Here is a 72,089-nt window from a genome sequence, read left to right as displayed (position 1 = left end):
AACTACTATTATCCTTTTTTTTCTGAAGGAGGAAACTGAGGCACCAACAGGTTAACCGTGTAAGTTTATATAACAAGAAAATAAAAGGACCTCAGTTTTCTAATTAAAAAAAAAAGAGCGATCCTTTTCATCTTAAAATTATATAGCTACAAAGAAAAGATGTTTTCTTTAAAAAGTGCAGGGTTTTCTCCATAGATGTGGAAAATAAAACATACCAATCCAGATTTTGGGAGGAGATATCTACGCAGTCTCTGGAGGGGCCCACCACACATCGCCTAAGGGAAGGTGGATATTGAGAAGTGACTCCTTCCTAACCTTCCAATAACTTTAATTTAGCATAATTTACCTTACATTCCTTCCACTTCGTTGATACCCCTTATCAAATTCATCAATAGCTTCATATTACCAAAATGAAAGATCTTTAAAAAAAAAAAAAGTCTTTGTCTATCTTACTCAAATTCTCACCAGCATTCAATGTATTTAACCACTTCCTCCTTGAAATACTCTGTTCTCTTGGTTTCCATGAGCACCTTTCCCCTTACCTGTGGTCAGGCCACACTGTGGACAATACCTTTGATAGCATCTCTGTTTCTACTTGATCTCAAAATTTAGGAAGATTTGGGTATGATTCTGAGGCTTTCCTTCTTGCTTGCTCTCAACTCTCTATCTCAGTAGTTTTCTGAGATTTAAGTAACACCTTCATGTTGATGACTCCCATAGAGGTAATTCCAGATCACACCTCTCCTCTGTGTTCCAGATTCTAATATCTTTCTCTAAAACTCAACATGACCAAGATTCAAATCTCAATATATTTAACTCTGTCCTGCTTCCCTTGCTTGTCACCCCGTTTTATCAAGAAACAGTATCACTATCTACCAAATTACTAAAGTCTCACACTTAGCAACCATACTTGATCTTTTCCTTCATCATTATATACCCCATACCCAATTCATTAGCAGGTGCTGATGATTTTTCTAAAATATACCCTGAATGTTTTCCTTTTCTCCATCTCTACCATGGTCACCTTAATTCAGGCTGTAGTCCAGGTTACTATCACTCTCTGTTATAATAGTCTCAACCTACTGATCAAGCCCTATTAGTTTTACCTCTACAGCATCTCAAATTCTTCCTTTCTCTCCATTAACCCAATCCACTGCAAGCTCTTAACTGAGAGGTACTGTACTCTCTAATCCGCTCTTAACAAGACCTCTGACTTCACACTCAATTACCTACAATTCATGATCTACAAAGCAGGCAGAGTGAGGGTTTTTGTTTCTTTTTAAACTATGGGTCTGGTCACATTTAAATGGAATTTAAAATAAAAACCATGGCATATAAGGCCCTATGTGAACTAGCATACCCAACCACAGAAAACAAAATAGTCAAGGTCTTTGCCATTATGCTCAGTGTATAGCAGGTGCTCAGTAATGATTCAACTGAAGAATCAAGTAAAACCAGCCTGCATTAGGATTAATTCTGGGGAAACTAATCTTGGCTGATTAAAACTGTTTTAACTGCTCTGGCGACTAGTCCCCTAGAGTGAGAACTTTAGCAAAGTTCTAATGAAGATAGCCTAATATTGCTTACTGAAAAAAGTTTGCCGTCTATAAAATGAAGGTATGTGTGACTTCAAACTGGTTCCCAAAACAGTATTCTTTCCAACACAAGTAAGCCATGTTCTTTTCTTACCAGCTTCTTTTTCTTTCAATTGCAGAAGAGCCGGCATTGGAGGATGAAGAAAATAACAATTTTCATGTCTTTGCTTAAATTCTTCGGCAGCAACAGAATCTATACCTAGAGCAAACCAGGCAACCAACCCATCTTCTTCTTCTCTTGGGACTTCTCCAGCATAATTAAATGACTCTTTTTTCATTTCAAGTTCTACTCCAAGGAAAATCAAGGTGATCTTTTCAGGCTGAGACAAATAATCTTTTACATCTGTGTAGTTCAGCTGACAAAGCCTGACTTCTGGCTGTTGGAAAGTTTCTTTATTACCACCTAGAGTAACCAAGGGATTTAAATCTGAGAAGAGGATATAAACTGTGGCTGGATGGCTTTCTTTAGCTAGTAGCCAGTCAGAATTATTTCTTTTTTCACTTTTTCGGTCTAAGAGTGTCCTGCTAAAATAATTTTCACATTCTTCCACTTCATTACTTAGGAACCAAGGCTTCATCCCACTTTTAGCATTAGCTAGTAAGTTAGCTATATGCTTATAACCCCAAAATTTAGCAATATCCAGTGCAGTCTGCCTTGATTTATTGACAATGGATCTGTCACACCTACAGATGAAAAGAAAAATAAAATAGGAAATAAGCACTTTCTTTAATATTTATCACAATAAAATATTTCCAGATGCACAATTGCTCCTTTAATGATTATGCATATTTTTTTCTCTTAGTACAAGATTTGCTAGTGGGAAAGTTAAAAGAAATCATCGTAAATGATGAAAAGTTAGAGATAGTAGATAGTTAACATTTTTTGAGAACTGTAAAATAAAAAAGCAGTAAATCTTATGTGTTTCAAGAAGAAATTAAAATTTTTACAAGGGGTTCTTGACAGTCATAGTGGGTAGATCTATGTTTTCTATTTGGGAGAAAGATTAGACTAACTCATAAACTTTCTTTGCCATAGGTATGAAGGATATTTATCCCTCAAAAAAAGAAGTTAAAGGCTATTAGTTAGATATTATGCTATGTTTTTATATAATAATTACAAGCCCAATGGTATATGGCTACAAGAAAAATGTAAGAAGTTAAACCACAGAGCCCTTCAAGTAGTAGTGCCTAAAATGTTTACCCTTTGTCAAGTAGAAATTGGACAACATCTGGGTGCCCATTCCTTGCAGCATACATTAAAGCAGTCCAGCCATTTTCAGAAGTTTCATTGAGAAGAGATGGAGAATGACTGAGGATTACAGTTAACCTGGCAATGTCTCCTTCAGCAGCTGAATAGTGAAACTGGGAAATTATTTCTTGCTTTGGGCTTTTTATAGAAGACATTTCTTCCTTGAAAAGAGGGAAATAGAAAAAAAAACCCTCTCATTTTCAATTGCTGTTTATTCAATGATGGAACATTACCTGAATGCGCACGTAATTAGGATAGTTATGGTTTCTAAAGCCATATACTCTTCAAAAGGTAATTAGTGCTCAACTGTCATCACAGCATGTATTTCAAAGTCGTTTTAAATATACATTTCAAATATAATTCGCCATGGGGGGGTGTATAACATAATGTATAAAGAGTTTTGGTAATAAAGATAAGGAGGGGCATACTCTTGAGAAGGAGTGTCATGTAACAAGCATTATAGAGGAGGGGGTATCTGAACTAGACCAGAGGGATTTCATTATAGAGCAGGGGAATGAGGGGAGTTAAAGCAGACAGAAGTCAAGTCACAGGTTGTTTTTTTTTTTTTTTTTTTTTTTTTTAGCAGATGACAACCAGTATTCTCTTAGAGTCGACGATACCAGAAACAGGTGCCTGCCCTTAGGAAAATTATGATCCTACAGCTGATCCTTCAGAGTTTCACATGAAAGCGATTTATTGGTTTCCCTGCACAACTAATTCTACAATCCATCTGGGATTGATTTTTGTTCACAGCATGAAGTGGGGGCAAGATACATTTTTATGCCAGTAGATAATCCAGATGACTTGGCGCCATTCTTGAACTTAACGTTCGTCCCACTCCACTGCGGTTACTGTCCTGGCCATAAATCAGACGACCATTTATTTTGGATCTGTTATTGAACATCGTTCATTTGGTCACTTTGTCAAAATTTGAATCCAAGAAACTTTTTAAACCATTAACTTTGTCTGCTTTATTACTCGCTTGTTTCAGTAAGGAAAAAGATATATAGAAAATCTCATACCTCTTAATGAATGTTGTCTCAAGATGGATTGAAAGTGGTAGAGCACAAACTGAGCCATTCTTTGCGGAAATGGTTCATGCTTAAGTTCTCTAGGAGAACAAAGTGTTTTTTTTTTTTTTAAGGTATGGATTTTTGTTTAGTGAAATGCTATTAAGAATTGATTTGGGGATCCCTGAGTGGCTCAGTGATTCAGTGCCTGCCTTCGGCCCTGGGCGTGATCCTGGAGACCAGTGGAGACCAGGGATCCAGTCCCACATCAGGCTCCCTGCATGAGGCCTGCTTCTCTCTCTCTGCTGGTGTCTCTCTCTCTCTTTCATGAAAAAATAAAATCTTAAAAAAAAAAAAGAATTGATTTGGGGGGCAGCCCGAGTGGCTCAATGGTTTAGCGCCTCCTTCAGTCCAGAGCGTGATCCTGGAGACCCGGGGTCAAGTCCTGCATCGGCCTCCCTGCACAGAGCCTGCTTCTCCCTCTGCCTGTGTCTCTGCTTCTGTCTCTCTGTGTCTCATGAATAAATAAACAAAATTAAAAAAATTAAAAAAATTGATTTGGGATTCTAAGTAGGCTATCATCATTCTATGCAATATTGAGGCTAAAAAGGAAAGATCGAGGGCAGCCTGGCTGGCTCAGCAGTTTAGTGCTGCCTTTGGCTCAGGGCGTGATCCTGGGGCGGAGTCCCACTTTGGGCTCCCTACATGGAGCCTGCCTCTCTCTGTCTCTCATGAGTAAATGAAATCTTTAAAAAAAAAAAAAAAGAAAAAAAAAAAAAGGAAAGGTCGTAATCCATACGCTGTGACTGCTGTTGTCTCTAGTGTTCTCACGCTGCAATTTGGCTGGTCAAGTGTACAGAAGAGGGAGTATGAACAAAATTTAGGGGAAAAAAAAACGGGCTGAAAAGATGGAAGTGTACACCTTTCCAGTTTGTATCTTTCCAGTGCTTCTAAAAAGGGTCAAATGTGACCACTCACCAAAGGGGAGGGGGTGGGATGAGCCCTCGAGTGTATAAGACTGTTGAATCGCAGTTCTGTACACCTGGAACTAATACCACGTGTATGCCATCATTACTGCAATTAAAATAAAGGCTTAAAAAAAAAAACCCAAAACAAAACCTCCTAGGAATGGTGAAAATACGTTCACAACTTCAGCTGGGGGAGGGGAGCGACTTCTCTATTAGAAAACCACTTTATGTTCTTCGATCTACCGATCTACAATGCACCTACTGTCTTCCAGCGAGGTGTCTAGAGGACTCGTGTGCAAACACGATGCCCGGGACCGCACCTGGCCCCCTGCTGTCGGCGGGCCCACGGGGGCGGCCTCCCTTCCCTTCCGAGCTGCCCACACACGTCGCCGGTTCCTCGGGGAGGCTGGCCTCGGGCAGGGTCCTGCGGCCTCGGGTGCTCCGGGGTCGCAGCGGTTTCCTCGCCCTCCCCCAGGCCTCGGGCCGCAAGGGTCCCCCCCAGAGGACGATTCACGCATGAATCGCAGGGCGGTCCTGATGCATGCGGGGCTCTCAGGAGGGAGGCGGGGGAAATGAATACTGGTCCCCGGTAGCTTATTTTCCCCCCTTTTGGCCGCGAAGCCGTCCAGATAGAAACAGGCGTCCTCTGCAGTCACACCTCCCCGAACTCCAGCGGCGCCCTTCTCACGGGCAGGTCCCCGCGGGGTCAAGGCCCTGAAGGCGGGACGGGGTGGTCCGGGGGCCAGGGGCTTTCCCAAGGCAACACCTGCCGCCCCGAAACGTCCTTTCCCCCCGCTGGGGAGCCCGGGGCCCCGGAGGTCACGGGCCCTGCTCAGCGCGCTCCGCGTCCTTGGCCACGCCGGGCTCTCCCTCCTCCTCGGCGTCCTTTACTCTCTGGTCGCTGCTGGGGGATTCCGTCCTTCAAACGTGAACCTGCAGGTGCGGCGGCCCTCTGCCTCCCCCACCTCCAGGGCCGGGCCGCGCCCCTGCCCCCTCCCGGGGGTGGAGGTAGAGATGGGGGGGGTGGGGATGGAGAAGGGGGGGGTGGGGATGGAGAAGGGGGAGGTGGAGATGGGGGAGGTGGAGATGGGAGGCGGAGGTGGGGAGGTGGAGATAGGGGGGAGTGGGGGTGGAGAAGGGGGAGGTGGAGATGGGAGGCGGAGGTGGGGAGGTGGAGATAGGGGGGAGTGGGGGTGGGGGGAGTGGGGGTGGGAGCGGGGGTGGGGAGGTGGAGATAGGGGGGAGTGGGGGTGGGAAGGTGGAGATAGGGGGGAGTGGGGGTGGGAAGGTGGAGATAGGGGGGAGTGGGGGTGGGAGTGGGGGTGGGGAGGTGGAGATAGGGGGGAGTGGGGGGTGGAGAAGGGGAAGTGGAGATGGGAGGCGGAGGTGGGGAGGTGGAGATAGGGGGGAGTGGGGGTGGAGAAGGGGGAGGTGGAGATAGGAGGCGGAGGTGGGGAGGTGGAGATAGGGGGGAGTGGGGGTGGGGAGGTGGAGATAGGGGAGAGTGGGGGGTGGAGAAGGGGAAGTGGAGATGGGAGGCGGAGGTGGGGAGGTGGAGATAGGGGGAGTGGGGGTGGAGAAGGGGGAGGTGGAGATGGGGGGAGTGGGGGTGGGGAGGTGGAGATAGGGGGGAGTGGGGGGTGGAGAAGGGGAAGTGGAGATGGGAGGCGGAGGTGGGGAGGTGGAGATAGGGGGGAGTGGGGGTGGAGAAGGGGGAGGTGGAGATGGGAGGCGGAGGTGGGGAGGTGGAGATAGGGGGGAGTGGGGGTGGGGAGGTGGAGATAGGGGGGAGTGGGGGGTGGAGAAGGGGGAGGTGGAGATGGGGGGAGTGGGGGTGGGGAGGTGGAGATAGGGGGGAGTGGGGGTGGAGAGGGGGAAGTGGAGGTGGGGAGGTGGAGATAGGGGGGAGTGGGGGTGGGAGCGGGGGTGGGGAGGCGGAGGTGGGGAGGTGGAGATAGGGGGGAGTGGGGTTGGGAGCGGGGGTGGGGAGGTGGAGAGGGGGAGGTGGAGATGGGGGAGTGGCGGTGGGAGCGGGGTGGAGGTAGAGATGGGGGGACGGCGAGATGGGGGTGGAAGTGGAAGGGTGGTGGAGGTAGGGGGGAGAAGTGGGGGAGAGGTGGAGATGGGGAATGGAGATGTGGGGAGGTGGGGGTGGGAGCGGGGGTGCAGATGGGGGCGGGGGTGGAAGTGGAAGGGTGGTGGAGGTGGGGGAGGGGTGGGAGGAGGGGGGAGGGGGCGAAGGGTGGAGGTGAAGATGGGAGAGGGTGGAGAAGATGGAGGCGGGGGAGGGGATGGGGAAGGGGTGGAGGTGGGGAGGGGGTGGGGGAGATGGAGGCGGGGGAGGGGGTGAAGTCAGGGAGGGGGAGGGCGGGGAGGGAGGAGGCGGGGATGGGAGAAGGGGGGAGGCGTGTTGGGGGACGGAGGTGGAGGCAGGGTGGGGGTGGGGGGTAGGGGTAGGGGGGAGCCCAGCGCTGCGCGCCCCCAGCTCCCGCCCGCGCCCCGCCCCCCCAGGCTGCGCCCCACCCCGAGGCCGGCGGCGCGACACCCACAGACGCTGGGAGCCCGTCACCCACCGCAAGGCGGGCTCGGGCGCCGACGCACTCGCCGCCGCCGCTACTAACCCAGAGGTCACCAGACCGGAGCAGAGCAGGAAATAGCCGCAAGACCCGGAAAACCCCCGCTCTCGCTCTTCCCGGCGCCGGATGCAGCCTCCCGACTTCCGGCGGAGGGCCGCCGTCTTTCCAACGGTTTTCTGGGAAATGTAGTTCGGCGGTCGCTAACCGTGCGCCGTCCTGAGGGGGCGGGGCCTCGGGGCGGGGGAAGCACGCGTGAGGGGCCGGGGAGGCAGGTGCGGGCGCTGAGGTCCCGCATCTCGGCGGTCGGTCGTACCGAGGCGCGGGAGGCGTGGTGCAGACGACGGGGAACTGTAGGTGTGTGGAAGCGGTTGTAAGTTGCTCAGCGTTTCACACCCAGGGCCCTCACCTCCCCCCAGGTGTGGTCTGCTGCCCCGCGCTCTTTCCCGCAGGATTGGCTGCTCGCCGCCCTGCGGGGCGTGGCCTGGAACAGGCGCTGCGCCTCTGAACCTAAACTCGCCGTGTGCAGAATGGTACCTTGTAGGGATGCCTCCTCGGTTTAATCGTTCTTTAAAAAGTGGATGGCAAGTGCCCACAGCAGCTACTGGGGCTCCTGGGGCTACGGTCATGCGTCCAGATCTCTTAGGAAGGTCAGCATTTAGTGCCCACAACACCATTACTATTCGTGCTGTTGCTTATTCTTTTTTGAATATTTTACTTATTTATTCATAGAGACACAGAGAGGCAGAGACACAGGCAGAGGGAGACGCAGGCTGCCTGCAGGGAGCCCATGCGGGACTCGATCCCGGGTCCCCGGGGTCACGCCCTGGGCTGAAGGCACGTGCACGACCGCTGAGCCCCCCGGGCTGCCCCGTGCTTTTTTGCTTACTTTTGTGTGTGTGTGCTTTTTGCTTATTATTTCACTTCCTGTACCCTCAAGTTCCAACACCCTAAAGAAGTTAGATGATTCCAAGATGGCAAAACTGGGTGTTGGCAGTCGGCTAGGCCAGGGCTGTTTTTCTTTCCTAAACTGTCACCTTGGCCATCAGCGAGTTGAACCTGCGAAGGTGGACCCTTGCTTCCTGACTGAATTGGAGACCTCGGAAGCGTTTTCTTCTCATGGTGAAGTTATGTATGCTGGTCAGCATTTCATTACTGCTTTTTTGCTTTTATTTTTTATTTTTTTAAGTTTATTTTTTAGTGATCTCTACACCCATTGTGGGTCTTGAACTCGCTACCCCAAGGTCAAGAGTTGCATGCTCTTGGAGTCATCCGGGCACCCCATCATTACAGCTTTTCTAGACTCACTTGAAATACCCAATCTTTATATTCAAACACGTATTAGATTAATATAAGGAGCGCTTCCTTATTAATCATCTAGAATAAACAATTACAAGTGTATAGTTATCCCAGTCCTTTGGATTCTTGTGACATAAATACCAGGTACCATATTGTTTTATTGATAAATATTTAAGGTTTAGCTTTTTGGAATTATGAACATATGTCTGAAATGTAAAGTGGCTCTTAAGAAGAACATAACCATGATATCAGTAGCACAACTAAAATTTTAATAATAATTCTGTAATATCACAGAAGACTCATTCAATATCAAATATGATTGTCTCAAATATTGTTTCATATATTTTATAATTGAGTTGCTTAAAATAGGACCTAAACAAAGTCTCCCCATTTCATTTGATGGTCTTTGATCTATAGATTCCCCTATAATTTTTTTCTTGTGATTTATTTAAGAATTACGATTACCTGTCCTGTAGAGTTTCCCATATTCTGAATTTTGTAAATTGTTTCCCTACAATGTCTTTTAGCATGTATTTTTTACAAACTGGAAGTTAAGTCTCCAGGTTATTTAGAGTAAAACAAAATTTTTTTTCAGTGGGCAGAAAGAGTTCATAGGTATTATTTGCTTCCTATTATTTTACATTAAGGGGCTTACACTGTATGGTTGTCTATGTCGTGTTACAATTGCTCATTCAGTGTAAATATTAACCTGATGAAGTTTATGATAAAATAAATTTTCTCATTAACATTTCAAGCTAATAGTTTTAGCAGCCATTATTGATTATTGCATAGGTCCATTATTTCTTTAGAAGTTGCAAAATGGTCATGTTCTAATTTGATCGTGCTACGTTTATTAACAGAAATTATTCTTTATAGTAAAGAACTTTACCTCAGTAAGTACAATTTATACAGGAAAATTGGATGAATGTGCAATTTTCTCTCATTTCCTAGTTTTAAGAGAAATGAGTTCCCTAGTATCCTTCAGGTTTTTAAATATTTTTATGAACCTATGGATGTTAAAATTTTTGATATACATCAAGTCATTGAAGATATCATCTAAAACATATTTCTATAGTATTTGTTATTTTCATGTGCAAATTGTTTCTTTGGCCAGTGGGAACCCTAAGTGGACTCCTGGGTTCTTTTAACCTGGCTTCTGTAATGAGTGACAGCTTACTTCCTTTCTGGCATAACAAAATGTTTAAAACTCATCTTGTAAATATTCTGCACAGATCTGGAATCAGCCCTCTCTTTAAGGAACACTGATTCCTTTTAGGAAAAAAAGAGGAAAAAAAAAAGGTATTTAGATACCACAGTTCTTTTGGTACTTACGGTGCTTGTTGCTAATAGGTTACTGAATATTTCTCTACATGTAATCCTCCCCAAGGGAAATTAAATAGATACAGATACAGATCCTATCCAATAGGAGTTTACATTCCAAGGACAAGAATGGTCATTAATATGGATATTAATGCCATAAAGTAATGTTTCCATTTTATTAATCTGCTTGGAAACTTAAAGGTTTCTCCTTAATACCTAGGAGAAAAAGTTAAAACTCTATAACCTAGCGTTTCTACCTTCCTTGATATGGACCCAACATATATTTTTTTGCCATGTGTTCCCAAGAATCTCTTATTTAAACTATTTCCACGATCCATCCAAACTCGTTTATAACTGACTTATGATTTCTTTTTTTTTTATTATATATATATATTTTTAATTTTTATTTAGTTATGATAGTCACAGAGAGAGAGAGAGGCAGAGACACAGGCAGAGGGAGAAGCAGGCTCCATGCACCGGGAGCCCGACGTGGGATTCGATCCCGGGTCTCCAGGATCGCGCCCTGGGCCAAAGGCAGGCGCCAAACCGCTGCGCCACCCAGGGATCCCATAACTGACTTATGATTTCTTACGTCAGTACTTGCTCTCAGGCCACTTTTCCTAACTTATATACTTACCCTTAACCAAATCCAACCCATTTCTCAAAGTCCAGCTCAAGCCCCTCTTGTATTGGGTCTTCTAGATTATTTTTGTCCACACAATTGTTAGTTTATCACCAGTATCCCCTTGTTCTTGCTACTTCAGTGTATCTGGCTCTTATCCCAATTGCCAGCACCTGTATTTCTTTGCCTGAGGGCTCTTGTCACCAGAGTATACTTTGCCTTCCTGCTCAGTAGATCAGCAATGCTATGTAATTAATACTGCCTGGGAGTAGCCCTAGCTAATGATTGACATGAATCATATAAAATATATAAAATAAATGTATCTTTCACACCCTGGCTAGACTGCTATAGTCTGGTTGCCAGATATCCCCAGTAGAATTAGTTTTTTGTTGTTTTTGTTTGTTGGTTGGTTTTGTTTTGTTTTGGTTTTTAAATCCACCTTGAATACTTGATTAATAACTTGCTTTTCTTTCCTAGGCTCACTATCTTTTTCCCCCACTGTTGTTTTCTCTTCTTTAAGCATTGCATGTGAATCTTTGTCTCAGGACTTGCTTCTGGGGCAAACCTAAACTGAGACAAACATTTTTACCTCTTTTCAGTTCAGAACCTCTATTATATAGTAGTTAGCCTCCTCCCCATAGTTTGGGAGAATCATTAACTATCATTATGTAAATAAATCCCTATTACCACTTATTCTGGGACACATTGTATTCTGTTGTGTCTATGAGAATTAATGTCATTGCAAACCAATGCATGAAATTTGTGGATTGATTGCCTTTGAGTTGAATGATTTGGAGTTTAAATTTGAAACCACAGATTTCTCCCAGTCCATCCATAGCATTGTTTTTTTTTTTTTTTTTTACAAAATGGCCTATCCTTCACTATTACCAGCCCTTTAATATTTCATGGATCTTTTGTTATACTTTTTAGTTTTAGCTGCTCTGGAAAGTTAGTTTCTACTTTTTTTGTGTGCTCTGCAAAAGAATGGTGTGTGTAACACATAGATTATTTTTTCTTAAGATTTTATTTATTCATGAGAAACACAGAGAGAGACAGACAGACAGAGACAGAGACACAGGCAGAGGGAGAAGCAGGCTCCATGGAGAGAGCCCAATGTGGGACTCGATCCCAGGACTCTGGGAACACACCCTGAGCCAAAGGCAGATGCTCAACCGCTGAGCCACCCAGGCATCCCTAGACTATTTCTTAAGACCGTTATATGCCAGCTGTATCCTGAAAATTTAGTGAAAATCCATCCAGTCATTTTTTTTTCTCTCAACCAGATAGAAACTTGATTTTATAGATAATATAGAAATACAAGTTTATGTAGATTATTTTATTTGGTAATTAGCCTTATATTCTCTGGAGATAGGTCTTATTCACACATTGCTTTAAAATTTTTGTATTAACACTTTATGTATTTTTGCCTTAATTTCTAATAGATTGTATTCTTTTTAAATGAAAAGAGTGATTTTTTAAAAAATCAAGTATGATAATAGTTGCTTTTCTTTCACATGTGAGGCACTCAGTAAAGTTGATGGTTGATAGTGATGAGTTATCCTGGGAACCATGGTTTAACTTGATAAATTAGAGCTGAATTCTTTAAAAGTAAGAGTATGTTTAACTTTACATAAGGTTATTGATGTAAGATAATTTCATGTGTAGCTATAGTTAGGGACGTTTCTAGTTTACATAGTTTGCTTTGGACTTTGGACAAGCTTTTCCCTCCTTTTAAAATACTCTTCCCTTAGATTTTCCTTTCTTCTTCTTTTTCTTCTTCTTCTTCTTCTTCTTCTTCTTCTTCTTCTTCTAAATGATTTATTTATTTGTTTGAGAGAGTGCAAAGGGGCAGAGGGGGAGGGAGAGAGAGTAGAGTCTTAAGCAGTCTCCATGCTAATAGTGGAGCCCCACGTGGGACTTTATCTCAGGACCCTAGGATCCTGCCCTGAGCAGAAACCAAGAGTGGATGCTTAACCTACTGCAACCACCCAAATGCCCCTCCCATGGATTTTCTAATTACTGACTCCTTATTGTCATTCATGTGTCTCTCAAATGTTACCTTTCCAGTGGGTTTCTCTGATCAGCTAGTTCAGTGTGGTTCTCCTACTTGTATTTTCTTATTTCTACCATTCTTGTTTTTTTATATTTCTTGTTTCTATATTTATTTATTTCCTAGCTTCACTAGAATGTAAACTACTACATGGGAGGGTCCTCGTTTATCTCATTTTCTTCTGTTTTCTCCAGACCTGGAATTTTGAGTCGCATATAGGAAGCCTTCAGTGAATATTTGTTGATGTTGAATAAATGGTTGTTTTCATATTAAGTATATTTTGATGTTGGTATCATACCTTAGTAATTAGAACTTCTCTCATAACATTAGGCAGGTATGCCTCAGACTTTCCATGGTTATGTTTATTTTTGTGTTTATGGAGTTTAGTCAGGAAGATAACCATCTGGTTGTTTCCTTCAAAGAGCTATTGACTAATGAAATAAAATGGGTAATAAACGATGACATGTTCTATGATGGAGTGTAGACAACGTGGAAAGCACATCGTGCGTACCCAATCGACACTTACTGGACAGGATTAGAAAAGATACAGTGGAGACTTAAAGTGCTTACCCATGTGCTACTCTTCTCTCTTTCCAGATCTACTAGGAAGAGGATATGGCCCAGCTTTTATTACAGCTAGGCATGGCTTTGTGAATAATTTTAGCCAACACACTGTGGATGGAAGTGGTGCTCTTATGTGCCAAAGTAGTTATAAGACAGTCCAGGTCTTTATTACCTCGTCATGGGAGTATGGGTCTGGCATGTTAAGATAACCAAGTCACAGGGAGATAGCGCCGGGACTCACCCTCCGGAGGGAGCTGCTATGGATAGCTGCCAGACTCCAACAAACTGTATGAGTGACAAAACTTTTTGGTATGAGCCAAAGAGATTTCAGGGTTTAGTCACTACCTCACCATAACATAGTCTGTTCTAAGCAATATAGAAAACAGTGAGAACACAGTATAGACAACAGTTAGAACACAGTGATGGGGGTAATCTCTGAACTGAGATTTGAAAGGCCAAGGAAAATGAAAGACAAAATCACTTCCTCAGGGACTCTCCTTCTTGTCGGGATGGAACCTAGTCCCTTAAAAGAGTAGGAGCAAATTTAGAAATAAAAGTAGGTTAGTACTCCAGATTCTAAGGAGATAGTAGAGTTTACTAAGTATCAGATATGTCAGGAAAATGCGCCATAAAATTCTGATATCCAAGGGCCCTGGTAGGCAGAGTGCAGACAGCGCTTTGTCAGCAGTCCCCAACTTGTCTGATTTAAGGCCTGTTGTGCTCACTCTGCTTTTGCAAATACATTTCCCCTTACTGAAAATGACAGCATGTAATAGCAGTTGGCAGAGATGACCAAAATAAAATACTTTCCCCTTTGCGATGCGTACATCCAGAAATGCATTTAATCTTTAAATACACTCATTTATGATTTTTATGGGTAGCAAGCCACTTTTGTCGAGTTTAATGGTAATTTCATCTGTCTTATGATTTTCAAAAACAATTTTCAGAGTTTTTCACTCTTGGAAGTATATGGAAATGACTGTATTTTTCACATAAACATCAATTTAGCTTATGTATTTTATAAAGAATTCCCAAACAGCACTTTATTCTTATTTATAAATCATCTCTCCCCTTTTGCTGTATGAGTTTGTGTTTTATGAAGCAACAACCGTGATATGAGGAGGAGCTTGTCTCATCAGAGGCAGAATTAACATTGCTTTGAAAGAGCAGCATTCTTTCTGTGTACTCCAGTTAATTGATGCAGTAATTTAATCATTGAGCCAATGCTCACATTTCATGTTGAAGTCACTTAAGCTTGATTTTTTAAATTTTTTTTATTTTTCGGAATGTCTAGGCTGATGAGGATTTAAATGGATTTGTAGCATTTAAAAATGTCGTCAAAATTGATTGCAGCATCAGATTCCGTATTCAGTTTTAGTTTAGTTGTTTTGAAGCCATCAGATGAAAAAAAAAATCTGCATTTAATATTCTGCAACAGGTTCTTCTATCACCATCCCAAAGCCCAGAGGAGCACAGTATAGTCTTTTAGTTTTAGTCTTCTATTTTTCCTGAGGATATTTTTGACCCTAGATACATTTTCCTTTAAATTTGACTGAGCTGTGATCATGGCTCTGACCTCTAGCCTTGAAAGAAGAGGAGTTATGCCTCTCAGGAGCGATGCCTCAGGCACTTTGCAAGTCCGCTGGCAGGGATTATTTCCCAGGCTGGGAAGGGATGACCTTCTACGGAGAGTGAATGTCTGCAGTGCACGTAAATTCCTTCAGCCGTGATGGAGAGCCTCAGGTTTGTTACCTGCTCTATGAATCAGAGTCCATTCTCTCTCTATGGAGGACGAGTAATTTAGTGCTATATTTAAAGCCACATGTTATGTGCTCACATATCAGTTAATTTATTGTTGGCGGCGAATAGGTTTTGTTTTTGAGCCCCGGATAGGGTTAGTGCAGAAGTAAATCTGGAATTTTGGAATGAAAAACTGAGATGACTTGACTATTCTAGAGGGCACCTTACCTGTTATTTCTAAACCAAGTGCCCCGACAGTGCTCTGTCAGCTGTCTCTAACTCGGATGAGTTCAGTATCCTGGAGAGGATCTTTGTTGCCTCCTAAGCTATCATTACAACAATAATATAATGCTGATTGCCACGATGTTCTCAGAATACATTAAGAAGAGGAATGAAATTTAGAATGATTAATAAACACTTTTTGAGTCCGTGGGATGGCATTTTGTTTTTATTCTCTGAGCTGTCAGTCTGTATCCAGTGAATTTTGAGAGTTCTGAAAAATTACAGGAATATTCCTTCTCTCCCTCTTTTTATTCCAAAAGTACCTATGCACGCGTGAGATTTTTTAAAAAACCTCATGTTTAACATTCTGTGATGAATTTTAACAGCAATGTTAAAACACTCTGTAAATTTATTTATCTTTTAAAGTAATCTCTGTGCTGACTGTGAGGCTCGGATTCCCAACCTTGAGATCAGGAGTCGCATGCTCCTACCACCTGAACCAGCCAGGTGCCCCCCAAAAATGCTTGATGTATTTTTAGGTTCTTGCGAAAGATCCTTGAGAATCCATTTCTTGTCACTATGCTGTTTAGTCAGTTTCAATATAAATCTGATTGGCAAAACTGTGGGAAAGCCAGAGTAATTTAGGAGGGGAGCTGTGCCACTGAAGGCCACGTGAAATACTTAGAAAATGCTTTACCCTTTAGAATGCCAGGATAAGGAAGCATTACAAAATGCCACTAGGGATATCTCATATAATATTCCATTTCGTCCTAGTTAAAAAAGTTATCTGCTATGGTGAAAACATTTCCGATTTAAATCACATGGAGCTTTTCTGGCAACAGGGCCACCAGTGTGATACTTTTTATGTGGGGCCAAGCACTGTGATCTGAAGTAAAATTTAAACAGTAATTTACATATTCATTCAGAAATAGGCAAGGCATTCTTAAAATGTTGGTGGAGAATAGTACTGCTGGAGGGTGCAACTTAATCAAATCCTATTATCAAATCTTTTCCTTTTCCACAATTTAAACTTAATGGAGATCTGTTGTGCAGACCGTATCTAATTTTGTTAAATGCACCTGTTTAAACTCCCATGGATAAAGCATAACTTACCTAAGTTATATCTCATTATCTGTTCTCTTTGGTTTGGTTTCCAGTTCTTAGCAAAGGAGATCTGTGATATATTTGGGCGCAGATTTATTTAAAAGGCCCTGGCCTCTTGAACTTTCCTGGTAAAATGGAGAAAGAAAACGGAAGCAAATACTGTCTTTGTTTTATCACTACTATGATGGCATTGGATAATTAGATTCTGATCTGAGCATCTTAGCTTTCTATCATCCAGTATCTTTCACCGTCACCTTTGCCTTCTCCCTCCCTCTTTCCCTCTCTCCCATCTTCTGTGATTAAGGTTCAAATGAACTTCCATGAGAAAAACTAGAATGATATGGTTGGGACAGTGATTATAGTGCTTTTTAAATATTGGTCCTAGTTATGAAATAATTTCATCTTTGAGTTTTAATGATGTCAAATAGGGTAATGGTACATTTTAACTTGATTTGTAAGCCAGTTTTTGAAAAGATATGTGAATTATCTTTGTGGTATTGTGTAAGGCCCAAAATGTAATAAATGGTGTAAGTCTAACTGATTTATAGGTTTATACTCTTTTTTTTTCTTACAAGCAACCCCTGCTTCCTCTTTGGCGTTCCTATTATGCCACCATCATTGTTTGAGATATTCTCACTAGGATTACTACAGTAGCTTCATAACTGTTTTACTTCTCTCAGGGCTCATCTTACAAGATTTAATTTACCCTCTAGAATACAATCAGAGTGACTTTTTAAAGTCCACCTGGGTGGCTCAGTTGGTTGGGTGTCCAACTCTTGGTTTCCACTCAAGTTGTGATCTCAGGGTCTTGAGATGGAGTGCTCAGTGTGCAGTCTGCTTGAGATTCTCTCCCTCTTCTTCTCCCTTACTCTGTGCCCTTCCCCCAGCTCACGCACTGTCTCTCACTCTCTATCTTTCAAATAAATAAAATCTTAAAAAAAAATCTGATTATTCATTTGCTTAAAATCCTGTGTTACTGTGCATCACTTTGAGGATGATACAGGATATGAGGTTCATTCTTTTTCTTTTACTGCTATACCGCTAATTAAAATTTTAGGAGAACATATACCTACTGTATATTTATTTTTTTACCAGTCATATACATGTACAAGGCTTAGAATATTAAAATATTATGTCCATTCATAATAGGTTCAAAAATAGAATTTTGAAAAAAAAGGTGGTAAGCATAATCGTAAGAGAAGTTTTAATGTTTTATTCCTGTACTGTTATGTCTTATGCACCCTTGAGTGTATGTACCCAACTTTGAAGAACCCATTACTTCTTTATTTGCTACCTACCCTAGACCCATAGCTAAGTAATTACAGAGGATGTGACATGTCAATTCTATTTCTACTGGTAGAAATATCTACCTCACTCTACCTCCCCACCCACACAGCCTCTTCTAGAGTAATGCCTACTTGATTTTCAAAGCTCAGTTCATGTAGCACCATCCCCAGGAGACTGAGTTATATACCCCATAGTCTGTTTCAAGAGAACTCTGAATGAATGTTTCTTATAACATTTTATAGTATAGGTTTCTTTTTTTTCTTTCACTCAAAGGATTAGGGTCTCCTCTGGGGAAAAACTATTTTGTTCATCTTTTTATCCTTAGAGGCAACCATAATGCCCAGCACATGTGATACCCTCAATAGAAGTTAAATGAATTCACAAATAAATTAAGAATGAAGGTAGGAAGGCAGCCAGAGGGAGAGAGGGAAGAATTAAAATATGTGTGCAAGATGAAACAACGTGTTACTGGTGGATAGAGAATCTTAATCCACATCTCCGTGGTTCCCTGATGGTCAATTGGTAAATATCCAGGGAAGGTAACTTGACATTATTTTTAGGTGAGAAATTCCGATTACATATCACTATCAAATTTAAATGTTGTTGGGGCACCTGGGTGGCTCAGTTGGTTAAGTGTTTGACTCTTGGTTTTGGCTCAGGTCCTGATCAAGAGTTGTTAGATTGAGCCCTGCCTTGGGCTCTGTGCTGAGTGGGAGCCTGCTTAAGATTTTCTCTCTCCCCCTCTTTCCCCTACCCCATCCTCTCAAAAAAAAAAAAAAAATATATATATATATATATATAAATATTGCTATGTAGATGTTGTCTGATTTTGTCCAGGTCCTAAATATTCACTTGGATATTTTTTATTCAAAGTTTCATTTTTTATCCTTTAGAAAAAAAATACTGTTTTATGTAATGCCGTAGGAACAGCACAGGTATGTAAAATATTCAAGTACTTAAAGTTCCTTTTGAAATGAGTGTGAGCATAGAGTGAATCATAGGAAGCAGGTTATGGATAAGGATAATGTATTTTGATGATATTCAAATTCATGCAGCAAAGACCAAATAAGTCAGAGCAGATTTGCTGGTTCATCAGTTGTGCTTCTTTTGCATCCTTATTAGTAAACTGTAACACATTTTACAAAGACCCATCATTTCCCACAGGGTACAGCTCTAGGTTAAGCCTAAAAAAGCAACTTTCATTATAGATCGTTCATTGAAAGTGGAGTGAAGCAATTATGGTATCTCTCTGAAGAGGTATATTGGCCAAACACTCTACTTTGGAATAGTGCATTATACTGGATTAGTTATTTAATACCTTGACTATTATTGGAACTTGGAAATGTGTGTAGATGCCCTCTTGGGCTTATTGATATTGTTAGGAAAGCAATATATATATTCTGGGAGGGAAAAAAGATCCTTCACCCAGTTTCTCAAAAATTAAAATGTAGTAATTTCCCAATTGTTGTTTCAATTCTATGCAGTTTACAGTACTAAAGAAAGTTGTTTTGAGAATTTATAGAAACTGGTATTTATCCATTTGACTCACTATAGTAATCATTATTCTGTGACACATTGGTATAACCTAATTTCTATTCTGTTGATAACTTGTCTTTGAGCAGATTTAGATGTAAAAATACAGGGACCCTTCTTTTATGTTTAATCTCTGAATTTTCTCATTTGAAAAATTGGAATAAAATGCATAAGATCTGCTTTTTCATAATGGGCTGGTAATAAAATCCTGGCTCATTTTAGGCAAATTAGTTTTTCTCAGGAGTCAAATAGTCTCCTTGGAAATGTTTGACTCTTTTCTCCTGAAAGTAATGGATTTTTGTCACCTTTCTCATATTGGGACTTGGATATTTTCCTTTTCATTTCTTTACATTTTAAAAGCTCTGAGTTATTTGAATATGTCAAATTTAAGTTATTTAAATTAAACTGAATCTTGCGAGTCTTTCTTGAAGGTTTTGAATATAATTCCAACTTGGAAAAATATATATTTTTTTCAGCTGGCTAATGATTCCTCAAATCACAGTTGGAATTTCAGAGTTGAAATTTCTCAGTTTAAATGGTATATCTTCTTTAGAAAAGTAATAGGTTACAAAAACTTGTCATTAGTATTTAAATCTCAATCGAAGATGTGTTTCTTTCACTGTTTGCAGAGAGTTACACATTTCATGCATATAAAAGTCCATCATTCTGTGGGACTTTTTTTTTTTTTACATTGCCATCTTTATGTACCCATTCTTTAAAAGATATGATAGATACATGTTAGATATACAATTTGGAATGTACTCTTGTGGAATATTGTGCTGTTCTAGATGCTATAGCTGGTACTTACTTTGTTGTAAGTTACCTTACATTTACTTGTGCATGATCTTAGCATTTTATTTATTATTATTATTTTTAAGATTTTATTTATTTATTCATGAAAGACAGAGAGAGAGAGAGAGAAAGAGAGATTGAGAGGCAGAGACGCAGGCAGAGGGAGAAGCAGGCTCCATGCAGGGAGCCCGATGTGGGACCCAATCCTGGGACTCCAGGACCATGCCTTGGGCCAAAGGTAGGTGCTAAACCACTGAGCCACCCAGGGATCTTAGCGTTTTCAACCTTTCTTTTTCATTACCAAGAACACAACCTAGCTCACAGACATGAAAATTTCTCAGCCCCACTGGTGAAACTAAAATGGACTTTTTGAAGTTGATTCATCAAAGAAAGAAACTGTAGCAAAGGAAGTAATGGATTAAGATGAACAACATTTATATTGGTTGATGCATTTACATGATTGCTATCAATATAAAATTTCAATAATTGAAGTGAATGGGATTATTTAAAAGACAGGCTTGATATGTACTAATGAAATAGAGGTTTATTATTGGCACAACTACATTGCATTTTTCCCTAAATTCTTTTCGCTTCACTTATGTTGGTGTGATTATTTTTGGTTGAAACGGAGTTTTAATATTGCCTGCCTGGTTTCAAAACCTGACTCTGCTTCTTATGAGCTGTGAATTTTGGACAGTTACTAAATCTGTTTTCTTATATGAAGACTGGATTAATCAATGGTAACTTCCTCATAGGATTGTTATAAAGATTAAATAAGTAAATATAAGTAAAATTTTATTAACATATGCAATTTAAGACATGTCGGGATAGGGATCCCTGGGTGGCTCAATGGTTTAGCGCCTGCCTTTGGCCCAGGGCTTGACCCTGGAGTCCTGGATTCGAGTCCCACATTGGGCTTCCTGCAGGGAGCTTGCTTCTCCCTCTCCCTGTGTCTCTGCCTCTCTCTCTCTCTGGGTCTCCCATGAATAAATAAATAAAATCTTAAAAAAAAAAAAAGACATGTCGGGATTATTTATTAATCTCTTTTGTTAAGGATTTTAAAATATTTTTGTTCTTGAAATGGAAATGTTGATCAAATGACCACCTAGAATAAAAAAGTGAATTGCATGTGAAAATTCTATTAATACAGTTGATAAACTGTGGTTTGAATAGTAGGGTGAGTGGAGAAGTAGAAGCAGTTTGCAACATTATTTGATTCTTCAACAATCTCGTTTTTTGTAGTAAGGTTTATGGAACCTGTGTGCATCTCTTCTGCTTATATTGTGACCATATGGTCTTTTGTTTTTTAGATTAGGGAAGAGATTATAGCATTATTTGGTTCCTATAATATGTAGTATGCATAGATTAGCATCCCCATTTTTTTCTGAGCTTCTCTATTGAGTCTTAGAGGTTGAATGACTTCCCTAAAGTCACAGAGCTAATCTTACTAGTGGAATGTATAGAATTAGCCTCATATTTTATCTTACATTTATTTGATAACTATTTCCAGTTATCAAAACTGTATTAAATATGACATTGTTTCCAGAAAGAGATACTTAAAAGCAGAATTAACATCTGGATTATAGAGGATTTAAGGCTACTGATATTATAAAATGACTAAGGAAATAAGAATGGTATTAATAATAAATTTAGTTTGTACTATTTGGAAGAATCAGAACCCTTGGTTTCAGGTTGTTTTCTGAAGATAGAAGGAAAATATAAAATTTATTAAGAACTTTTTCTTAATTGATACATTGTTTTGAAAAACCTTCTTGTACTCACAGGTTTTGGAAAAGTACAGAGGCTAAAATTAGAATGTCTCTAAAGTATATTTTAAGAAGAAGTATGTCTTTTTGATAAGTCCATTGACAATTCTTAGAAACACGGAGGAAGTAGTAAATCTGTCCTTTGGTAAGCATTATCTATAAAGATCCTTAAATCATCAGAAGTATTATAGCTTGAAAACTAAAAGAGCTTATTCAAAATATAAACTTATTAGCAATACTTAAATAAACTTCAGGGTGAAGTATTTACTTTCTTACCCATTGGCTTTATTTGTAATGAGTATCTGAGACCTGTGCCAGTCTGCTTTTGCCCGGTTATACCATGGTACCAATCAACTCCAGAATTTCAGTGGCTTATAACAATATAGGTTTATTTCTTATTCATGTTGCGCACGTCTTGCAGGTTGGTATGTAACACATCCACACATTATTGTAGCATGGGCTCACCAATGTTTTCTCTCATGTGGTCAGAGAGAAAGGAAAGCAGACTCTGAAACTAGAAGATGGTAGTCACATTCCGGGTTGGCAATGGCACAGGCACTTGAGCTTCCTTCGAATTGGTCAGAGCAAGTCACGTAGCCAAACCTGAGATTGTGGTGGTGGGAAATATATTTCTTTTATAGGAGGAATTACTAGAGAGGGAGTTTAAAGGAGGAGGAATGGATGTTTTGAAGAAATAATATAATCTGTCACCATCACCACTGTAATTCCTAGGTAGGGGCACTGTTAAGATAAATACTGCAGTTTTATGTGGAAAGTGCTTATATCTAAAATTGTATTTCAATATCTTCATCTTTCATTTTGTAATTGTTGGGTGGGGTTCTAATGTTTTGGCTGTTGTATCAATTTCCCTGCATTTCTTGTGTCAACAAATTGCTGGAGTCAAGGCTTTGTCTTTCAGAAACAAAATCCCACTGTAAACTGGAGTGAGTACAAGAAGTTGGGGGGAGGGGCAGTGGGAAGTGGATTATATGAATACATGGGAATGTCACGGAGCCCATGAGCAGAAAGTATTGCTGGGGTCATGTGGGACTGGAAAGCTTTAAGACATTACTCCTCTCTGTGTCATCTTCTCTTCTTTATTTCTGTACATGTCTTTCCTTATTTTCTCTGTGCATATGGACATTTCTCTTTGCTTTTCCATGCATTTTGCACTCCGTGACAATCCCATAGCTCTTTTTACCTGTCACCACTTCAAAAAACATCAGAGACAGAATTATCCCTTTGGAATCCCAATTCTAAACTCCCAGATGAGAGAGGCACTGGTCAGTAGGTTATGACTGGCCAGAGTCAGGGAATTTAGATTTCTATGACAGCAGAGTGGGGAGGGAAGATCCACAGAAAAAGGAGTTGTACAGATAACCCAAAAGCTGTCTTTTATGCAAATGTTACATTGTTTGGCATAAATACATGGGTTTAAAATGAATTTTCTTTCTTTTTAATAAGAATAAAATCCTCATGAATATGACTTAAATAAGTTCTCAGTTATGGTTTTTTACTGTTTGATGAACAGGGAGAAGGAAGCACTCTGGTAAAGCTTTCAAGGCAGCTAACAGTTCAGTTTTGAAGCTGTTAAATTGTAAAAAGAAAAAGTATTGGGTATACTCATGTTCTTTTATACACTTTGTTCCTGCCTTCCCCAAGAGGCAGTGTTAGGTCACTGCTCCAGCTACATGAGTAGCCATCTCCCATAAGACTCATGGCTGCTGTAAATCATGTTTTTCTAGAACAGAAAAAAAGAAAGCCTCAATATTCTTAAAAAAAAAAGTCTTTCAATTTTTCTTAGGCTGAACAATACATATTAAATTTGTCTATTATAGTATCACTGTTCCCCTAAAGTCGCTGCACTGGTAAAGCAGATTAAAAATAACAGCTTATTATAATTTTTTCTCCAATATTTTATTTAGAGAGTTTGTGAACTTAAGCAAAGTTGAAAGGATAAAAAAAATGCTTTTCCATGTATCTTTCAGGTAGATTCACTAGTTTTGCCACATTTGCCTTTATTTCTCTACATGTATGCTTGTGTCTTCCTTTATTTATCAGACATGGTTTACTCAATTATAAGGAACTCATGTAATTCCTCCTGGAAGAACTTTATTACTTTCATTTTTCTGGATAGTGTAACCCTCTCTTTTTTGTCAAATGAATAATGCTCTTTTAAAACTATACCCCAAGCAAATAAGAATAACTGAAAAGGCTCAGGGCCTTTACAATGACCTATTTTGCTCCTTTTGCATAGTAAGAGGCTCATTACAATATAGATATAACTTAATCTGTTGTCAGGAAAAACTTTATCCCTAAAATCTGTGTTGATATTTGTTTTTTAGACCAATTTGCCCACATGATTCTATTTTGGTTTTTTATTGATTTATACTGGAACATGATTTAGAATCAACAGCAGGTGGCAGTGCTAGTAAAGGTTGTGACTTCTGTTGTCAGCTTGGAAATGAAGGTATCTTTTCAATCTACACGAGTAATATACTTAGCAAGGAATCTTTAAATAGAGACCTGCATTTATCACTAATTAATTTTATTTCAAGAATTATTTTTGCAATCAATTGAATATGATGAGATAAACGTATTAAAAATGTTGTCTTAATTGTGGGACCAATAACTTGAGAAAAGCCAGCTTATTTTTTCCTTTTTTTTTGCTTATTTTACAACAAGGAAGAAAACTCCCACTAAATACTTACAATTAGAAAGATTAGGTAGTTTGGATCCTGTTAAAATTTGCAGGAAAAATGTCACAGCAGGATCATTTATTCTTCTATTGATAAAAAGTGGTTATTTTGAAATCTTGTGGCAAACTTCAAGAAAGGTTTTATAAAGCTAAGATACTCTAGTTCAACAGGGTAACAAATTGTAGAAAGCTTAAACTTCTCTAGGTATTTGTGGAAATAATTTAAAATTTATATTGTAAGTTATAATTTGTTGCATAGATCATAATTTTGTTTTGTCTTTCTTTTCTTTTCTTTCTTTCTTTCTTTCTTTCTTTCTTTCTTTCTTTCTTTCTTTTCTTTCTTTCTTTTTTTTCTTTTCTTTCTTTCTCTTTCTAAGACATTTTTATTTATTTATTCATGAGAGACACACAGAGAGAAAGACAGAGACCCAGGCAGAGGGAGAAGCAGGCTCCATGCAGGGAGCCCGATGCGGGACTCACACCCTGGGCCAAAGGCAGGCACCAAACCGCTGAGCCACCCAGGCTGCCCTGCTTTCATTTTAAAGGAGAGAAACCTAGAAAATAAAATAATTTGTTTCATTGAGATATTCTACTTGGTTTTTCACAATTTTTGTGTCATTTTACCACAAATGATAGATTTTGAAGGTGATATATCAAAAGCTTGTTTGTTAGGTTTTAATAGATCTATACATGTGTTTAAATAACTTACATGTTGCTTATTTAAGCATTATTATATGTTTGTATTTCCATATGTCATCTAGACATTAGCTCACAGCAGAGTAGTTGATTTCTGTCATTAGCCCAGTTTAGCTTATGAAGAACTCACAACACTTAAAACTCAAGACAATTGGGAAATCAGGGTCCTTGCTCAGATAAAGAAACTGAGGCCCAAGAGACATCTCATTGAAGGAGGCTTAATGTTATGGAAAGATCCTGTTACATTGATTTTTGGGGACTCAGGAAGGACTCAGCTTTATTATGTTATTCACTTACATTCCCTGGACTCCTGCTGTGTCTCTCCCCCCACCCCCTCAGGGAACACGGGAATGGAGGAAGCCTTATCATTCACTAGGTCCTGTATTTTATTATGAAGAAGGTGATTTTAACAAATATCTTTTTCCTCCAGGAAGCACATTGTTAGCCACTTAATTAACTGAATAGTTGACTTCATGCTTGATGTGTGATTAAAATTAGATGAGCTTTTCTGAACCCTAGCTTTAGCACTTTCTGAGAAATACCCTATGTAGCAACAGCTATTATCATCTCTACTTCATAAGAATGATAAGTGAAAAAAAGTGACAAAATGTTTAAGTTGCATTAGATAAAACACTGAGTCATCAGGAGATTTGAATGGGGCAAAAGTATTCTTAGGTGTAATCGCCAGTTCCCCAAGGAACAGCTTTTTCCACGAAGAAGAAACAAAATAGAATAAAATCTTAAATTTTTCTTCCAGAACTGCATTAGAACTAGGGAATGAGGTGGAAATATCTATACATCATGAAATATAAACACATTCCCTTTTCTCAAAGTATCAATGGGTTATTAAAGTTGTTAGTTAACTCAGACAAAGGTTTTTGTACTTCTGAAATTCAGTTCTGATTAATTCTTAGTCGTTAGGTCTTAAATTGTAGCCTTTACACATAGAGTAGGTTTTTTGTTTTTTGTTTTTCTTTTGGTTCGGCAAATCACCGTGTCTTGAAAATTCTCAGGTCAAGTCCATAGCCAAGTGAAGTACCTTAAAAAAAGAACTTTATCAAGTTTGGCCTGCAGTAATCTATGCTTTAAATTACAGCACAACTCATTCCAAATCAATATAATGAATTGATTTGTAAACGTTTCAGGCAGGATTGCTTTCTTTGGATTTTGTCTATTGAATGTGCACTGCAGTTAAGGCATCTTTTTTTTTTTTCTGCATAATTAAGTCCATGTTCTTGGCCTTTCACTGAGTTTAAACTGGGTTTAAAAGGCAGAAATGTATGTTAAAGCGAAATTATGCACATCCATTATTCTTAGTCTTATAAATATTGAAGCATTTTTTTTTCTCTTTTGTTGAGAAATAGAAGAGAAAATAAAGCTGGATGCCCTGAACTTTAGTTCCCAATTCTTAGGATATTTCATGCCTGGAAAAAAATTGAACTTACTGTTTTCAAATGCCTAAATTGCCTGAGTATACAGTGAAATTCTTTATTTGTATAGATATAATTATGTTTCAATTATGGTATATGGCAAAGTGTAAGAAGGAACAACATAGTTGTTTAAATTTTGAAAAATCTGGAGAGATTTTTGAGTTAATATATAAATGGAAGGAGCTACAGGGAAAGATCAATTCAACTAACATTTACTGAGCTTGTGTAACAGTACCTTCTATGTGCCAGGTACTGGGTTAGTCACTTTATAGGTATCTTTCAGTTTCCCAGCAATCTTCAAAGAATAGAATAGCTAATTATTTACATATTTTGAAAATGGAAAGCTCAGTGCATGTAGGATTAAAACATAGGTCTTCATAATGATGTTTTGGAATCCAATACTGTCATGTTGCTTCATCAAACTAGTGCTTATTCAGGTACCAAGAAATATAAAAATAAGTTCAGTTCCTGCCTTTAAGAAATTAAATATGGTGGTCTACTGGGATAGGCATTCCAACAAATCATTGCATTACCGTGTGAGGAGTCCCAATATATAATGATGTACTACAATGAGGGAGGGCATTGTTTCTGATAGAGGGAGCTAAATGTGTAATCATTGTGTTGTGCAAAGGTATAGTGCTGAAGAAATGAAAAGTAGTGTCCTGTAGCTGATTTTAAGGACCTGGAACTGTGCTTTCAAACAACCCTCATTACTGGCTTCCTAACTGAGTGTTGGGGCCAGTAGATTTTAACTGTTTTCTGTCTTTGCACAATTAAATTATCAGACTTTTGTAGGACGTATCAGACTTTTGTAGCACAGAAAACATTTGAACGCCTGTATTTGCGATGCTCGTTAGCAAAACATACTCACTTTTTAAAAAAGATACACTATTTGTAAAGTAGATTCCAGTGGTCAATAAGGTACTAGTTAGTGCTCACTCGGCAACTTCTTAACAGATTTTTCAGTGTTTAGAAACTATGAGCAAGGTATTTTAGACAATAGACATGGTTGTATTGTAAGAGAGATGACTTGTAGGATTTTAGATTCTTTGAAAGTATAGTTATAAAGAGCATTTCTGGAACTGGCAATAACCTGAAGTTCCGAAGATGTATTTGCTGTGAAAACATCCGACACACCGAATAACGACATATTGGAAACCTGTGAATCGATAGATTGCAGGCATTGGTGATCTTTGTAAGTGCTATTATCTACGATGAAAAATAATTGCATTTTCAGTTCAACCACCCCAAATTATATTTTTAAATTTAATTTGTAACTTGGGAGTTAGCAGAAACTTAATATATTTGGAGCATCATTCTATGTAATACCTGACTTTAGCTTGATGAAACTGTGTTTTCTATCTCCTTAAATGTTATTCAGTTATGGGATTTCTTGCACTCTTGGTTAGTACACTTTTGTGCCCTTAGTAAAAACAATTGTATTTTGAAACCAAAGTTATTGACTTATAGATGTATCTATTGGTCCTGAAGTACTTTACTGAGGGGAAAAAAAAAACCCTGCAAAATTAATAGAAGTTAAGAGTTTAAAGACCATATGGTGCTCAAGTTACACTTCAAATTAAAAATGTCTTACAATGTGAGGCAGTCACCCCAGTAAGAAAAAAATATATGGAAATGCAACAATTCTCCTCACAAACATTTTAAACAGTAGTTCCCCTGCCTTATGTAGAATTTGAACAGTTGCTTCTCTTTACCACAAAGCAGATATCCTTATCACTAACAGCGGCATGAACTCAGAAATAAAGGTTGTCATTAAAACTTCTCACATTTTTCCTAAACGTTTTCTAAATATGAGATCATGAGTAATAGAAAGGAGATTTTAAGTCAGGAAAAGAATAAGCAGTCTTTCCTTTTATTATGGGTGTCAAATTAAACATAATAGAAAGGTAATAGTTGATTGTTAGTTTTTTTTTTTTTAAGATCTCTAGGTTTAAAGGAATTTAATGTTTCCAAGACAACACATGAGACAATTAAACTGTAAAGTGTGTGTGTGTGTGTGTGTGTGTGTGTGTGTGTGTGTTTAATCTTGCTGTTGCTACTTTTTAATGGAAAACAGCCACATTTCTGCTGTTCTTTTTAGGCTATTGTCTTCAGTCATTTTCATGCTTTGCATAAACAGGCCCAAACAAATTCTAAGTTGATTTTTGTCATATCAGTATCAGGAAATAAGAACTGTGATACCTAATCATGGCCTTACTATTGAATTGTTTTATGCCTAGGAAGCAGAATCTAAAATTCTTATTAGCTTGTTAATATGTCAGACATAATTGGAAAGTATGGAGTGTTTCCTAATTATTATCCTAGTAACCTCGACTCTATCTACTTTGGTTTTCTCAACAGTGTGAAGAGGTGTGAGCTTCAATTAATATTTGGGATTATGAAATCACAGATTTAAAGGTGTGAAGTGTGTAAATGTCATTATCCTAATAAAAATTCAAATTTACAACATGAAACCTTTGAATAGCCTTGAATAAATGGAATCTTTCAACAAAGCAAATCCTAAAATGTCCATAAGAGGGTGCACAGGCATTGTAGAAACAAACAAACCCAATTCCTAGAATGACACAGAGAAGTATATCTTTGTGGCCATGAAATATTTAACATTTTAGAAAACATTCAAAGCTTCCAGAGCATTTCGTTGAACATGACATGAGTGTATGCTCATCTGACTATAATCCTACTTTTCTTGATTTCTTCTGAATAAACAAGTTGTCACTATGTTGGTTCTTGGAAAGCTTAAATAGGATCAAATCAGGAAAGCAGTGTCAAAAAGGGGATGTAATTATAGCTGTTGCTATTGAAACAACTGAATCGAGGGGTTTTTAAGTCATAAGTTACTATATTAGAGAAATCTAGATCCTGTTTTATACTTATGTGAAAAGATGGACTTTTAACTTTAGGGGAGAGGAAATTAATTCTTAGAATAAGGGGCTTTGAGAAAATTTGAGAAAGGAAGACAAAAATGCTATAAAATGTCTTCTGAATTCAAAGTATAAAGTTTCTATTTGTTAATTTGGGCCCTAAAATTATTTTCTACTTTAGATTATATAATTTTGTGGAACATATCTGTAGGCTGACTTTAACAGATTATTTCATCCTTTGCAATTTTTTATGAAATAAACCCAACTTAAAAAAAAAACAAAACGGAAACCAACTTAAACAAAATAGCTAACCTAAAATTAACTTCAAATATTAGCATATTGACAAAAGGACCAATGCTCCTACAGAGCATTGTTTTCATAAATTTTCATTGCATGATGTTAAATAACTAGATGAGATAAAAAAAAATTTCCAATATAATATCTTTTGCCTATTTTGTGATAACCTTAGAGAAAATTGAGAATTCTTTCTCCTATTAGTTTTAAGTAAGAGGAAATATAATAAATGATTGTTGGGCATTCAGTATTAAGGACAAATTTGAAGGAACTACCTTAGAATAATCTCTGGAAATTTCATGTTACGTTTTCAAAATAAAATCAACTTTTGAAGTGGAATTTTATAGATGTTAAGTGAATGGAAGCATTTTTTGGTTGTAGTATATCATCTACTAAGAGAAGCCCCACACCTCACAGCATTCCTCATTTTTTCACCATCAGGATCTTAGAACCACTTAGAACCAAAAATCACCATCATTGTATCTTTTAGGTGACCCTCCTTCACATGAGCCAATTAAGGGAAGATCTGGTAACATGATTCTTCATGTTGCTGTGTAGGTAAGAATCAGATTCTTGGAACTTGGTTGTCTAGGTAGATATCCAGATTATAGCCCTAGAAATTTAGCAGAAGAATCTCTCTGCTTGTACCTCAGCCAATTTTTACTAAAGGTAAATTATCATAAAAAATTCTTGGATTGATAAAATAACAATTGTTGAATACTCTAGACTTATGTTAGGAATTAAGAGTGAGGACTGGGGCTAATCTATCTCATACTCCAGTTATGCAGTTTCAAGTTGAGATGCATACTGTGGATGAATGTGGTCAATTTAGAAAAGAAAATTAATGTTCTTGCTGAGCTCTCAAAAATATATTTCAGTGATGATTGAAAGATCTGAGATTCACACTGATCTCAAGAATTAACAAAGGTGAGACAAATAAACATGGAGTCCATCTTCCACGAGAAACAAGAAGGCTCACTTTGTGCTCAACATTGCTTGAATAATCTATTGCAAGGAGAATATTTTAGCCCTGTGGAATTATCTTCATTTGCACATCAGCTAGATGAAGAAGAGAGGATGAGAATAGCAGAAGGAAGAGTTACTAGTGAAGAATATCACACAGTTTTACAGCAGCCTTTTGGAAATATGGATGACAGTGGTTTTTTCTCTATTCAAGTTATAAGCAATGCCTTGAAAGTTTAGGGTTTAGAACTAATTCTCTTCAACAGTCCGGAGTATCAGAGGCTCAGGATCGATCCCATAAATGAAAGATCATTTGTTTGCAATTACAAAGAATACTGGTTTACAGTTAGAAAATTAGGGAAACAGTGGTTCAACTTGAATTCTCTCTTGATGGGTCCAGAATTAACATCAGGCATGTACCTTGCGCTTTTCCTAGCTCAATTACAACAGCAAAGTTATTCTATATTTGTTGTTAAGGTGACCTGCCAGATTGTAAAGCTGACCAACTTCTACAGATGATCAGGGTCCAACAGATGCAGAAACCAAAACTTATTGGAGAAGAATTAGCACAACTAAAAGAACAGAGAGTCTGGAGAACAGATCTGGAATGAGTCTTAGAAGCAAACGATGGGTCAGGCATGTTAGATGAAGATGAGGAAGATTTGCAGAGGGCTCTGGCACTAAGTTGCCAAGAAATGGACATGGAAGATGAAGAAGCAGATCTCCATAGGGCTATTCAGCTCAGTATGCAAGGTAGTTCCAGAAGGATATCTCAAGATATTCCACAGGCATCAGGTACACATCTTACTTTGGAAGAGCTATGGAAGAGAAGAAAAGCCTACTTTGAAAAGCAGCAGCAGCAGCAGCAACAGCAGCAATAGCAGCAGCAGGATCCACCAGGACAGTTCTCACATCCATGTAAAAGGCCCACCACAAGTTCAGAAGCTCTAGGCAGTGATCCAGGAGATGTTATGAGTGAGGAAGACATGCTTCAAGCAGCCGTGACCATGTCTTTGGAAACTGTTAGAAATAGTTTCAAAACAGAAGGGAAAAAATAATACCTTTTATAAATCATTTAGATGTTCTTACTTTCCAACATTATTATCTGTGTGGTTACAGCACAGAGGGTCTGCTTTAGTCATGTGTCAAAGAAGCAATGTTCAACAGAGGAGATAAGACTTTTAGGTGGTTTGCAACAGAAAGTGGAAAAATGCATCAGCTGTAGGACTAAATAGTGATCCTCCATACACTAGCCAAAGAGGCATTTAGAGATTAAAGAAATTTAAAATAGTTTTCTGAATGTTAAGAATTAACAAAGGCAACATAAACCTCAGCTGCATAAAATAAGCCAATAAAAATATAGATATAAACACTTATACTTTTTTTTTTTAAAGATTTATTTTACTTTAGAGAGAGAGAACATGTGTTAGTGAGATGAAGGGTAGAGGGAGCGGAAGAGGAGAGGATCTCAAGCAGACTCTCTGCTGAGCTTGGAGCCTGCCTGAGAGGCAGGGGTCCATCTCATGACCCTGAGATCATGACCTGAGCTAAAATCATGATTCGGAAGCTTAACCAACTGAGCCACTTAGGTACTCCGCAATTAAACTTATTTAAATCAAAATATAATTGACATACAATATCCTGTTAGTTTCAGGTGTACATCATAGTGATTTGATATTTTTATATATTATGAGATGATCACCATGGTAAGTCCTGTTACATACAAAATTATTACAATTATTCTTGACTATATTCCCTATGCTCTCCATTACATCCCCATTACTTATTTACTTTATAACTGGAAGGTTATATCTCTTAAACGCCTTCACTTGTCCCCTCATCCCTTACTACTTCTGGTACCCAATAGTTTGTTTCCTGTATCTCTGGGTCTGTTTCTGTTTTATTTTGTTTTTTTTAGATTCCATCCATAAGTGGGATTATATCCAATTTATTTCACTTGGCATTATACTAAAGTCCATCCTTGTTGTCACTTATGATAAGATTTTAATTTTTTTATGGCTGAGTAATACTAAATTTTACATACATACCACATCTTTATCATTTATTTGTTGATGGACACTTAAGTTGCCTCCATATCGTGGCTATTGTAAATAATGCTGCAATGGACATAGGGGTGCATATGTCTTTGCATTGGTGTTTTTTCTTCATGTAAATACACAGAAGTGGAATTGTTGGATTGTATAGTAGTTCTCTTTTTAATTTTTAAAGGCACTTCCACATTGTTTTCTGTAGTAGCTGTACCAATTTATATTCCCACCAACAGTGTTTGAAGGCGAGCTTATCTCCACATCCTCACCAACACTTGTGTTTTTTTTTTTTAAGATTTTATTTATTAATTCATGAGAGAGAGAGAGAGAGAGAGGCAGTAACACAGGCAGAGGGAGAAGCAGGCTCCATGCAGGGAGCCCGATGTGGGACTCGATCTTGGGTCTCCAGGATCACGCCCTGAGCTAAAGGCAGGCACTAAACCCCTGGGCCACCCAGGGATCCCCACTAACACTTATTATTATTATTATTATTATTATTATTATTATTATTATTTGTTAATAGCTAATCAGGTGTGAGGTGATGACTTGTGGTTTTGATTTGCATTTCTCTGATAATTAGTGATGTTGAGCATTTGTATGTTGGCCATGTGTGTGTGTTTTTTTTTGGAAAAAATGTCTGTTTGAGCCCTGTGTCCATTTTTTAATCAAGTTGTTTTATGATATTAACTTATGAATGTTTTTATATACTTTGGATATTACTCCTTATCAGATGTATGCTTTGCAAATATCTTCTCATTCAATAGCCGCATTTATGTTTTGTTGATAGTTTCCTTTGCTGTGCAAAAATTTTTTAGTTAAATGTCATCCCAATTGTTTATTTTAGCATTTGTTGCCTTTGCTTCTGGGGACTGGTCTAAAAAACTATCACTAAGACCAATGCCAAAGAGCTTACTACCTGTGTTTTCTTCTAAGAGTTTTATGGTTTCAGATCTTGAATTAGGGACAAATGGGGCTAGACAGGCTAGGTAGGGAGCCACGGAAGCAGGCTCACAAAAATCCCTAAAATGTTGAGGTATAGGGAAACCAGAGATAAGGGAACCAGCCAGATGGCCCTGCCCTAGGTGTGGGCAGGGAGGGTGTCTTTTTTATGACAGTCATCTGTGACCAACAAAGAATAATCAGACCCCAAAGAAGAAGTAAGCCATTAAAGATGTTATCACTAGTCCTTACTCAATGGTCATGTCAATAGATAATGTTAAAAGGATTTAGGATCCCTGGTTGGCTTTCAATAAAAGACCAACCCTAGGAGCCCTCAGTGGCAACCCAGTCAGAACCCCCCTCACTTCTGAGAACTTTCTCTTTGTATTCTCACTTAATAAACTTCTATCGCTTTACTTAGTCTCCTGTCTGCGAGATTCGTTCTTCAACTCCGTGAGACAAGAACCAAGCTCTCCTGTATCAGTCTTACTTTCAAGTCTTTAGTCTATTTTGAGTTTATTTTTGTATATGGTCTAAGATAGTGGTCCAGTTCCCTTCTTTTACAGGTAGCTGTCCAGGTAATTATACTTTGAAAAAGAAAGCAAAGATATATTAATCCAAATTTCATCCCCGAAGGAGAGAGAGGTCTGAGCATATTATGAAGGGCAGTAACTAGTCATCTCAAAAAGAACAAAGGACAAAAGAAATATAGTCCATGTAGTCAACATTTAGCTACCATTTGCCAGACATCAGTCAACAGGTTGCTGTTTTAAGACTGATCAGCTCTTAGTCCTCGGAGTTCTAAAGAGATAAGCTTATCTTTCTCTTAGATTCTATGTCTACTCAGAAGACGTCAAGTATGCTAATACTTCTAATAGACATTCCAGTCACCCTGTATTAATTACTGGACACTGCAGACTTGTGTATAACTGAGTTCTAAAAGGCAGTTATGTCTTCTAATTTAGTGTTGATATGGGTCTTCTGTGGCTCATTATGCTACATTGGTATTTTTCATAGTAGTCAATTAATTTTGTAGCTCAACTGGACAGAGTTGGTGCTCCTTTGACATTTAATGTCAGGGTGGCAGAGAGTTTCTCTTAAAAAAAATTACTACATTGGAAATAAAGAGTGTTTAAAGGAATTGCTTTATATTGTGAAGATAGCTAATGTTTTGTTTCATTTTGCCTTTCCTTACTCATAGGCACCAGGGACAGCCAAGGTTTTTTAATTCATTCTTCAACCAGTGGTAAGGACTCCATGTCATCCTTCAAAGACAATTTGATATTTATCTTCTTCAAAGATCTCGAGGGAAGGAAAATCTATAAGCTACCCTGGTGACCCATCTCAGTGTAGAATAGACCTTATACGTTAATACAAGAAAGAATGAAGAAAATTTCAGTTTGACATAAAAATCATCATTTACAACAGGTCACTGAGAATGAAGGGATGACCATGCATTCCTTCTCTTCCCGTGTGGAGAAGACGAATGGCCTCTCTCCGCCGTAACTTTCCCCTGAGTTCTGCCTGAAATCCTTGCAATCAGTGAATGTTAAATGAAGGGAGATCAAGAATAGCTGTCAGGCAGTGGATGTAATTATGGGGAAATGAGAGGTCGAGAAAAGCTGAATATCCTCCTCTTCTTATACATTCCCCCCCACCTTTTTTTTTTTAATTCATAGCTTTTTTTTCTGACTTTCCCCGGGTCCCCTCCATTTCTCCCAGCTCATTTTCTCCCAAGTTCCTGACAGTGAACACAAACTTAGGTCATGACAGGTCATGACATTCAGGTGAAGAACTCTCTGAGTTTCTGTGACAGAAAGGAGTTAAAAAGAAAAACAAACAAACAAACAAACAAAAAAACAACCAACCAACAAACAAACTCACCCTGACTTCAGGTGAATGAGGTTGGGCTAGACATAGATGCTGGAGTGTTCATCTCAACTCAAGCTCTGAGGTTGATGCCCTTGGGATAGAATGGACAGGTGGTGGGTGAAGGGAATACACTTTGATGAAGCAGCATACTAAGTAGACTCTTGGGCCCCTAACACTAAGGCCCTGCTCTGTTAGGTCTCAGGGATAATCTCTCTTCTTCTAGCCACATATACCATAGTTTGAAACTTTAAAGAAAACAAGTAAAAGCAACCAAAGCAGGAGTTATATTTTAATAAGATGATAATTTTGAACTACTCTCTCTAGAGATGGTCTATTCAAAAGTTATGTGGATATGATGCTATTTTAATGAAAGCAACATGAGAAATGTATCATATTACTACATAATCAAGCTGTGATAATGTTTTCCGTAGCTGTTACATCACTGTTCTGTGATCTGCTCTGATTCCAGTTGAAATTTAAGGTGTTGACTACAGGCCATAAAGTCCAAAAATTATCTGGATCTTGGTTGCTTTATTCTTTCCTAACCTGGTCATTGTAAATTTAGAGTTCTGGGGGCATTTTTGCTGCTAGTTTTCTGATGGAAATTGAAAAATAAAGTTGTTTTGGATATATGAGTCCTTGCTTAGGGAATCAGCCTTTTGGTAGGGGGTGAAGAGACAGAGACAGGGTGGACTTAAAAATATTGCAAATAGCATCTCTTAACGCTGCACTTCCCTTGGGAGAGGAAGTCCTATTTCAAAATGTTAAATATTTAAAATATATGTAATAACTAATTGCTTTTAAAATCTCAAGTATTGTTTTCCAGATATAATTTTGTACCTAAGTTTGTATGGAGTTAAATTTATGTTATACAATAATGCAGTTCTGGCTTAGGGCCAGAGGTGTGTTATAGACTGAATATTTGTGTCTCTTCAAAATTCCTGTGTTGAATCCCACACCCTGAACATGATGTTATAGTAGTGCTGACAGTGTTGGGGCTACATGTTCTGGGCCTCATGGGGATTAACATACAAAGCTTAGAAAGAGTCATTAAGACTGGGATGGAGGGAGGCTTGCTTCAGCCTCCCATGAATGTTAGAGATAACGTAGTCTTTCTTCTTCCTGACTCACAAGTGGCCCACAAAATCTAACTAAAGGTTAGCACTCAGGTGTGCTGACCCTTTGACATGCATGCTAATTCTTTGACCTTACTGTAGTGCCCCCCATGCTTTCCCCACCATCTGTCCCCTTGCTCTATAAAACTTACAGACTGAGGTCCATACGTTGCAGAGAATAGCTGTGCAGTGTCTGGCTCATCACCTGCCCAGTCTATCCTGGCAGGAAGTTACCCTGAATAAAACTGTGTACGCTGTATGTTTTGTTTTTCAGTCTCAAAGTGCCTCCTCAATTTGGGGGATAGTTTTCTATTCCTCTCCCACCAAATGATAGAGTCTCTGTAGGAAAGGCCTTTGTGAAGTAATTAGGTTTAAATGAAGTCATGAGGGTGGGGCCCTCATGATGGTATTAACATCCTATAAGAGGAAGAGAGATAGGAGTGCTTCCCATCCTCTCCCCCACCCCCGCCACCCCACTCCCCCACCCCCTGGCTTTCATCAGGAAGCATATTTGCTAGCTCCTTGATCTTGGATTTGTCAGGCTCCAGAATCTTGAGAAATAAATATGTATTATTTAAGCCACCTAGTTTATGGTGTTTTGTTATAGCAGCACAAGTTGACTAGGATAGGATGGGAATATCAAAATAATTCTAAGATGTAAAATGTTACTCCATTAGCTTCTTTTAAGAATGTTCTGTTGAACTTTCTAGCTGTCTTTCACAAATCCCTTGCTGCCATGGACCCAACCTAGTGGCTTCAGAAAGTATCCATCTCTCAAAATCCACACTTTGGAATTTTACCCGTTTTCCATTATACAGCCAAAAATGTTTGTCATTTATCAGTACATCCCCCTCCCTCTTTACCCATATTTAAATTACCACTAATTCTCATACCAACCCCCCAAAATATTTTGATTCTCCCCTTTTTATTCTTATCTACAGTGGTCCAATTTATTATCTCTTGACCTTCATTGCAGAAGTCTCCTAATTGGACCCCTACTTCCACTCTGGCCCTACTCTAATCCATTTTATTCAAAGTTGTCAGCATCATCTTTTTTTTTTTTTCCCTTTTAATGGGTTTATTTTTCAAAGGAATTTTAGGTTTATAGAAAAATTGAGTGGAAAGTATAGTTCTTTTACACCTCCCTGAATCCCATGGTTTTCCCTATTATTAACATCTTGCATTTTTGTGCTACACTTATTGCAGTTGATGAGCTGGAATTGATATATTATTATTAACTAAAATTCATAGTGTTATAATAGGGTTCTCTTTTTGTAGTGTACATATGGGTTTTGATAAATGTATTATATGTGTCCACCACTAAAGTATCATTCAGAATACTTGCACTGACTTAAAAATCCTCTGTATTCTGCTGATTCATCATGCCCTCCTTTCCTCTCTGATAACCACCAAACTCCCACCCCTGTCCATTCACTACTCTGGGAATGAAAGTCTAACATTTTAATACATTGTTTTATAATGTGTTATGTATTATGCTATTAATATCAGTATTAATTTGTTTTATATTATGAAGTCCCAGAGCAGTATGTGTGTTTTGTTTTGTTTTTTGTTTGTTTGTTTGTTTGTTTTAAGATGAAACTATTTTGAGGATTTAAAGGAAGCTAAGGGCCCTCATCTTGTATTCACTGACATACACCCTGTCATGTAATTTCCCATAAAATTTCACTGGTTTCATGGATGCTCTGAACCCCTGCTAAGAACCCCTGCCCCAAAGAGAACAATTTGTATATAGTTCTTTATACCCTATGGAATAAAGTACTAACAATTTCTTTCAGTAATAACTGAAATGTATAAATCTAGTGTGCAAACTAAAATTTTGAGCTGTCCTCCTGGGGTAGCTCTTTTGGTTATAAAGAAAACAGAATTCACTTTTAGAACAAATTTGATGAATATATTTTCTCTCTGATGAATAGAGATTTTTTTCTACCAAAGTTTGAGTTTTTAAGATAACTGAAACACATGTTGTAAAAAACTTTGTCATTTCTGTGTTTGTGAAAGCCATTTCAATCTGTGCTCTTCTTCATTTGCAGTGTTTTCTCTCTTTCATTTTCATTGTTCTAATTGTTTTAACCTACTTAGTTTTTCATATAAATTATTCCTTCTCCAAATATAATAGAATATTTACTGACAACACTTGAATTCATAGAAATAATAGGACTGCAGATCTAGGAAAACCCTCATATAACATTAATTCCTTGGCTTGTTCCTCTCTCTGCCAAGACCCCACAGGTTTCCACAACAAATTAGTGAGTGGTCCACCGCTTCATTGCCTTTCCCGTAGCCATCATGCACTCTAGAGTTTGCAAAGGAGTCTCGAGAGTTCCATGGACTTCTGGATTTCAGCAAGACCTCCCAGCTCTGTGTGTTTGCGGAGTCTGTCTCTCTAAGACAAGCTTAACAGAAGGCAGCCTAGAGACCTCACTTTTTGCTGGTAAGGCCATCACTCTTGATTTATGTTATGACTACAGGTACCCAAGATAATAATCATCAGAAAATGCCATATTTAGAACTACTTACCCTTCTAAAAAAAAGCATCAGGATGAGTCCATTATGCTTTACTCTCATGTTTATCTAAGCCATCTTCAGAAGCCCCCAGATTTAGGTTCATAGATCATCACCTGGGCTCATGTTCCATAAGCTTCAAATGTCCCCTGATATGACCATGTTATTTGCTTCCACACCAGACTTCAAATTGTTCCACTGTGCTGTTGCAGTGTATCATGAAAATCTGAAGTCTTTGAAATTGGCAACACTCTCTTCCTCATTCCTTTTACCCTTTTGCTTGAACTGAAATCTGGTCATTCTTCAGGACATTGATTCTCATCTCGTTCTCTTTACTGGTAGCAATTTTTAAATCTCATATCCTACATGTAATGGAGACTGGAGATGAGGTGGATGTCCTCCTTATGTTTCATTGTTCCTTCTAGACTGTTGAATTTCTCTCTTTTCTACAAAAGATAAGATCCTCTGAAGTGCATCCCCTCTTGGTAATGTACAAAAGTCTCCCCTCATTCAATGAAGATTTGAAAATCTAGATCACTGTTTTTGTTAATGATGACTTCGACACCCTTGTTGCAGGGGTGTTCAACACCCTTGTTGCAGGGATGATTGCACTCAACCCCTCTGAGCTTCTTGACTTCACTTTTTCTGACCACACTATATAGTCCATGTGCTAGACTTTGTCATTGCCAATAGGTATCCCACCTTCAAAATACTGAATTCAAACATTCTACTCTTTAACCAATGTATTAGTTTCCTGTTGCTGCTATAATGATCTTAGTGGCTTAAACAACACCATTGCTTTATCTTATACTTTTGGAAGAAGTCTGAAATGGATTTTAGAGGCTAAAAGCAAAATATCAATAGAGTAGCATTCTTTCTGAAGACCCTCTGGAAAAATATGTTCCCTTGCCAGCTTTTAGAGGCCACCTACTTTCCTTGGTTTGTGGCCTTTTCCTTCCTGTTCAGAATCAGAACTATGGCATCTTCAAATCTCTCTCTGGCTTTGATTCTCTGTTTCTGTCATCACATCTCTTATTTTTCTCTGATTCTTCTGCTTTCCTCCTCTAGGGGCCCTTGTAAGTATATTTGGCCCACCTGGATAATTCAGGGAAATCTCCCCATTTCAAGATATTTAACCCCGCATACAAAGTCCTTTTTGCTATTTAAGGTAACATATTTATGGATTCAGAGGATTAGGATGTGGACATCTTTGGTGGACTATTATTTTTTTCCTGTCAGATCAACTATCTTGTATTTCCAGGTCATTTGCTAACTCTGTCTTCAACATTATTTGATTACATTTGGATCTTATTCATTTAATAATACTACTTATTCATTGTCTATTACTATTTTAATGGGCTCACTTTTCTGCTTATCCAATTTATATTTTACGGTCTTTTATTCCCTTGCAGACACTCAACACCTTTCTCCCTTTCTCATCTGCACCTCTGCCTTCTGTAGCACTCATCAGGTTGTATCCCTGGTTAAACACAAACAACTCTCTGTCTACCCACTTTTCACCTGCACTGGAGCAGCTGAAAGTGGGTAGAGAAAAACATCTTTTCATGAAGATCTTTCATATCCTTCTCGTCTTCTTTTCTTCCTCGTGGAGGGGCTTTAATGACATACCTGCCCTGACTCTAGCTTCTTATTTACATTGCAGTAGAGGAGATGTGACTTTATTTATTTGAGGGACCGAAAGGGGGCATTGGGAATATGTACCTCATCCTCCTTGGCATCTGACTGCCTGCAGGAGTTCCCCCTCCTATGTTCTATGTTGCTGTGAGGGAAGTTTGACCCTGGGAGGGAGACTGCAGTTCTCCAAAACTGATGTATACTGGTTTGGCAGGTCTGTCTAATTGTGGACTTCAATATTAGGGAATCCACTTGCCCACAGATATCAGACACATATCCCACAACCAGTGTTATCAAAAATAAAAAAAAAAGTGATACTTGATTTCCTATTTGCTTTTTTCTCAGTTGGAACACAACTTGAGTGTATTATCTATTGAGTGCCCCCTTATTCTGACCATTTTGCCTAAAACATCCCTTTTACTCTCTAATTCTTTGCCCTGCTTTGTTTTTCTTTGTAATAATTACCAATACTTGATATGATGTTTTTGTTTATTTGCTCTGTTTGCTCTGCTACATGTAAATTCCAGGGGGTAAGATATTTGCTTAGCTATATTCATAGTGCCTGGAGTGGTGATTGGCTTACAGTGTGTATTTGTTGAATGACTATTGAAAGAGTATGAGAACCTTTTCATTATCATCTGAAGATTCAATTTAGACACTTGTAATTTTATTTTGCTTTATTTAAAAAGTGCCAACTCTCAGTTATCCAGGGTAGAGTTAATTAATTTGGAGATTCAACATGGTAAAAAGTAATAATAGTTCATATGTTAAAAAATTAAAATATGAAACATTTTGATATATAGCAAGAAAAATTTTATATACCAGAAAGAGCCTATTTTCTTTCCTTTTTTAAAAGATTTTATTTATTTATTTGAGAGAGAGGACAAAAATGGGCAGTGAGGGAAGGATAGAAGGAGAGGGAAAGGGAGCAGCAGACTCCCTGTTGTGCAGGGAGCCTGACTTGGAGTGAGAGTCTGTTTTTAATACAAGTATGTAATAACTAACATCTATCAAATATATCAGACACATATCAAATTGTATGTTCTTCAACTTGGAAACACCTTTACTCTTGTTAGAAGTATAGAATGTTAATTTGAATGTTACAATTGAAGCAAAAAAGCAGAGTAGGGTAAATAAATCATTCAATAGAGAAAAAAGATGCCATTTCTTTATAGCATGTTATAGAGCAAACAAATTTTTGTTTGAGAAAAATTTTCTTTTGTGCCCTTTCTGAGTTCAAGTGGATTGAAAAAGTGAAAGCATGATTAGAGATCATCTTTTGAAACCTGTGATAAAATTTGTATTTCATTAGTAATGGTTAGAGAAATGCTGCTAAACAAGAACAAAGTTAATTTAAAGTCTCAGAATGAAAGATATAACAGATATCTACTGTTCCTCTTTTCTGATAGCAGATCTAGGTTTTCTTTTTGTGAGTCTTCCCTTTCCTTTGTGCAGTCCTTATGATTCAGGTGAGCCTGAATCCTCTTCTGGTTCCAGAGGGTGTCAGAAGGATCAGGCTTGAATGATCACCATATTCCATATCCTTGGCCACAGTCACTGACACAGAGATGAGCTCATGACCCAAGCAGTTTTGGTCAATGTTAATGCCAGGACTTTAGTTGGAGCTCTTGGAACAAAGTGTACATTTTAGCTGGGGTTGATTGGCTTGGTAGACTGTAAAACTGTGGCTGCCAGGGCTGTCTTGCTGGAGGCAGGCCAACTCACTGAAAATCAATTCTACGAAAACTAATTTTCTGAAATTAAATTTCCCAAATGAAAATTTGCTTATAGGGATCCCTGGGTGGCGCAGCGGTTTGGCGCCTGCCTTTGGCCCAGGGCGCGATCCTGGAGACCCGGGATCGAATCCCACATCAGGCTCCCAGTGCATGGAGCCTGCTTCTCCCTCTGCCTGTGTCTCTGCCTCTCTCTCTCTCTCTCTGTGACTATCATAAATAAATAAATAAAAAAAAAAATTAAAAAAAAAAAAAAAAAGAAAATTTGCTTATATGACAAATCTACTAATTTACCAAAATCTTATTTCTTTTAACTACTTACGAGGATTACTATAATTTATACTTGGCGGAGTGCTTTTAAAAGATGTAAATGCTTTTTAAAAATAAGCTTTTTATTTTTTTTTAGTTTTTATTTGTGTATAAGCATCTTAAAGAATTTATAGTTGGTAAATTCTAAGGATTATAGGGTGATTTATTCTTCTAACTATACATTTTATATTTAGAAGACAGTGTTTCATCATCGGTAACTAAGAGCATTTCATGTGACTTTTTTTCAGTTTTTGTTTACTTCATATCTTTTTAATGTCATTTTTTTATGTTTTTCATTTCCTACATGCCAAATATGACATAGTAATCACATAGTACATTACAGTAATAATAGCAGCCTCCTCTGTTCATCCTAATTTTTCTAACACTGCTTTAAGTAGTTTTATGGTTTAAAGTCAAATCTCTTAACAAGTTATTTCCAAGTTTATATATTCAATTGTTTATTGTGAGAAACCCGAATAACTTCATTTCTTTCAGATAATTTTTTTAATGTTATATTCCCTCTACTTTTTGGTATTTTTAGCTTTCTTGTACCAAGTCCTCAGATGACATATAAGCTTAAGTGCATTTTTAGCAATTGTTTGCAAAATTTTAACAAAGACATTAACAACAAAGTCATTAGACAGATTTGTTTTCACAGAACTAATTTTGGAAAAAAGAATTTTGGTAAAATAACCTAAAATCCACTTTCTGCCACAGAGGAGAGACTTCTTCTTCTTAAAAATGAATTTAATATAGAGATGAGAGATAGATTGCTGACAAAAACATCATTTGAACACCTGGATCCTACTGTGCATTAAGATAGAGGTTGGAGATTGGGTTCTCAGGGATGCAAACATTGAACTAGACGTTAGCGTATAGGAAGTATATCAGGATCAACACCTGTGGAAGTGAAGTGAAGGAGGCTGATTGGGCAGAGGAAGCAGTTGGGGTGTGATGTGTTCTTTACAAGGACTGCAGACAGTCCCACTCTTTTGAGGAAGCGCGAATGCTTTGATCTAGCTCTACTCTTTTCATAGCATCAAGGTACCAGGGAAATTGAATTGTAAACAGAAAGTTGCGTGGGAAACATGGAGGGAAACAAGGGGAAGTGGACATTTCTCAGTACACAGTGAAGCCTTACATATCTTGTACAGTGGAGGATTTCTCTCTGGTGACTGTTCGTGTCTCTTAGAAGTGGTACTCTCTCCCATGGGTTGTGTTGGACAGGATCACAGGGCCAATTCTACCTTTGAAATCCCTCTATTTCCAGTTTCACCTTTCATCATAACTTTTCTGTGACAAAATTTAATTTATCTTTTTTCCTATATCTTCTAGAAGATTCTTGCTAGAACCTCTATGAATAGCTTCCATGTAATTCTTACTGCCTTTGACTCTTAAAGCTAAAGTTGTGTTGTAAAGACTGATGAACCTATAAATGTTTTCGTTGCATAGGAATTAGCTATTTCTAGGAGGGGAAGTCTCCAAACAGGGTTTTTACTTGGTATCCTGGATAAATGAGGCCTATTTTCACTTGTCTTGAAGCCAAAGTCTTCACGGTATCAGATACTAAGACACTTAACATCTGTCTCTGAAAGACTTGAAGCATACAGGCATGCCTCTTTTTGTCATGCTTTGTTTTATTGTACTTTGCAGATATTGTGTTTTTACAGATTGAAGGTATGTGAAAACCCTGTGTTGAGCATGTCTGTTGGTACCATTTTTCCAACAGCAAAATTTGCTTGCTTTGTGTCTCTGTGTCACATTTTGTAATTCTTACATTTCACACTTTTTCATTATTATATTTATTATTGTGATCTGTGATCAGTGATCTTTGATGTTACTATTGTAATTTTTTTAAAAGATTTTATTTATTCATGAGAGACACAGAGAGAGAGAGAGAGAGAGAGAGACAGAGAGACAGAGACAGAGACAGAGACACAGGCAGAGGGAGAAGCAGGCTCCATGCAGAGAGCCTGATGTGGGACTTGATCCTGGGTCTCCAGGATCACACCCTGGGCTGAAAGGGGCGCTAAACTGCTGACCCACCTGGGCTGCCCCTGTAATTGTTTTTGGAGCACCACAAATGGTACCCATATAAGAAGAATTAATTGATAAACGTTGTATGTGTACTTCACCGATCAGCCATTTTCCCTATCTCTCTCCCTCTCCTCGGGCCTCCCTATTCTCTGAGGCACAACAATATTGAAAGTAGGCCAATTAATAACCGTACAATGGCCTTTAGGTGTACAAATGAAATAAGAGCTGCACATCTCTCATTTTAAATCAAAAGCTAGATATGATTATGCTTAATGGGGAAGGTATGTCAAAAGCCAAGACAAGCTGAAAGCTAGGCATCTTGTGTCCAATAGCCAAGTTGCAAATGCAGAAGAAAAGATCTTGAAGAAAATGAAAAGCATGACTCCAGTGAACACAGGAATGGTAAGCAAATGAAACAGCTTTATTGCCAATATGGAGGAAGTTTGAGTAGTCTGCAGAGATCAAACCAGCCACAACATTCTCTTAAGTCAAAACCTAATCCAGAGCAAGGCCCTAACTCTTTTCAATTCTATCAGAGTTGAGAGATAAGGAAGCTACAGAAGAAAAGTTTGAAGGTAGCAGAGACAATAAACAAGTAAATAAGCTAAACATGATCATTTCAAGTAGTGGTAAGTGCTCTGTAGAAAATGTAACAGAGTAATGGGCAGACAGTGGAAAGAGGGAGCCCTTTCGATAGTATGAACAGAAAAGGCCTGCCTGGGTGGCATTTGAGCTGAAAACTGAGTAGTGGGCAGCCCTGGTGGCCCAGCGGTTTAGCGCTGCCTTCCGCCCAGGGCGTGATCCTGGAGTCCCGGGATTGAGTCCCACATCGGGCTCCCTGCATGGAGCCTGCTTCTCCCTCTGCCTGTGTCTCTGCCTCTCTCTCTCTCTCTCTCTCTGTGTCTCTCATGAATAAATAAATAAAATCTTAAAAAATAATCAAAAACCGAGGAGCAACAGAGCTGGCTATGTTAATGTCCTAGGAAAGAGGATTCTGGGCAAAGAAATTAAATACGTGATGATGGTGGATAGGAGCCTAATATAGATAGTAATAGACATTTTGTTTTGTTTTAAATTTATTTTTATTTATTTATTTTAATTTAAATTCAATTTGCCAACATATAACACCCAGTACTCATCCCATCAAGTGCCCTCCTTAGTGCCTGTCACCAAGTCACCCAGTCCCCCCAACCTCCTCTCCATCCACAATCTTTTGTTTCTCAGTTAGGTTTATCTTCCTCTCTAATTTTTCCCCACTCAGTTTTCCTTCCTTTAAGTCCCTTTCACTATTTCTTTATATTCCACATGTGAGTACAACATTTAGACTTTCAACCATTTAGAGCTTATCTTTGTGTATGGTGTAAGAGAATGGTCTAGTTTCTTTCTTCTGCACATGGCTGTCCAATTTTCCCAACACCATTTATTGAAGAGACTTAGACAATAATAGACATTTTTATTTTCATTCTAACTGCAATTATATTCTTATGGAGGATTTTAAGTCAGGAGCAATATAATCTGATTCATGGTTTAAAATGACAACTCTGGATTTGGGGGGAAAAGAGAAGAGGCGGGAGACCGGTTAGCTATTATAGTAATCCAGGAGAGTGATGGTGATGGCTTCAAGTGGTGGACTGAGAAAATGGGGAGGAATGATAGAATTGAGATATACTTTGAAGGTGCGACTATTAGACTTGCTGATAATTGAGATAATGCTAGGGAAGATGGTAGTGAGGAAAAGAGCAAAATCAAGGATGATAAGTTTCCTTCTTTCTTTCTAACAGTTTTCCCATAAGGTGACAGTCTTCCTTTGCCACTTCCATGTCTGCCCTCTCTCTTGTCAAGTACCACTACCTTTCAGGTACTGTTGTGAGAGATACTTTCTTGAAAAAAGTCTTTCTTTTGCTCTGCCTTGTTTTTGAGAAATAGGCCTACTAGGATTTTGATGACTGTAGGTTTCCTTTTTGAAAGCACCATGTTACATTATGTTACATTTACTGCCTTTGTTTTTGCTGTTACCCCTTGAATGTTTGTGTCCCCATAGAATTCATATGTTTAATTTGATGGTATTTGGAGATGAGGACTTTGGTAGGTGATTAAGTCATGAGGGTAGAGCTATCATTAATGGGATTATTATCCTTAGAGAAGAGATCTCAGTTTTCTGGACCCTTTTGCCATGAGAGGACACAGCAAGATAGCCCGCTGTGAACCAAGTAGTAGACTCCCCCCCAGATGCCAAATCTGCAGGCACTTTGATCTTGGACTTCTCAGCCTCCAGAACTGTGAAAGATAAATTTTATATTTGTTGTTTGAACTGTTTAATCTATTGTATTTTTGTTATAGCAGCCTGAGTGAACTACAACACCTCTGCCTTAAATTGTTTGACCTGTGTTTCTGGCCTCCTCCAACCCTCTCCAAGCCCTAGAAAGACAACTTTATCTTTCACATATTAACTCTTGTCTTTAGTTTTCCCCACTGTCTTTAGTGGAATCAGTCACTCTTTGTTTCTATATCTTTTTGTACTTATTTCTAATATTTCAGTAGAACACTTTCTACATTCTATTTTCATTATTTAAATTTTTGTCTCCTCTGTTGGAATGTGAGTCCTTCAAAAGTAAGAAAAATGCTGCTTTTCATCCTGGTATCCCTAGCACAGAACCTTACATTATAAACTCTGATTAAATGTTTGATCAATGAAAGGCATTGAATTACCTCCTGTTCTGGTTTAATTAATTTTACTTGTAACCGCTTGCTGAAATAATCAAAAATATTATCAAATAGCACCCAAGTGCCATTCTTACCAAAACAGTTAGTGTGTTTAATGTTTATTTAAAGGGATATTTTAAAATTTATGTGATATGTTTCAGTCTCTCAAGTTCTTTGCTATACTGGATCCAACAGATGTCTCAAAGTTAAATTTTGCTTACCTGTGTGAAAACAGGTGAATAGTAACTGACCTCTATCCTTTTCCCCTATTCCTACTAATACCAGTTCTGGAGACCTTCAGTCCGGTGCTGTTTGATGGAAACTTGTGATCAGTATGTCACAGTGTTGCCACATGAACTCTTTCTAAGGAAGGCTGTGAAATAGCTAGGCTTTTTTTTTTTTTTTTTTTTTTTTTTTTTTTGTCTTTTTTGAGAAGCATCTTGCTTCTAAATAGCAATGGGTTCTCTGTTGCCTTAAGTCTGCAGGTAGAGATGCTGATGGTGAGAGTGATGTCGGTGTGTAGGGTGACCAGAGGTTTTAGATTCAGATTCATCTCCTGAAGATGTGTGTGTTTCTTCTAATTTTGGAAGATCTATCTTTTCTTGCTTTGAAGCAAAAGGATAAGGAGAGAAACAATTTGATGATTCACATTAAAAAGAGATAGGAACAGTGTGCGCAATATTTTGGCAGGAAGGGACAGAAGGATAAATACACTTTTAACACTTTACCAAGGTCATACTTGTGCTAACTTTAAGTTGAACTGGGAGAGGGCATTTGTTCATAGAATATGTTTAAAAAGTGTTCAGTTGTTATCAGGATTGAATATCCATTTTTCTCTGTTAATCTTTGAAGGGAAACCAAAACAATTATATTTGATCAAGGATAGAGTGAGAATTGTGCTGCTACTGTCATTGAAAGAAATGTGTAAACTAGAGTCTGTGATTATATTTGAGTCTCAAGCAGCTTACCATTGATACATATTGGGAACACAACATGGTATTAGCTCATCTTAAGATAAAAATCTTCTCTCCTGCCTGATTTCCTTGCTTCTCTTTGCAATAAAAGTCCTCAAAATGGTAATCTGCAGTTTTGGTCCCTGATTCCTCTCTTTATATCTCCCTACACTCACTCTTCTCAGGCTCTTGCTGCTCTACATTCCACCAAGATTTCTCTCATTAAGGTCAACAAATAGCTCAGGTTGCTCAGTCTACTCCTCACTCTCATCTTACTTGACCTACTAGTAGCCTATTACTAAGAGTGGGCCTATTTTCCACAGTCAAGAATTCCTCTGTCCAAAAACTCTCCACTTAGCTCCCAGGATACTACAGTCTTCTGATTTCTTTCTGCATTACTACTGCATCTTCTCTCTCTCTTCTTTTTCTGATTTGTCTTATTTATCCTGACCCTATAATGCTACTTTGGCTCAGGCCTCAGACCTTGGATCTTTTCTCTTCTCTCTCCTTACTGTGTTGGTGATCTCATCTGCCTCATGACTTAAATTTCGTCTACATGTTTACACTTGCCAGATTTATATCTTTTGACCCAGACCTCTCTCCTCATGCTAGAATCATATATCCAGCTGACTATTCGATAGCCCCATTTAGATGTCTAATAGATATTTCAAAATTAATATGTCCACAAAGGGATTTCTACTCTTGTCCTCCCCTAAATTTATTTCACTCACAGTCTCCCTCATTATGAGTTAATGATGACTCCCACTTTCTAATTGTTGAGCTCTGACAGTTTATACCAATCTATTAGAATATACATTGGCTCCACCTTCAGAATAAATCCAGAATTTTGCATCTGCTTACAATCTTTGATGGTCCAGTCTACCATCATCCCTCATCAGGATTGTTATAACAGTTTCCTAACTAGTCTCTCGTGTTCCATACCTACCCCATCAGTGTATTCTCAAATGACAGTCTGATTAATCTTGCCAGATGTAGTCCACACCATACCTCTCTTCAAATCACATTCTACCAGTAGACTTCTATTTTCTTCAGAATCAACCCAAAAGGTCTTACAGTATATTATGTATTAGTTAGCTTGGTTAGTTACAGCAAGCTACTATAGACTGAGTGGCTTAGACAGTTCTGGAGTCTAGGAAGTATAGGACTATGGTAACAACAGATTCAATTATTTTTTCTTTTTTTAAGATTTTATTTATTTATTTGAGAGAGAGAGAGGAGGAGGAACAGAGAGAGAGGGATGAGCAAACTACATACTGAGCTTGGGGCCTGACATGGGGCTTGATCTCATGACCCTGTTATCATGATCTGAGCCAAAACCAAGAGATGCTTAACCAGCTGAGTCACCCAGGTGTCCCCAACAGATTTGATTCTTAATGAGGGCCCTCTTCCTGGCTTGCCGAAAGCTATCTTCTTACAATAGCTTCACATGGTAGAGAGGAGAAGCTCTGGTGTCTTCCTTTTCTTAGAGAGGCACTAATTCCATCATGGGAGCTCCACCTTCATGGCCTCATCTAAACCTAGTCACCTCCTAAAGCCCCCACCTTTAAATACCATTACATTGGGAGTTAGGACTTCAACACTGGGGAGAGGGGGACACAGACATTTAGCCTATAAGAGCTTATATAAATCTACTGGCTGCTCCCACCCCCTCTCAGAGTTCTCAGGCCTCCCTGCAAATACTCTGGTCTAACCATGACAGCCTTCTTACTTTTCCTTGGACCTACCAGGTACTATCCCACATCTTGGATTTTGAACTGACTTTTTCCAGAAATGCTCTTTCCCCAGATACATGTATGGATCTATCCATATTCCCTTTTGAACCTTTGCTCCATTGTCACTGGTTTAATGAAGCTTGCTCTGAGTGAGTTTTTTAAAAATTTGTGACCCCTTTCTCAACACTCAACATGCTTTTTACTTTTGCTCATTTTTTTTTTTCCATGGCACTTTTTACCTTTTAATATAATGTATATGTGATGGAGACAGTGGTTTGTGCTCATTCAATATACTTCCTAGCTGTACCTCTTATGCCTCTTGCATTTTGGTGGGGCATATGACTTTTTGCTTATGGAATATGTGTGGAAGTAATATGTATCACCTCCGGGCCAGGGTGGTTCAGAGCAAGTATTTCTTTCTCATGTTTTTACTTTCTTTCTTCATCTCCTGCCTGGATGCAGATGGTTAAGAGAAATTGCTAGAAGGAGAATCCTAACTTTGTGAATCACAGGAAGGATTCCACAGAACACCCAATTGGAACATGGTATGAGGAGGAAAAAGTTGTTATTGGATCTCAAAGTTATGTCTAGCCTCCATTCTAATTGGTTAATGCCCATGCTATTTTAGAACATTTTGAATACCACTCTGGGAACATAAATGGATCAGTGCATTCACTTGAAGCTGAGTGGGGTAAGTAATAGCTATTAATGGAGGGGAATATCAACAATTAATATGGATACCACAGGTATCATCAACAATTTCAACAGTTCCTTAGATAAATAACGATCACACACATTCAAGATCATTGAGTATTGACTATAATCTGGGCTAGTTTGTGTGAAAGTATCTTAACTTGCAAATTTGAGGAAATTCAAAGTCATTTCCATTCTTTTAATATTGTGGATGTTCATTGGCAAGCATTTTATTTTAGCGTTTATTCCTGACAGTGTAAGTCCAAACAAATCCTGAATTAATACATGTATTGTTTCCTACCCACAGCAGTTTGTATATCCATGATGTATACTAACATCTGAACTGCGTCCTGCAACTTATCAGAACTGAGGCTTAGTTGGGAGTAGATGTGTCAAATAGGATAAGGTAGGGCAGAAGAGAAGTCTCTATAGTCCTGAACAGGTGAAGTAGTAGACCTAATAAAAAAGACCTGAAGCTGAGTTTAGACGAAACAAAAATCTTAGCTAGTGAGGTGGACAGGTCAGGAGAAAAGATTTTTGGGAGGGAGTCAAGACCCTATTTTAGATGTCTGAGCCAAAGGTAAGGAACCAATTATTATATTTGGAATTCAAGAAACCAAATAGATGTTCAGGTAAAAAGAAAAAAGTCTAGGTGCTACTATGAACAGCCATACATAGGTTGACATGACAATAAACATTGGGGCTCTGAGTTTATGGTACAGAATTGGTTCCTGCATCTGAGATAAGACTGAACTTATAATTGAAAATTTAATGTTCCAAAAGCTAAAAGTTTGAGAGATGCCAGGCAGAGAGAGAGCAGATATTTTCACCATTGCTACCCAATAAGTACCCCCACAATGCTTTGTTAGTAAAATAAAGGATTGAATAGGCAGAAAGGTTTAATTTAGATATTTAAAAGATGGTTAACTGAAACAATCTTAAATTGTCTAATGTGTTAAAATATATTTGGTTGTATCTTGGTAATAATCTGAATATGAATTATTTTCATGATTTCAATCTTAAGCTTATGTCGGGCAATTTTTAGATATGAAATGTATATATAAGACGTTGTGTGATATGGAGTAAGTACAGTTGATCCTTGAACAAAGCAGGGTTTAGGGGCACTGCCTCTCCCTTCCCAGTGTAGTTGAAAATCCATGTATAAATTTTGACTCCCCAAAATTTAACTGCTAATAGAACCAGGAGAGATCACTTCTTACTGCCATGTGCAATTGACTGGAGAGATGAACTGCTCAGGCGGAGATGATTAGTGTCACACGGCTTTTTAAGCAGATCCTTGCAACACTTGAGCTCTCTGCAATAGCGACAGGAAGTGGCTATGAAATTATTACAGTAGTACAGCATGTACTGTAGTTAATTTTATGCAGTTTGATTTCATTCATCATTTACATTTGTTTACATTTCTCCTGACCTGTGAATGGCACCAAGTATGGTCTGTAAATGTTTGTGTGCATGACTTTTGATAAATTTTAACTTTTTATAATAAATTTGTCTATGTTTTATGGTGTAAATGATAGAGTAGTATCTACCTGTACTTTATGCATTCATGACACACCTAACTTTATCTTAATTTTTTCAGTATTTCTGAAAAAATACTGAATGGTTTGTCCATGAATTTATTCATTCTTAAAAATCTTCCAATATATTTATTGAAAAAATCCTCATATAGGTGTATCCATGAAGTTCATATCTATGTTGTTCAAAGACCCATGTGCATTTTTTGCAATTAAAGCCATTTAATCAATAGTAAGTTAAAAATAATTAAACTAAAAAATAAGGATAACAGATTAAGAGACATGGTATGAATTAGCCATTTGTATATAGAACTGCCAACCACTTAGTGTGTATGGAAGTGATCATGGATGTCAATATTTTCAAATTAAATTTCATCAAAATGCAGAAAACTGGGTTTTAATGCGCAGTGTCATATACTTGATTTCCTAGGTCAGGAAATTAGGGTTTATTTCTCAGTGAACAAATAGGAAAAGCCAGGATTATATATGTGCTCATTTTTTGTTGAAATAAACTTTTGTTTCAAGAAAGACGTATGGCCCATAGCCTGTTTGGGTGGGATTTAGTGCCCAGCTGTATGGCTCTTGATAATAAAAGAGTGATAATAAAAAGTGATAATAAAAATTATATTCACCCGCCTTTGCTTTGTTGAATCCAGTTATGTTTTCCTAAAGGTGATGTGGAAGGTCATGTTAACTCTTAGTCCACTCCCTGAAGATGTGGCTGGTATTACTGCCTTATTGTCAAATTTCTCTGTATTGTCTCCAAATTGCTCCACAGGCAAACATGAGAGTTTTGATAAATTGCTTAGAGATTGTGTTTGTTGTTGTTGTTTTAGAGAGGAAAGGAGAGAGAGGAGGGAGGGCCCATGGAGAAGCCGGGGGGGCGGGGGGAGAGAGAGAGAGAGAGAGAAGCAGATTCCTTGCTTAGACTGATGCGGGGCTCAGTCTCACAACCCTGAGATCGTGACCTGAGCCAAAATCAAGACTTGGTTGCTTAGTTGACTGAGTCACTCAGACACTCCAAAGATTGTGTGTTTTTGATCTTATTGTTACAGTGACTCAAATATAAACCACTTTCTAGCCACCATTGTAGTCAATGCTTTGTTTGGTCAACTCTCTGTGGCAGGATAATCTTTTGAGGTTTTTATTTATTTATTTTTTATTTTTTTAAAGATTTTATTTATTCAGTTATGATAGACATAGAGAGAGAGAGAGAGAGAGAGAGAGAGAGAGAGGCAGAGACACAGGCAGAGGGAGAAGTGGGCTTCCTGTCGGGAGCCTGACACGGGACTCTATCCTGGGACTCCAGGATCGTACCCTGGACCAAAGGCAGGCGCCAAATTGCTGAGCCACCCAGGGATCCCCTATTTTGAGGTTTTTAAAATGTATTTCTCCTCTTTGTATTTTCCCCTTTTTCTTTTATGTAATTAAAAGATTAGGTGCTACCATTGTTCGGAGAAGGTTTATGGAACAGCATAAATGTAAAAATAGTAGCTAAAATTTATTGAATATCTTCTGAATGCTAAGGACTTTACTACTTTTTAAATGGGAACTACTTTAATTCTCATAGCACCTTATAAAATGGTTATTATTATTACCAATGTTACCATTATTATTACCAATGTTGGCATGAGAACAGAGAGCTGCAGTGACTATACCACAATTATATCATGCAAAACAGAAATGGCTAGGGTACTGTCCTTTCCAATGAGAATTTCCAAAGCTGAAGTCATCTGAGGAGACTAAGATTGGTTTCCTGGAAATGGAGGAGAGATGGAGTATCTGTAAGAGAAAAGTAACAGGAGAGAGGAAGATTTTCCTATGATTAAAGTGAGATTCCCCAGGCTGGAAAGAAGAGGTTTGTGGATCTCAGAAGCCTGAGAACATTTCTAATTCCTGACCCAGGATTAACATACTCTAAAGGCAGGTCATTGAACTATATATATAGCCTGTTGGGCCATGCCCAGTTGACTGCCTATTTTTTGTTTGTGTGTTCATAGATTTTATTTTTTAGAGCAGTTTTAGGTTTATAGAAATATTGAACATAAGGTATAGATTTTTTATATGTCCTTTGCCCCCACACATACATAGTCTCTCCATTATCAACATGCCCACCAGAATGGTACATTTGCTATAATTGATTAACCTGTATTGGCATCATCATCACCTAGAGTCCATAGTTTACATTAAGGATCACTCTTGGTGTTATAACCTTGGGTTTTGTCAAGTGCATGATGATATACATTTACTATTCTGGTATCATACAAATTATTTTCAGTGCCTCCAAATCCTTTGTATTTAGCCTATTCATCCCTCTATCTCCCTATGCCTGGCAACCACTGGTTTTGTTACTGTCCCTATTGTTTTGCCTCTTCAAGAATGTTTTACAGATGAAATCATATGCTAGGTGGTGTTTTCAGATAGGCCTCTTTTGCACTGTAATATGCATGTAGGTTTCTCCATGTCTTTTCATGACTCAACTGTTCATTTCTTTTTAGCGCTGAATAATACTCTATTGTCTGGTTGGACCACAGTTTGTTTATCCATTCACTACTGAGGGGCATCCTATAGCTTTCATGTTTTGGCAGTTAGGAATAATGCTGCTATACACATCTATATGCAGATTTTTGTATAGATATAAGTTTTCAGCTCCTTTGAGTAAATACCAAGGACCATGATTGCTGGATTTGTATGGTAAGAGTATGGTTAGTTTTGTAAGAACCTGCCAAACTGTCTTCCAAACTGGCTGTCCCGTGTTGCGTTTCTACCAGCAATGAATAAGAGTTCCTGTTGCTCTACATCATAATCAGCGTTTGGTGATGTCAGTACTTTGGATATTGGGCATTCTAATGGGCTGCCTGTTTTTTGTAAATATATATTTTTGGAGCACAACCATGCCCAGTTTTTTATATAGTATCTATGGCTGGTTTTGCAGTAAAGTGGCAGAGTAGAGTAATTGTGACAGAGACCTGTGACCTAGACTAAAATATTTACTGTCTGCTCTTTTATAAAGTATTTGTTGACCTGTGTACCACAGAACTGCTGTTACCATATCGGTTCTAGGGATGGCTGTTTTATATCTGGCTGACATTCAGAAAATATTTCCCTGTTTTCTATGACCCTGATAAAACTCTTATAGTATCTTAGTTGTTGTGGATTACACAAATTCTTGAACAGACTGCTGAGGCTTAATATTATTTTTAAAAATCATGCCTTATGGATGCTTGGGTGACTCAGTCATTTAAGCATACGACTCTTGATTTTGGCTCAGGTCATGATCTCAGGGTCATGAGATGGAGCCCTGTGTTCTTGGGTTCCATTCTCAGTGGGGAGTCTGCTGGAAATTCTCATTCTCTCTCTCTCCCCCGCCCCCGTGTGTGTGTGTGTGTGTGTGTGTGTGTGTGTGTCTGCTCTTTGTCTCTCTCCAATAAATCTTTTTTAAAAAATCATGTCTTTGGGGATCTCTGGGTGGCTCAGAGGTTTGGCGCCTGCCTTTGGCCCAGGGCACAATCTTGGAGTCCCAGGATCGAGTCCCGCGTTGGGCTCCCAGCATGGAACCTGCTTCTCCCTCCTCCTGTGTCTCTGCCTCTCCCTCTCTCTCTCTCTCTCTCTCTCTGTCTATGATAAATAAATAAATAAATAAATAAATAAATAAATAAATAAATAAATCTTAAAAAAAATAAAAAATCATGTTTTTAAAAAAATTTCTAGGCACATATCTTTTTCTCTTAGAAGTCATTTTTTAATCAAATAAAGTTATTTCCTTAAATACATGAACTCGATTAAGGTTTATTTTTAATATATATGTTGGAAGTATAATATTTTCTTTTTGCATTCTCTTTGGCTCTCCTCTCTTTTTCTAACAAGCAGTTATGTCTTTCCCCTCACCTCCCTCAAACCCAGTTTCAGTGATTCACCCTCCTATGTAGCGATTTAAAATAGTGCCAAGGAAAGATGCTTGTCCCTGTTGAATCTGTCAAGCTGTTAACTAGTTTCTTCTCAGGTGTCTGCTGAAGATGAAGCAGGTTTTCAACAAATGTGTTTCAGGGACTCTCTGGCTAGTTTTTCATCATTATTTTTAGCTGCAACAGGGTTCTAAGAGAATCCTTTGTACTCTAAATATTATTTTACCAAATTGCCATCTTCACACATGTAGTAACTTCACATTTATTTGGCATAGGCAACAGGGCCTACAGAATAATTTATGATCTAAATGCAGCTTGTAATAGCAGACTTGCTGCTGGTGCTTAGAAATTAATTCAGAAATCACTGCCTGTAGCATAATGATTTACCATTGTTTTTGAACCATGTTATGGAACCTACAAGTATTAATTAAGAATTATGGCATACGGCCAAATAGAATCTGGTGAAGTTTTATGTTATAGCAAAACAACCTGTTATCAAAGTATTTTGAAAATAATAAACATTTTCATGTTTCCAGATCAAGTTGTGAAAGATACTGTTTAATGTACCCTGAGGGCTCGAATCATGCCAACACCACATTTAGTCTATAATTTGTATAGTCTAATAGATGAATATGTCCCCTTTTATGAATTTTTAAAGCTTAATAAGAATAATTCACCAAGTTAGAAGCAATTGAATGGATTTAAAATTGAAGTGAGACTTAAAGAGAAGGATTTTATAAATCAGGTCAACAGTGGTGATTTTTAAAAGTTGGACTGAGTTGAAAAAAAAATTGGTAAACAATTGAAAGTAGACCAGAGTGAAGAAGTGAAGATTCATGGGATGTTTAAAAAATATGGTCTATTTCAGATAGAGTGCATCCCTGAAGGCTTAGCTCAAAATAACCTTCTCCCCAAGCAGCTACCAGAAAATCCCTACTGGAAGTGATGATGCTAATGAGAATGGTCATTAACATCTTACAGCATTTTACAGCACTCTAGTCTATAATGTCTTTTCTCAAAATGAAGCTTACTTGATTTTCTGTCTAGAAGGTATCTTTATTTCCCAAACTCCTTTATTTATAATTGCCTGTTGGTGCCGCATTCTTCTCTCAATCCTTCTTTATCAGGGATGTATGTCCAAGATTTTAATTCAGGAAATAGGTCTGGGATTAATCCCCATCTCCTTTTTTTTTTTTTTTTTTGTTTTTTAATTTTTTTATTTATTTATGATGGTCACAGAGAGAGAGAGAGAGGCAGAGACACAGGCAGAGGGAGAAGCGGAGGGAGAAGCGGAGGGAGAAGCAGGCTCCATGCACCGGGAGCCCGACGTGGGATTCGATCCCGGGTCTCCAGGATCGCGCCCTGGGCCAAAGGCAGGTGCCAAACCGCTGCGCCACCCAGGGATCCCTAATCCCCATCTCCTTTTCTAATCTTCCTGATTCCCTGATTCTAACAAGTACCACCACGATCAACATGTATAAAACATTTTGTATGCTGTTTTGCCTATATTTATGTTCAAGTTACATTTCCCCAACTGAGGCATCAATTATTAAATGAATTATGAGGCTAATCAAAACAAAACATATCCATAGAATAGGAACCCTAGAAATTAAACCTCCATTAAGGTTCTATAAAAAGCTCCCATTTGTCCAGAGTTTAATTCAGTTTAGTTAATTTGACAACTCTTAAGAGTGTTATGTGTTAAGTGTTGCAGAGACTTCCAAGCAAAGTAAAACATGGCCCTTGTCCTCAAAGAGCTGGCAATGTGCGACGTGAGATAAAACAAAGAATATTATCACAAAAGGAAATTCTCAGGTTAACTGAGAATTATTACAGTTACCCTAAAGAGGCTATCGATGGCCAAAGAAATAAGAAAGCAGTATAAGATACTTGATACCCAAAGCCAACTGTATGATTTGCAATATTCTTTTCATGCCTATGAAAGAAGTAGGATTTCTCTCTCTCTTCTAATATGTTAGAAGCCAGGACAATCTATCTTTTGTGGGAGAGGACCAGACATACTAAATAGGAGGAAATAAAATGGCATCCAGGGAAAAGTACAGATTGCAGATGAAGGCAAATGTAAGTAACCAGTTCATGATAGAAAATGGGAGAAATTTGGGGATTAATTCTATATGACAGAATTATATATGCCTTGCCTAGTTTTCTGTGTGCTCCCAGGAGATGTTCACGAACAGTATTCTAGGTGCATATAAAGGGACTGTGACAGGTGGATAACTTGAAAATAGCTACAAAAATATTGGGGGATATTATGGTTATTTGAATACTTAATAAATAGTTATTTTCTTCTATGTAGAGAAAGGAATTCCTAAAGTGAAAACTGTGCTTCCCTGTCAAAAATTTCTCCCATTTTTCCTTTTAGTAATTAATTCAGGAAGGGTATATACTGCACAGCTATGCATCACGCTTGATCTCTAAGCACTACACGATGATACTGTCTACTTTACCATCAAACAAAAGCTTGTCATGCAGGATTTTTTTTTTTCCTAGTGAAGAAATCTCTGTCAGCTTTGCTAAAACATAGATTTACTGTCTGGCATTGTTCTTTCAGGCTTTCACTTTATGAGGCTACATATGTTCTCGATTCTAACAGGAGCCCATTTTTGCTGCTATCTTTCTGGATAAGTGGCTTCCTTTCTTTCACTGATGGCCTGAGGTGCATTGGATTAAAGATTGTACTAAATTAGACTTGTATTCTTTTGAGGCAAATACAGTTTATAAAGAAAGGTGGAAACCTACCTTGATGAAGAATGTCCAGGCATTATGGCATTATGCTTTTGAAAGTGCTTAGCCTTTCCACTATGGGTAATGGAGATCGGGATTCATCCTTTCAGTTAATAATTAGTGAATATTTGTTATAGACCAGGTAATATTTTAGGTGTCAGCTGTACAGCGGTGAACAAGCCAGGCCAGGATTGTAAGCTCAACAAGTTTATTAAACGAGCAAGTACATGAGCAAGATAACGATTATTACTAAAAGAAAACAAAACAAATTACAAATTGATGGGATAAAAAATAATGTAGGTCAGAGTCAGGTGGTAATTTAGGTGTACTGATCAGGGAAAGCCTCTCTGATGACAGGACATTTAAAAACTGAATGACAGAGACAGTGACATATGACAGTCTGGGGCTCTGGAATGTTCAGCACAGGAAACCAAACTAGCACAGCGGCTGGATAGAAGGAACAAGGCTATATGTGTGAAGAAGCTTGTTGGGCATTTCCTAATGTTGATTCAGTAGAGATGTCCAAGTAAGCCATCTTCAACAAAGGTTCCTGTTAACAAGTCTTATTATTTGACAGTCTTACTGACTTCCCTCTAAAAGATGACCTTTAACTCTGAAAATAAAGACAATTTCTCTTTCTTTTCAAAGCCAAATAAGTAGTTAATATCGTTCTTATGTTTATTCTATTTTTATTTGCTAGGAGGAAAAAAAAATTCAGTGACAAGTGAGGGTGCTGCTTAGAAAATCTTCTAAAGCTCTAATCTGCATAATAGCCCAGAGAAGGAATAAAGACCATTGCTAATTTGGCCCTTTTTAGGGGTTTTCCTGAAAATAGGGAATCCTAATGGTAGTAGTTGTATTTATAACTTTTCTTTTGCACTCTTTGGCAGTTAGGTGAGGAACAGGAACAAACACAAACCTGCCATATTACTCTTACCCTTGCAGTTTGTTTATAAATAAACAGAACATTAACATTTCTTTATAAATAAACAGAATAATCATGATCTTTCGCTTGTTCAGGTGGGGCTTCTTTTTCCCTGGTTCAAAGTAGTGAGATTTATCCTGGATGTGATAAACCTACATTTTCCTTTTATATTTGTAGACTTTGATAAACCTTACTTTTTTTTTTTTTTTTTTTTTTTTTTTTTTTTTTTTTTACCTCTTTTCAGCAAGTTTTGGAAGATTTCAGGCCACTAGTATCACTTAAAGTTAACTAACGGTTGTTATATGGAAGCATTAAAGATTAGATGGCTTTGTTATTATTTGTCATCCAACCTACTATTGTAGTGGAACAAGATAGTAGCATTTGGGGAAACTGGAACCACTGGCTTTTTGACACATTTCCTGTACAAGGGCTTGTAGTTCAGAATGAATTTCATTTCTGATAACTGCTTTTGATTATTTATAGGTTGGTTGGGCTTCCCATTCACAACCCAGCAGAATAACTCCTCTGGTGGGGGTGGGGGTAGCTGCAGTTTTGAAACTTTGTGGCACAATTCATCCATGTGATTTAAATTTTCAAAATTATTCATTTCTATTTCTACTACTGGAAATGTTTTACTTTAATTCAAAATGTTCAGTCCCCTGCATGGCTCATATATATAGACTTGCTAATCCATATACTTAGTTCTTTGAGTTACTAACTTGTATTGTATTAGTTAGTTATTAATGGCTTTGAGTTACAACTTGTATATTCTCCATGACTAGATTAGTGGTCACCAAGAAAACTAGCTACTAAATGTGATTGGTTTAGTATAACTCAAATAGCATGTCATAATGACAGTAAGTCAGCATATCATTTTGAGATAGAGATAGCATGTTGAAAAGAAATTTTCCCATCAAGTCATAGAAGCTAAGAAATCAATGCTTTCTTATGAAGAAATATTTGGAAAAAGAAATGAAGCCACAGAGATCCACCCTGGTGTTATTTAAGTAAAATGAATGTCCTCTCATATAGAAGAATGTCCCCTTATATATTTTCAGTCTCGTTGAAGAGGTAAATGAGAAACGGTGTTTCACTGTCAAGATGTATCTTGCACATTTGATGGAAAATTACTGAAGAGAAGCAGTCACATTTCAGAGTCTCAAACCTGTTAGAAAGTAAGAGCAGTTTCTCTCCATGGAATTGTTATTGTGAAAAAATAGGCTAGCTTATAACACTGTGCTGCTTGATTTCAAGTCCAAGTTTATATCAGCCCTTCAACAAGGTGTGGAACTGTAATAGGATGTGGTGGTTTGATATAAGGTAGTTTATAAGTCTGATCCTTAAAAGCCCATGACATTATACTGAGAATTCTCTGTTCTGATTTTTCTCAAGTAAGAAATGTATGGGGATCATTGTTAGACATTCTGAGTGGGTTATAGGAAATAAATATGAAATAATTACTACTGTATGGAAACATTCCCTGATTGTGCTGTGGTATATCTCTGGCATGTTTGAATTGTTGGCATAAGAAAAAAAAAACTATCATAGATATATTGATGCCCACAATAACTTTGGGACAGTATAGGCCATACTTAATTATCTTGGAGTAGATTTGTTCTATTCATATTGTTTTCAGAAAAGAGATAAAAATAAGACCAATTATAATAAGAAGACCCAAGTCTCCTAGGAATTTTTCTTCAGTGGGTAACATTTCAGGGAAATCCCAATTTATCTGATTTAATGTCTGTGAGAAAGTAATTCCCAGAATACAAATAGTTCTAATACAGATTTTTCATTGCTTTATAAAATCCTGTGTTTCAGCATCTTTAATTACTGCCTTGCTGACGTGTGAATGAAAATCTATAGTGATCAGATCACAGCATATGGCCTAGGCAGGCCTACTTTGGCAGACCCCAGTCCTTACTGTATCACATTCTAATTCTTATACACCTATTTTCATACATCACATTGGATTTTTCTTTGATGTAAAATTTTAGATAATTTTATTTTAAAAGAATAAATTATTTCTTTTGCTCTTGAGATTTAATTTTTTTGTATTTGCATATGAGCTGAGTAGCAATTGGCATACATTTCTATGGACATTATATGAACATTTATTCTTATTTTTGGAGCTAATGATAAATTTGGGGTGGGAGCCTTGGAAAGCTCATAGATCCTAGGTTTTGTGTTTGCAATACCTAATGCAAGAAATGTTCCTGGCTGTGCAAAGCTGGTCCAAACTACTACAGTTCTCTACAGAAATCTAAGACACTCACTGCATAGCTAATTTTATGGTTCTTATGGTAAAGTTGGTAAGTATTTGGTTCCACTTTTGTAAGGAGTAATGGTAAAATGCTTCAGTTTCTTGAGACAAAATACTGTCTTTTTAAGGATAGTGTAACTGTCAGAATCAGTAAATCTGAGGTGAAACTGCTACTTAATATAGAATAAGTATTACTTGAATACCAGTTTTTCAGTCTAACAGATAAAATGATTATTGATTAATCACACATATACACATACGTATGTGTTTGTAACTTTTAAGATGACTGTATTGTATATCTTTATAAAAAGGAGACAGAAGCCTTCCCACCCCCACCTACACTGTAGACACTGCAGATTAAAAAAAAAAAAAGGTTGAACCTTGTGGATCGAAGATGAGGCAGGAGATATAAAACGGATTAAAGTTAAAATGAAGATAAATTCCTGAAAGCAAACAAAGGCATGAGAAAATGCAAAAAGCTTTCAAGGTTAAATAGAGTGATAATCTCAAAAGCCAAATGAATTTAAAGTTCTACTCGGTTTTATCACAACCTTTCACAAATAAGACCTTAAGGAGATACATGGGTAAATATGATGAGCTGCTGTACTAGTTCACCACAGGAATACCATATCTATCATCTGATTCTCTCTTATAGTTGTCACCCTATGTAGAAAAAGGTCTCAGTTTGAGACCGTTTTAATGAATTACTGATATTTGGGTCATCTCAGTACAATGCGTATTTTGTTTTCAATTCAAATCATTGGCTCCATCACATGCAGGCACCACTTCTTAATTGGAGAAAGAATATTTAAGTTGTCTGAAGATGGTTAACCCCAGGATAGAGTTCTGTGCTAATGGGCCAAATTTTGTGTCTAATATCTCCATGGAGCAGCTAGTTTTACTGTGGCATTGGCTAAGGATTTCTTTCTCTTCCCATTAATCTTTTCCTGTATACTTGCTGAGGGCTTTTGACCTGGTCACTCAGGGACTTGCCAGCCAGCAGTTGACCAGTATGTGTCCTTTGTTTTGTATTCAGGATGGTCTGCTGGGTCATCGGGTCAGTGCCCAACTGTATTAGAAATAATAGCTGTAAGTAAAATCATGGTGAGGCTTTAAAAGTACATAAAATGGGTAAAAAGCCATTTGCTCACATGTAATGTTTAAGAAATACTTGGTAGAAGTGTTGTGTGAAAAATGACAGGTGCATATACTACAACTAACCCTGGCTACTGACTAATATTTTACAGTAATGCTGAGTATTTCTAGTTTCCAATAATGCTAAATTTGATTTTTAAAATACTAGGATAATTGGAAAGGGGACTACAGTATAGTTCAGAACATCTTCATTTGACTGTTAACATTTCTTTATAGCGCTTCCTGTAATTTCACAAAGAGTGTATTGTGCTTTAAGTTTTTGACTGTTTTCTAACACAAAGTATACCATGTTGTCAATTTATAGCTTAAGAATATTGTGGATGAGAAAAAAATATCGGATCCAAAATTAGAATTTGTGCAAGCAAGGATGAATAATGTATTCATTCCAGAGTTGAGAAGCGAACCTTTATTTCCCAGCGGAATGTGGAGTTACTAACATGGAGAATGAAAGAATGATAGTTCAGGTTCAAGACAGCAGAAATTCAAGGAAGACAGGCTGAGAAACGAATAAACCTTTGAAAGTAGAACGCTGAAGTGAAAAAGTAAATCTGGAGGAAGTATACTAAGTAGATATGCGACCCACCATTATCTTTTTGACATTGGGACTGAGCCAGAAGGTTGTGAGGCACGGGGAGCTGCTAGCTTGTGGTGGAGCCAGGTGGGAAGCAGAGTTTCCAGGCAAGTGGACCAGTCTTGCTCTGAGAAAAACACAGTGGGGACTCAGTGTGGTTGGAGAGAGGTGAGGAAAAGCTCAGATAAGACTGTCGATGACAACAGTGATACTGGATTCTGGATCAATTAGAAGTGGCAAGGTTTGGGCTTATGAAATTCTGGATAATTTACAATAGCGTTTTTCAGAATGCTTCTTTGGCTGCCTGGAGGTACTTGAGATGAGTTTGGAAGGTACATGGGCACAACATTAAAAATCACTGAGCCACATAGAAATTCACTTTCTTTGCAATTTTTTTTTTCTAATTAGAATAAGGAGAAAAAACCAAAAAGCTTCAGTGTGGTACTAGTGTGTCCTTAAGAGCTCACTAACATTTGTTGATCTCATAGAAATTCACTTTCTTTGCAATTTTTTTTTTCTAATTAGAATAAGGAGAAAAAACCAAAAAGCTTCAGTGTGGTACTAGTGTGTCCTTAAGAGCTCACTAACATTTGTTGATCTCCATATTTGATAACTGGAAAGCAGATCTTGGCAAACCACTGCATCTTGCTAGAGGTTTATGGTATTTTTTTTTTTAATTTTTATTTATTTATGATAGTCACAGAGAGAGAGAGAGAGAGAGGCAGAGACACAGGCAGAGGGAGAAGCAGGCTCCATGCACCGGGAGCCCGATGTGGGACTCGATCCCGGGTCTCCAGGATCGCGCCCCGGGCCAAAGGCAAGCACTAAACCGCTGCGCCACCCAGGGATCCCCTGGTTTATGGTATTTTTTAATGACACATGCTGATTTTTCATTTACAATAGAAGTAGACAGTTTTTTAAAGTAAATTTATTTAACTAAAAATAATGATTCCATTTAAACTAAAATGTGAAGTGTATGAGTCTAGGTGTTATAAGGATAATACATTAGCCATAACAGCAGTAGGCAAATGAAGACAGCTTGGCCAACATTGATGTAGGAAAATAGTTCTGGTCTTCTTTTATTTATAAGAGAGTCTGAAGATATTTGGCCAAGGAGTATGCTAAAGCTTTCCTGTGTACCTCCACCTTCTTAGTAGTCAGAACGCTACTTACGGGGAAGAGATAAAAAACTTTTTGTACCAGAACACTAGGAGAAGCAATCAGATACTAAAGTGGAAGCTTGGATAGGTCCCCCTCTACAATAAAAAGGTGATTTAATACTGTTTTCAGCCCCAGACACTCATACTTTATGTTTATACAAGTTGGCTTGCAACAGTAATGTTTTTGGTAAGAAAACAGAGTAAACATTGGATCTTCTATTAACTTTTAAAAGCAAATGCAGTTTATTATACAGGTTAGGTATAAAATAAAAATAAAACTTATTTGGTAATAATTAGTTGAAGAAAAATATAGCCAAAATTTGGGCCTTAAACAAAAATCACAGGTATATTCCCTCATCTTCAGTAAATCATAACATAAGCATTTCTCAAGAAATATTCCATTGAGGGTGCAGTGATTCTTGAATGGGTTGGGCTGGTATCTAGGAATCTAAAATGGCATGTATTTGGCAGGAGTTAGTTACCTTAACTCTGACTCTCATTTGCAATTTTCTTACCCAACCAGGGTCATCTAAGAAATTAACACTCACAAGTTATATGACTTTTCAGCAAGAAACGAACTCATAAATTTAGAGGTTGCCACTTAAGTGGACAGTGAATGTAAGTGGATTATTTTATGGAGGCTTTGAGGCCTCTAATAACTATCTGTAAAGATTCTTTGATATATTAAGAGAGCTTTTGCACAGCTGATTTATTTACTGCATGCTCTTTACCCTCCACACCACGGGCATTAAAAAAAAAAAAAATGCCTTGAGTGCTAACTAAATCTAGAAGTGGCTGAGTTGAGTATGGCATAGGAAAAAAAGCTGAGTTGAATGATAAGCATTTAAGAATATTAAAAAGAAATACTTCTCTATCCATTGGGCTCTGTTAGTAACCAATTGGTTCAAAGCAGATCTCAACAGGTTATAAGGTAGTATTGGCCCTTTTTATGTCTACCCTTAGCCCAGAAATAGCTTTCTGTTCTGTGCACTTTGCTTTTCTTTTTTCCCTAAACACTTTTTGTTCTGTGTCACAGTTAGTGGTGGATGCATCGGTCTTTTTTGATAGGTTTTTAAGCTCTGTATCTTATATATCTTATTCAGCTCCCAAGACACCGTCTTACTGATAGTAGCCTTTCAATCACTGCTTTCTGAATTAAATCTTGAGAACTGTTTAGCCTGCATCTGGAAATAAGCAGACTGCCTAGTGCCTCAGATGCCATTCTAGTTTTACCACTTGCTACCTGAGTGGCCTTAGAAAAGGTACTCAGTCTCTTTAAGGCTTAGTTTCTCCACCTGCAAAATGGGGCAATAATAGTACCTGTCTTAGAGTTGCTGTGAAGATTGAATAAAATAATTTATGTCAAGAAATAGAACAATGCCTAGAGCCATATATAGGAAGGCAGTCAACATATTTGAAATATTTAATTTTGGTGATGATATCCCAGTATGTTTTTTTTTTTAGAGACTACTTAAAAGAATTATAGATTACAGAAGTTGAAAAAAAAAAACTGTTGATATCCTAGGGTCTAGATTTTTGTCTTGTTTCTATTGGTATTTATATAACGTTAGCCTGACCAAGATTTCATAAGCTCAAATCCTCATTCCAAATGGAGGTGTTCAGACTTGATGTCTCTAAAACTCCCTCCATTTAAAAAGTTTTATGGCTGTTATTGTGTTTATTCTCAATAGAAGGGCATTTTAAAAAATAGAAGCTAATATATTAACCTTTAGGATACTGCATAATTTGTGTATGATAGATTAGACTTGATTAAAAGTTGAAAAATATGGGGCAACCGGGGTGGCCCAGCGGTTTAGCACCACCTTCAGCACAGGGCGTGATCCTGGAGACCCGGGATCGAGTCCCACATCCGGCTCCCTGCATGGAGCCTGCTTCTCCTTCTGCCTGGGTCTCTGCCTCTCTCTCAGTCTCTGTGTCTCTTATGAATAAATAAATAAAATCTTTAAAAAAAGTTGAAAAACATCAAGGTCTTATTGAGACCACAACAATTAAATAATTTTTTAATCTGTATAAACCTCATTTAAATAAGTGAAAGTAAGATGTGTGTTTAACATTTTTATCTGCTTAGCAAAAGTTGAAGTTGAAGCTAAGTTCACCTGAAGTTATCAGGTGAAGTGATTAAACCAGGTATTGGTAGAACTGAATATAATGCTGCACAAACTTAATGAATGTGTCCTTTTCCCAGATGCAGTTTACTAATGCTTTGGTGACTTCTTTGGATCCATTATACTTCTGTTTGGATGGTTGCTGAATGGTTGAGCTGTACTTCTGGAGTTCTCTCCTTGACTCAGGTTCCAAAGCAAATTGACATTTAAATCTTGATGACTGGAAAGTGGAAAAGACCCATTCCATCAGGCTGTCCTTGAAACCCTGGATTCAAAGAGATTACCCTGGATCTTTCGTGGTTCTGAGTCACAACACATGACTGATTGAATCTTCTTTTTACTCTAAATATCCAGCAACTATAACCCTCTTCTTTCCACTCTGCTGAGTTTTGAAGTGATAACATTTAGTGCTATCTCTCATTCCTTGGGCCCCATTCACTCTCCAAACCATTGCAATCCGATTTCTTCCTTGCCACTTCATTGAAACTGCTTTGGCAAAAGATAACACCTTCAAAATTGTTAACTCCAACAGATATTTTTATCCTTTTTTTTTTCTTTTACTGTACTGCTTTAGACAATATTGCTACATTCTCCTTCTCTAAACTCTTGAAACAAATATATTTTCTTTGCTGTGTGTATTCATAACTTGTTTTCCTTTCTTAGTGACTGCTCCTTCTTATTTGAGACTTTTGATTATCTTTTGAACTTTAATTTTATCCTTTCTCACATACTCCAACTCAAAAGATCCTGTGAAGTCTACTTTCAAAAAGTACATGAATCCTTGTAACCACTCTAAGGTACCATCATTCTCTTGTGAATTAATGATATGGCCTTCTAAAAAAAAAAAAAAACACAACAACAAAAGCCTGTTTTTGCTTTTGCCCCATACAGTCGATTCATATCACTTTGCCAATCTAAACTTCTACTGGCTCACAATATCGTTCAGAGTAAAACCCACATAATGAAGTCTGTATAATGTTCATGAAGGCTCTACTTCATCTGGCTTCTTATACTCTCTCTAGCATCACTTCCTTCTGCTTTCTCCATTTGTAATATTTTTCATCCATACTGACCCCATGTTGTTTCCCAGTCCAAGCACACTCATAACTCAAGACCTTTGCATTTGCTGTTTCTTTTTCATAGAAAGCTCTATTCCTAGATATTCATATGACTCACTTTCTCACTTACTTTAGATCTTTGCTCAAAAAGTCACCCTAAAAGTGAAACATTGCCTAACCACACCATATAAAATAGCAATGCTCTTCCTCCTCCTGAACTTATTTGATTTCTCTCAACTGCTTATCTTCATCTTGTTACACGATGGGTGGCTGCTAGATATTTAGTCTTGACTTTTCTCCTAAGCTTCCTGAAAAGCATTTCTACTTAATTGTCCTACAGACGTGTTGAACACACATGTTCATCTGACCTGATCAAAAACTTCAGCATCGTGCTTCTATATGATTATTCATACTCTTTTTCCATCTGTAACACTCTTTTTCATTTGCTAATTCCTACTCATGCTGCAAGATCAGATTTCATATCTTGTGGCTTTTTATCAGTATGATTTCCACCCTTAGAATGGTTAATTGTTCCTCCTCTCTCTATAAAGCCTTGAGCTTATCTTTAACTACTGTATGTACTGCCTTATAACAATTTGATTTCTTCTTAAAAAATATTTTATTTTTGCGAGAGAGAGAGAGAGAGAGAGAGAGAGAGGGAGGAAGAGACAGAGTGAGCACCTAAGCAGGGGGAGGGGCAGAGGGAGAAGCAGATTCCTTGCTGAGCAGGGAACCTGATGTGGGACTCTACCCCAGGGCCCTGGGGTCATGACCTGAGCTTAAGGCAGATGCTTAACCAACTGAGCCACCCAGGCACCTGCAATTTGATTTTTTTTAAAATTATCTCTCTCCCCTAATAAACTATAATTTCCTTAAGGGTAGGGATTGTACCCTGCATATCTTTCTGTTCCTAGCACCTTAGCATTGTCAGTATAGAAGGCACTCAAGGAGTGTTTGCTAAACTGATTAGAATGTTAAGGAAACTATTAGCCAAAAAGGGCAGAAAAGATTAATCTTTATGCAACTCCAAAAATTTGAAGGCGTGGGGCTGGAAGTAGGGCATAGGGGCATAATAGGATCGGCATGAAATTATTGCCTTTGGTGACAGATGCACTTGAAGAGAGGAAAGATAATAGAGGTAAAACAACAGAGCCTCTGTCTCTTAACAGTGTCACAGCACTGTGTCAGGTGGCTGGCCCAGCTTTAGTAGTCCTGTTGGGTGGCGGTAGAAGGATAAATTACACATCAGTGAATTATTAGATCTGGAAGCCTCTTGCAAACAGAAGGAAAATAGAGACCAACACTACGTTTCAGGGAAATGCCATGAGTGAACAATATAAATAGCAAACTTTTAGTATTTTTTAAATGTATAGATAATTGGGTAATTGATTTCCTTTGATGCATGGCTGTTTTCTTATCCTTTTCTGCCTAATGGTAAATAAATAGATGCTGAATTGAGGCTTAGAGTAGATAATTCCGTGGTTGATGTTTCCATACCTAGTAATTACAGAGTTAGATTAGAAATCTACTTCTGACTCCAAATATTTGATTTTTGTTTAATCTCTTCTTCAGAAAGAAATGTTTCCGAAGACATGTATTCAAGTGCTGGCTTCCTTCTTTAATCAGTCACTTAATTTACTGGATTTAGTTTCCTGGTTTTTGAAATAAGTGTAATAATATTTGTACTGTTTAGCTCCCAGCCTTGTTGTGAGGCTCCAATGAAAACTACAAAAATGCTACATGGAGGTATTGTTTTTAAGATTACTATAAAAATATAGACTATCTTATTGATGTATATTGTCAGCTTCATTTAAAATTATATTATTTGATGTTTGGTATATTAAAATGACGAACAATATTTACTTTAATTAGGCTAATACTATTTTGTTATGATTACTTAAAGAACAACCAATATGCTTGATAAATTAATTATGAATATATTGAAGCCTTTCTCTGAGACAGTGTCCTCAGTGTCCACACTCAAAAGCCAACTATGATGGGCACGTACGTATTCTTTTGTTTCTGCTAGTGGCTTAGGCTTCCTGAATGGATTCCAAGAAGGAATCATGTTATATTGATTTCCTCTTGTAGCAGGTTGTTGTATACCCAGCTTGGAATGTATACACGATTGTAGGAGTTCATAATATTTGTTAGAGGAAGCAGATTTATCTTTATAATAAGCACTTTGCAGAACATTTTTTCAGGAAAAATACTGTAAGTTTTTACTAGTATGTTAAGTATGTATCATATAGTTATTCATTTACTCATTCAACAAATATATACTGAGTACCTATTAATTGCTAATGTTTTAGGCATTTGGAAATATTAGTGAACAAAGTAGAGTTTCCAGCTTCTTGTTTCAGTTGGGGGGATACATATTAAACAATAATTAGAATAAATGAGTATATTACATAGTATGCTAGATGAAAATTAATATGGGGAAAAAAGGAAAGCATGGTAACAGAGACCCAGAGGCTGAACTTATCACTCATTCAGCTAAATAGTATTTATTAAGTACAACTGCAAAGAAGGTAATGTCTAATTGATACTGCACTGGTAGTACTTAGAGAAATCCAAAATCTAGCTTGAAAAAAGTCAGCAAAGGTAGTGATGATATGAGGAAATGAGGCTAGCTAATAGATTGCTAGCGGGTGTGTAAATTATTCCAACTTGTAAGTAACATAATCTGACATTATCTATTACATTTATAATGAACAATAATTTACCAACTTCTGTGAATCCATCCTACAAAAGGGAAACTGTTAGTATATAAGGATGTTTGAGAATGTTTATTGCAACATTGTCTGCTGTTGCAAAAGAGGGAAAGGAGATGACTGGGTAGGAACCAATGCACAACTAAAGCAGAAGGAAGATGAGCAAACATCTGAATCTTACCAAACATTTAATGATAACCAAATCCATGAAATTTCATGGATAATACCAGAGAAAACAGAATTAAAGAACAAATAGGCTTTTAAGGAAGTATAATTGATATCCTTAAAGAGATAAAAGAACCTAATGCAACCACCACACAATGACAGGCTTAAAAAAATTAACCAATTAACGATCATCAAAATACAAAGCTCAGTAAATGGGCTGAACAGTATTCATTGTTCATTCATTCATTCATTATTCAATCAGAAATGAAGATTTAATTAAGGATTAAGAAGACGGAACAAAGGGATTTACCTAGAATTCACAAAAGACAAAAAAATGAAAAGTATGAAAGAAATAATTCATTTAGATTAAAAAATTGTTGTATTAATTTAAAAGATTTCCAGGAGGCTCTTTTGGGTTATTGTGGAGTGAGGCACCATGAGCGGCAAAGTCTCCCATGAATAAAAAATTAGTCAAGAAATTGGCCAAGAAGTATGATGCCTCTTTGGCCTCAGAATCTCTGACCAAGCAGATCCCAGGAATCCTGGGCCCACGCCTGAATGAGGCTGGCAGATTCCCTTCCTTGCTGACCTACAATGAAAACATGGTGGCCAACATGGATGAAGTGAAGTCCATGATCAGATTCCAGACGAAGAAGGTGCTGTGTCTGGCAGTGGCTGTTGACCACATGTAGGTGATGGATGATGAGCTTGTGTACAACATCCACTTAGCTGTCAGTTTTCTGGAATCTTTGCAAAAGAATTGTCAGAACGAAAAAAAAAAAAAAAAAGAATTGTCAGAACGTCCAGGATTTGTACA

The 72,089-nt window shown here is 37.9% G+C and overlaps 1 protein-coding gene and 1 pseudogene across 9 annotated transcripts in view; one reads left to right on the top strand and one right to left on the bottom strand.

Moving 5' to 3' along the window:
- NUDT12 (nudix hydrolase 12) overlaps positions 1-7,584 on the bottom strand; it is a 16,112-nt gene extending 8,528 nt beyond the window's left edge. Inside the window, exons 1-4 of one of the 9 annotated variants that reach the window (XM_072736642.1) lie at positions 7,444-7,536; positions 3,867-3,955; positions 2,797-3,005; positions 1,690-2,279 (exon numbers count right to left, since the gene is read on the bottom strand). In XM_072736642.1, the coding sequence (XP_072592743.1) occupies positions 1,690-2,279; positions 2,797-2,999 (793 nt within the window). In that variant the 5' untranslated portion in view covers positions 3,000-3,005; positions 3,867-3,955; positions 7,444-7,536. Of the gene's footprint in view, positions 1-1,689; positions 2,280-2,796; positions 3,006-3,866; positions 4,634-7,395 lie in introns of those variants that run through there. The other 8 variants (XM_072736641.1, XM_025992810.2, XM_072736644.1 and 5 more) reach the window with 8 other exon arrangements.
- Positions 7,585-30,630: 23,046 nt separating this feature from the next.
- LOC112915604 (ataxin-3-like) lies at positions 30,631-31,781 on the top strand (annotated as a pseudogene).
- The last annotated feature ends 40,308 nt before the right edge of the window (positions 31,782-72,089 follow it).

The sequence above is a fragment of the Vulpes vulpes genome, chromosome 14 (genome assembly GCF_048418805.1).
Source record: "Vulpes vulpes isolate BD-2025 chromosome 14, VulVul3, whole genome shotgun sequence".
Classification (NCBI taxonomy): Eukaryota; Metazoa; Chordata; class Mammalia; order Carnivora; family Canidae; genus Vulpes; species Vulpes vulpes.
This window is presented reverse-complemented; position numbering and strand designations above follow the sequence as displayed.